Genomic DNA, 72089 nt, shown 5'->3' with positions numbered 1-72089 from the left:
CCGACGACACTGACCCCCGACCATCGACGCATTTAACCCGACTCCCGACCACCGACACCCGACACCACCGAGCCTCGGCGCCACTAAGCCCCGACCCCCAACACCTCTTCTACTTACTGTTGAACGAGAAGGTGCTTTTCGGCCTTCTAGAGGCCCACGGGGTCATAGTTTTGTAAATTATGAGTTAGGTCACGTATTTTCTGATTATGTTAATTATAAAAACATCATTTTTGTGTTGATCGTGTGAATTTCAATGTGCAGTTGTTCGACGACCTCCACGTGCGTTGGACGAGCTCCGCCCTTGCGTTTGTTTGAAGGAGAAGAAGAAGAAGAGAAGGAGGAGGATAAGAAGAAGGAGAAGAAGGAGGAGAAGAAGGAGGATAAGAAGGAGAAGGAGCTCCTCCTTCTCCTTTTTCTTCCTCCTTCTTCCTCCTTCTCCTTCTCCTTCTTCTTTTATTCTTCTTCTCCTCTTCCTTCTCCTTCTCATCCTCTTCCTCCTCCTCCTTCTTCTTTTACTTCTTCTTCTCTTCTTGCTTCTTCTCTTTCTCTTCTTCTACATAGCTTAGACTCATTCAAGAAAGACTAAATTGGCTAATTATCCTACAAAATGACATAATTAGCTTAGTTAGCTCCAAAATGACCTATAGTTAGCTAAGTTCTCTCCTAAATGACATAATAAGGCTATGTAGCTCCAAGATGACCTATTCCACCTAACTTAGCTATTAAATGGCCTATAATTAGCCTAGCTAGATCCAAAATGGCTTAATAAGCATAGTTTGCTCCGGAATGACCTATTTTACCCAAGTTAGCTCCGAAACGACCCATAGTTAGCTAGGCTTCCACCTAAATGACATAATTAGCTTAGTTAGCTCCAAAATGGTCTATTTAATAAAACATGACCTATACTTAGCTAATTATCCTCGAAATGACATAATTAGCTCCAAAAAGGCATTCTTAGCTAACTTAGCCCGAAGAAGGGGACAAGAGGAGAAGAAAGAGGAAAAATTAAAGGAAGGAAGGAAGAAGAAGAAGAGAAGAACAAGAAGAGAAGGATGAGCATAAGAAGAAGGAGAAGAAGGAGGAAGAAGAAGGAGAAGGAGGAGAAGAAGGAGAAGGAGCTCCTCCTTCTCCTTCTTCTTCCTCCTTCTTCCTCCTTCTCCTTCTTCTTTTCTTCTTCTTCTCCTCTTCCTTCTCCTCCTCCTCCTCCTCCTCCTCCTCCTCATCCTTCTTGTTCTTTTACTTCTTCTTCTCTTCTCGCTTCTTCTCTTTATTTTCTTCTATGTAGCTTAGACTCATCCAAGAAAGACTAAATTGGCTAATTATCCTACAAAATGAGATAATTAGCTTAGTTAGCTCCAAAATGACCTATTTAATAAAAAATGACCTATAGTTAGCTAAGTTCTCTCCTAAATGACATAATAAGGCTATGTAGCTCCAAGATGACCTATTCCACCTAACTTAGATATTAAATGGCTTATACTTAGCTAATTTCTCTCCGAAATAACCTATATACTTCTTCATCTAGTATTATTCTTCTAACTTTCTTATTTGTCATTTTGCAGATTACATTCACTTCACGGGAAGCTTGGATTATATTGATGGAATGCTTGAAGATGATTTCTTGTACCATGGCTTCACGGAAGCTTGTATTGAAACTATTGTAGTATATGGATATATATGAAACTTTGTATGCATGTGGATGAAACTGTTGTAATATATGGTTTGGTACGGACGGAACTTGCATAATATGTATGTACTATGGATGAAAGTTATTTTAATATGGTTATGAGTACGGAAATAAATTTATTTATGTCAAATATATATATATATATATCCTGATTATTGTGAAAAATGCTGGATATAATAAGAAATAAATTTAAAAGGGGGTGGTTCCCCCTTTGTCGTCTGCCCCCACATGGCCAAGGGGGGATGGCAGACGGCAAAGAGGGGAGAGAGAGGGGGCTGGTTCCCCCCTTTGCCGTCTGCCCCCACATGGCAAAGGGGGGATGGCAGACGGCAACGAGGGGAGAGAGAGGGGCTGGTTCCCCCCTTTGCCGTCTGCCCCCACATGGCAAAGGGGGGATGGCAGACGGCAAAGAGAGGAGGCCTGCCGTTAACACTTAACGGGGCCGTTGGTGTATGTGTCGTCCCATTTAATTTTCCGTCTGCCCCCTCATGGCAATGATTCTTTGCCGTCCGCTTTAAAAAAGCAGACGGCAAAGAACCTCTTCACCGGATTTTTTTGCCGTCTACTTTGCCGTGTGCTGACCGACGACAAAGCCTTTGCCGTCAGTGGTTCCCCTCTTTGCCGTCCGCCATGGCAAACGACAAATTTCTGAATTTCAGTAGTGTTCGGGATGCCCATTTCCATGCTCAAAATTCAATCAAAATATAAAGAAACAAAACTCCCCCAGGATTGTTGTTTGTATGGATGGTACCCGTGGATTCGGCTCGCCGTGGAGTGTGATTGATTGGTGGAGGGGGAGTAAAAACTTTACCATTATGTTTGGGAACCACCTATAATGTATCTAGCATGGAAGATACCGAGATCTCTCGGTTGTTATGTTGACAATGAAAGCATACCGCTCGAAATTATTATTCATCTCTATTTTAAAAGCTTGAGCTGTGGCACCTCTGCAAATCAATGCTTCCCTCTGTGAAGGGCCTATCTTTTTTACTTTCTAGTACTTACCTTTATACAAGAATCATGGTGATCTTCACCACTTCCTATATTTCACCTTTTTCTCTTGGCAATCATCATGTGGTGGGGAAAGATACAAGCGTATATGGCCATTCAAATATATTTGATCATGAATTATTATTGTTGACAATTATCTATATGATAAATAAGTTGGGAGGCGAAACTTTAAGCCTCTATCTTTCTATGTGTTTGACGAATGCCATTTGCTCTTAAAATATGCTTTGAGTGTTAGCAATCATGGAAGACTATATGATAGTTGAGTATGTGGAATTTGCTAAATCAAAGCTCTTACATAGACCCGTCCTGAAAATAAGATGAATTTCAATTGTTCGATTACTAGGATTATGGTTTGTTAGTTTTCAAGAAACTTTTTGGTCTATACATTAACATGTAAATAGCTTGTTACATGATCATGAGAAGTTTTATGGGATGATCTACTGTTTATGGTTTATATTGATGCTAGAAAAAGTGATTGGAAGTATCATTTGTCAAACTTGTGCACCTCCTAGCATTCACACTTCATAAATTATTTCTTTTATCATTTATGTACTCAAGGACGAGCAAGAATTAAACTTGGGGATGCTGATACATCTCCAACCTATCTATAATTTATGAAGTATTCATGCCATGTTTACAATAGTTCTATATGATTTTGGTATGATTTTATTAGAACTAACCCGGACTGACGTTGTTTTCAGCAGAACTACCATGGTGTCGTTTTTTGTGCAGAAATAAAAGTTCTTGGAATGGGCTGAAAATTTACGGTGATTTTTGATGTACCAAAAGAGACCCCTGAAGCACCAAGGTTGGGCCAGGAAGTGGATGAGGAATACACAAGCTTGCTGGGCGTGGCCACCCCCTAGGTCGTGCCCCCTGGCTTGTGACTTCCTCGGGAACCTTCCGAACGTGAGACCGATTCCAAAAATTCTTATAAATACAAAAACCCCAGAAAGAAACCTAGATAGGGAGTTCCGCCGCCGCAAGCCTCCATATCCATGAAAAAACAATCTTGGCCCTCTCCGGCACCCTCCGGAGGGGGTCATCTTCACCGGAGGCCATATTCATCATCCCGGCCGTCTCCATAATCGCCATGGAGGCCAAGGATCAGAGGGAGAACCTCTCCCCACTTAGGGGGAGGCCATGGAGGAGGAAGCACAACGGGTAGAACCTCTCTCTCTCTCTCTCGGTGGCGCCAGAGTGTGATTGGGGGAACCATCACCGCGGTGATCGTCTTCATCAACATTACCATCTTCGTCACCATCTTCATCTTCTTTCAGAGGTCCAAAATCCCGCACCTCGCTATAATCCCCTACTTGAACATGCTGCTTTATGCCACATATTATGATCCAATGATGTGTTTCCATCCTATGCTATTTTGAGTAGATTACTTTTGTCCTTTGGGTTGATTGATGATCTAGATTGGTGTGAGTTGTATATTTATTTTGGTGCTGTCCTACGGTGCCTTCCGTGCCACGCACACGTGAATGATTCCCGTGTAGGGTGCTGCAATACGTTCATGATTGCCTTATAGTGGGTTGCTTGAGTGACAGAAGCATAAACCCGAGTAAGGGGGTTATTGCATATGGGATAAAGCTGACTTGATGCTTTAATGCTATGGATGGGTTTTACCTTAATGATCTTTAGTAGTTGCGGATGCTTGCTAGAGTTCCAATCATAAGTGCATATGATCCAAGTAGAGAAAGTATGTTAGCTTATGCCTCTCCCTCATATGAAATTGCAATAATGATTACCAATCTTTTTAACAATTGCCTAGGACAATTACACACCGACCCATCATTATTCCACACTCGTTGTTTGTAATATATTGTAATATATTCCGACTTTATGATAACATCACCTATTTTTATATTCTATTTTTGTGTTATCATGCAAAGCTATTCTCTTCATACCCACAACGTAGTTTATTTCTCGTTTCTAGTTGGAAGCAAACGCTCGGAGTACGTAGAGTCGTATCATTGGCAATTATAGGACTTGAGATAATATTGATCTTACCTTTAGCTCCTTGTGGGTTCGACACTCCATACTTATCACTTCCACCTTTGGAAATTGCTATGATGATTCCTTGCACTTGGGGATTATCACTCCCCAGCAACGGCGCCAGAAGAGAGTCTTGATGGCCCACAAGTATAGGGGATCAATCGTAATCCTTTCAATAAGTAAGAGTGTCGAACCCAATGAGGAGGAGAAGGAAATGATAGGCAGTTTTCAGCAAGGTATTCCGTGTAAGTTCTATTAGTGACAGTAGTACATAGTTTTGGAGCAAGATATTTTGTAAACAAGTGACGAGTAACAATAGTGACTAAGGTGCAACAAGGTAGCCCAATCCTTTTTTACATCAAAGGACAGGTCGGAAAGTGTTTTTATATGAAGAAAGTGCTCCCGAGTACACATGGGGATTTTTATCTAGTCATGTTCATCATGTTGAGTTGATTCACGTTCGCTACTTTAATATTTTGATATGTGGGTGGACCGGTGCTAAGGTGTTGTTCTTACTCTAACAAAAAACCCACTTATGATTAATCCTTCGCGCAAGCATCGGCAACTATGAAATAAGAATTAAGATAAATCTAACCATAGCATGAAACGTGTGGATCCAAATCAGCCCCTTATGAAGTAACGTGTATATTGGGGTTTAAGCTTCTGACACTCTTGCAACCCATCATCTACTTGTTACTCCACAATGCCTTCCCTTAGGCCCATCACATGGTGAAGTGTCATGTAGTCGATGTTCACACGACACCACTAAGAGAAGCAACAACATACATATCATCAAAATATCGAACGAATGCCAATTTCACATGATTACTTGTGACAAGACTTATCCCATGTCCCCAGGAACAATAGTAACTACTCACACCTCATCAACATGTTCAAGATCATAGGTATAATAATGGTGACAAAGGATCTGAATATAATATCTTTCACCAATTAATCCAACAAGCATCAACTACAAGATGTAATCAACACTACTAGCAACCCACATGTACCAATATGAGGTTTTGAGACAAAGATCGAACACAAGAGATGAACTAGGGTTGGAGATGAGATGGTGATGGTGTTGATGTTGACGAATATTGGTTCTCCCAAGAAAGAGGAAGCGTTGGTGATGACGATGGCTTCGATCTCCCCCTCCCGGGGGGAAATTTCCCCGGCAGAATCACACCACTGTAGAGAAAAAGGGCCTCTCCCAGGTTTCCGCCTCGAGACGGCGATGCTTCATCCCAAAAGTAATCTACTGATTTTTTCTAGGGTAAAACACACCATATAGGAGAAGATGGACGTCGGAGGGCCAGCAGGGGCCCCACAAGCCATCAGGGCGCGACTAGGGGCTGGGTCGCACCCTGATGGTTTGTGCCCAGCTGACAGCCCTCCTCTAGTGTATTTTTGTTCCAAAAATTCTTGAATATTCCAAAAATATTATCCATGAAATTTTAGGTCATTTGGCATCTGGTGATTTCTCTACCTATTCTTTCGTTTTCTGGTCCAGAATCCCAGTTTCCAAATATTTCCCTTATTTGATGTTCCTTGCATATTCACAGAGAAAAAGGCATAAGAATTGCATAACAATTGTGGAGTAACGGACAAGAACAAAGTAAAAAGGTACAAGAAATCATGATGCAAAATGGACGTATCACCCGAGGACCCGTTAGTCTCGGACTCCCTTAGTAGCCCCGAACTGGCCACCAATGTCGTAGTTTTGATCCTAAATAGCTTCACGCGTACAAAGTCTTCGGCTTGCGGGGCGAGTTCTTCCCATTTATGTTCGGTCAACACCAGTTCGGCCGCTGATGACTTCCCGATTTCCGAGCATAGGTCTTGAAGTTGGGGACGCTCCTCGGTTCTTCTGAACTGTTCTTCATTTTGGTCATAAGTCTTGAATACTGGTTCAACAAATCTTCCCATCACTGATCTTGAGGATCGCGAGGGTGAATCTGAAGAGTTCACACATCGGGCATCTAAGGAGCCCCTTTAAGTTATCGTCCTTTATTAATGCCTTTCATTTTTTCACGCCACTTCCTTGGGTTTGAAATGTTTCCCGTGTGGTGGTGTCCTCTTGCGTTCGAGCTCCAACACTAGCTGCATTCGAGGTGTCTTTTTGTAGCCGAGCTCCAACGCTGGTCGACACCCGAGGTGTCATAGATTACCTTGGTGTGTGAAAGTTTGAAGGAATTCATCCAAGCTTAAATGCCGGAATAGTCTTTTATGGAGCCAGACATTAGCATCCGAACTATATGCCGGACTTCTTCCGAGGTGGTGCACCACGTCGGTGTCGGGCTGTTTTTTGCTGAATTTATTTCCGATTGGTGTAATTTATTTACTACCAAGATGTATAGACAATATCCCTCAAGGTGTGTGTCGGTCTAAAACCCGAGATACACCTGAAGGATAAAAATAAAACTGTTGATCCCAATAGCCCTCGAGACTTAGGTCGATTCGTGCAGTCGGCCTTAGGATCAACCCCTTAGTCGACAAGATACTTTAGAAATTAAAACACGGTGTGCAGTAGCCCACAAGACTCAGGTTGGGTGCGGACGATTGACCTGAGGATCAAATCTTATCGGAAACCTTATTACACTTGTTGGTATGTTTTAACAACGCTGGGGTGCAAATCGGTGGGAAAGATGCCAAACTACGGAGCGGAAAAGATTTTCCGGTCGGTGTAATTTATTCTCTAACGATCTATCTAACTAGTAGCTCTCGACACTTGGGTTGGGCAACATTCCCGACCCTAGGTTCGAATCTCCTCGGGAACTATTTCATCCATTAAGTGTGTTTTGACAACACCGATGTGGAACTCGGCAGGGAAGATGCTGAACTATAGTTCAGAAGAAATTCTTCGAGAAGAATCACCATGCACAACACCTCGAACAAGAGAACGTCCCGCCTCGTGAAAGAAAAACATGAAAATAGGTTAAAGGTGTCTAAAGCATGGAAAACCAAAAAACTTTTAGGAAAAACTTTACGTCCAAACTATATCAAGTTTCTTGGTGCCAATCCAAAAACTGGTCTTAAAATTAATATGTGCTTCGGTCGTGCTTTAACATGATACATCCGATTTCTCAGATTTCAAGCGGGTTAGCCTTTGGCTTCAACTTCCATATCCCGAGGGCGGAGTGTTTGTCCGAGGCGTGATTAGCGAACTAAACTCAAGTGGATTTAGAGAGAAACCAGGATACCCGTCTATTGACCAAACACTCGTGTCGAAAAATGACTTTGCAACAACCAAGAAGAAAATATTTGTTATAAAACAATTCATATACATTTTTAAGAGCCTCCGGGTAACATGGGTAAAGGAAGTGTTTTTAAAAAACAATGCTCTTAACAAGATAAGTTTGTAACAAACAACTTTTGTGTTTAACACAAATATAATGCTTGGCTGGAATGCGTAGAAATTAAGAAATGAAAGAGTTGAGCATGAAAGCGACTTAACTGGTTAATGTGCTCGGTGTGACGTGGTCCGAGGTCACAGTCCCCAAGCCAGTCACGAGGTAGCCAATGAAGAGCTCGGCTTGATGAAGTGACAACACAACATTTCAGAAGGGCCGAGGCGAAACTCCCGGTCGAGCCGAGGAGGCAGAGTAGTTCGGCAGTGTGACAGTTAAGCCCCCACGTTAGTCGCCCATGTTGACGATGCCGTTGGGTTGACGGAGGCATGATGCCGACGTTGGCGTGCTGAGGGAACTGTCTAATAGGGTCAAAGACGATCACCTATGCACATAAAATAGTGCAAGCAAAAAGTAATATCAAATAAGAAAAATCCTCTACTTAATTAACTAAAGTGAAGTAAGTAATTAGAAAAAATATAGCTTGAGCGCGGAGGTTCTCGGGCAAAGTGATGATCTTGATGAAGTGTGATGCGGCACGGCTGATGTGGCGAGGCGAAGCCCTTAGTCCAGCCGAGGTGACGAAGCTGGTCGGCCGATGACGTCGAAGTCCCCCAACGGGTTGATGAAGAGATGACGAAGCCCCCGCTCTAGCCGAGGTGACAGTAGTCTAGTAAGGTGGCGCTAGAGCCTCCGTGCCACCTTACGTGTCGAAGCTGGTCGGCATGTTGAACATCGACTTGAAGAAGCGACAACGCGGTGATGCCGACGCAGGTCACAGCTAGTGACGTGATCAATGTTGGCTTGGTGAAGTAACGGCGCGCCCGACCTGTTGCTACGGCAACAAAAGTCCTTCCTAGGCAACGCCAGGAATTCTTCTTGCTACTTCTCTTGTTCGCGTCGGTTTTTCCCTTGAAGAGTAAAGGGTGATGCAGCACAGGAGCAGTAAGTATTTCCCTCAGTTTGAGAGCCAAGGTATCAATCCAATAGGATAATCTCGTCAAGTCCAGAGTACCTGCGCAAACACAAAAGAGCTTGCACCCAACGCTTTAAAGGGGTTGTCAATCCCTTCAAGATTGATTTCAAAGTGAGATCTGAAGGCGGAAAGTGCAACGACGTAAAAAGTGTAAGGCTGAAAATATGGTGTGGAGTAGACCCCGGGGCCATAGTGTTCACTAGAGGCTTCTCTCAAAATAGCAAATATCACGGTGGATGAACAAATTACTGTCGAGCAATTGATAGAACCGCGCAAAGTCATGACGATATCTAAGGCAATGATCATACATATAGGCATCACGTCCGAGACAAGTAGACCGATACTTTATGCATCTACTACTATTACTCCACACATCGACCGCTATCCAGCATGCATCTAGTGTATTGAGTTCACGACGAACAGAGTAACGCCTTAAGCAAGATGACATGATGTAGAGGGACAATCTCAAACCAATGATGAAAACCCCATCTTTTTACCCTTGATGGCAACAACACAATCCGTGCCTCGCTACCTCTTTTGTTACTGGGTGAGGTCACCGCACGGTATGAACCCAAAACCAAACACTTCTCCCATTGCAAGAATCATAGATCTAGTTGGCCAAACAAAACCCACAAATCAAAGAGAATTACAAGGATATGAAATCATGCATAAGAGAGATCAGAAGAAACTCAAATAAGATTCATAGATAATATGATCATAAATCCACAATTCATCGGATCTCGACAAACACACCGCAAAAGAAGATTACATCAGATAGATCTCCATGAAGATCATGGATAACTTTGTATTGAAGATCCAAGAGAGATAAGAAGCCATCTAGGTACTAGCTATGGACCCGTAGGTCTATGGTGAACTACTCCCGCATCATCGGCGAGGTCATGGTATTGATGAAGAAGCCCTTCGTATCCGAATCCCCCTCCGGCAGGGCACCAGAAAGTGCCCCAGATGGGATCTTGCGGAGACAGAAGCTTGCAACGGCGGAAAAGTACTTTCGATGATCTCCTGATTTTTTATGGATTTTTAGGGAATATATAGGCGCAAAACCTAGGTCAGAGGTGGCCCAGGGAGCCCACAAGCCTGGACGACACGGGCTCCCCCCTAGCTGCGCCATGAGGGCTTGTGGGGTCCCTGAGGACCCCCTACCTTGGCTCTCAAGTCTCCCGATCTTCTTTCGTTCCGAAAAAAATCTTTTCGGAAGTTTTATTCCGTTTGGACTCCGTTCAAAATCCTCCTCTGAAAGGGTCAAAAACATGGAAAAAACAGGAACTGGCACTTGGCACCGAGTTAATAAGTTAGTCCCAAAAAGTATATAAAAGGCATACAATACATCCATAGTTTGACAAGATAATAGCATGGAACCATAAAAAATTATAGATACGTTGGAGACGTATCAAGCATCTCCAAGCTCAACTCCTGGTCGTCCTCGAGTAGGGAAGTGATAAAGAATGAATTTTTGATGTGGAATGCTACCTAGCATAGTTGCCCTTTGCAACTTCTTTCACGTGACATGAATGTTCAGATCCGTAAGATTCAAAACAATAGTTTGCTATTGACATGAAAACAATAATACTTCAAGCAAACTAGCAAGGTAACCATGAACTTTCAAAATAGCAAGGCCAAAGAAAGTTATCCCTACAAAATCATATAGTCTAGCTATGCTCCATCATCCTCACAGAACTAATGTAAATCATGCACAACCCACGTATTGGCCCAGTAATTGTTTTTGCACTCTTACTTTCTCAAACTTTTTATAACTATCACGCAATACATGAGCGTGAGCCATGGATATAACACTAAAAGTGGAATAGAGTGTGGTGGTGGTTGTGAGACAAAAAGGAGGGGATGGTCACATTGACTCGGCGTATCAAAAGGCTATGGAGATGCCCATTAATAGATATCAATGTGATTGAGTAGGGATTGCCATACAAGGGATGCACTAGAGCTATAAGTATGTGAAAGCTCAAAAGTAGAACTAGTGGGTGTGCATCCAACTTGCTTGCTCACGAAGACCTAGGGCAATTTCTAGGAAGCCCGTCATTGGAATATACAAGCCAAGTTATATAATGAAGATTCCCACTATTATATGGTAGTGCCAAAGCAAGAAGCTCTCAATCATGAAGAACATGGTGCTATTATAAAGCACAAGTGTGGAAAAAGATAGTAGCATTGTCCCTTCTCTCTTTTTCTCTCTCTTTTTTATATGGGCTCTTAGGCCTCTTTTTTCTCCTTTTTTTTATTTGGGACCTTTGGCCTCTTTTTTTTATTTCCTCACATGGGACAATGCTCTAATGATGATCATCACACTTTTATTTACTCACAGCTCAAAGCTTAGAACGACGATGACTCTATAGGAAATGCCTCCGGCAGTGTACCGGGATGTGAACGATCTAGCTTGGCGTATGACGTTGAGACATCTCGCTAGCTATCTTACCATCATGAAATGTCAATATAAGAGTGACAGCACAATTCATGAGACGGAACAGTGGGAGTTGCATGACAATATATCTCGGAATGGCTATGAAAATGCCATAGTAGGTAGGTATGGTGGCTGTTTTGAGGAAAACACATGGTGGGTTTGTGTACCGGCGAGAATTGCGCGACACTAGAGAGGATAGCAATAGGTAGAAGGTGAAAGTGCATCTATACCATGGATTCACATTAGTCATGAAGAACTCGCATACTTGTTGCGAAAGTTTTTATTAGTAACCGAAACAAAGTGCTAAACGCATACTCCTAGGGGAAGGGTTGGTAGGTGTTAACCATCGCGCGATCCCGACCTCAACACAAAGGATGACAATCAATAGATCAATTATGCTCTGACTTCCTAACATAGCGGTTCACCATACGTGCATGCTACGGGAATCACTAACTTCAACACAAGTATTTCTAGATTCACAACACCCTACTAACATAGCTCTTAATATTATCAAATCCACGTCTCAAAACTAATTGAGAGGAATCAAGACGTCTCTTTCTACTCAATGCACATGAAGATGGAGGTTTTTGTATCCTCTTTGGGTACCTATCATCTTTGGGACTACTTTCATAGCATAAGCCAACTACCAAGTCACACACCGTCGTGCTCTAAAAGATATAAGCGAAGCACATAGAGCAAAATTCTCTAGCTCAAAATATATAAGTGAAGCACTATGATCATTCTAGCAAAATCACGATGAGTGCATGTTTCTCTCTCTTAAAAAGGTGTGAAGCAAGGATGATTGTAACACAACAAAAATAAAAGACTCCTACGATACAAGACACTCCAAGCAAAACACATATCATGTGGTGAATAAAAATATAGCTCCAAGTAATGTTACCGATGGATTGAAGAGGAAAGAGGGGATGCTTTCCCGGGGCATCACCAAGCTTAGGCTTTTTGGTGTCCTTGAATTTGGCTTGGGATGCCTTGGGAATCCCCAAGCTTGATCTCTTTCCACTCCTTATCTCTTTGTCCATGAGAACATCACCCAAAACTTGAAAACTTCACAACACAAAACTTAAACAGAAACTCGTGATAACATTAGCACAAGAAAACAAACTACCACTTCTTCTGGTACTGTAGCAAACTTAAATTCTATCTATATAGGTGTTAGGCTACTGTATTCTCACTTTTCCATGGCTAGTACCCCCTGATACTAACCATAGTTTCATCAAAACAAGCAACCGACTCAACAAAAACAGAATCTGTCAAAAACAGACCAGTCTGTAGCAATTTGTATACTTCGTATACTTCTGGTACCTCAAAAATTATGAAACATTACGACTGCCTAGGCAAAAGGCATATCAACCATTAGCAAAAAGAATCAACTCAAAATCTCTTTCTGAATAAAAACGAAAAATCATCTCGTGAGCAAAAAGTTTCTGTGTTTTTCCAGCAGGATCAAACAACCATTACCAAGACTAATCATAAAGGTTTTGCTTGGCTCAAACACAAAAAGAAACAAAAAAACACAATCAAAACATAATTATGAAAGTGTGGAAGCAACAAAATAGAAAGAAAAAGATAAATTCATTGGGTTGCCTCCCAACAAGCGCTATTGTTTAACTCCCCTAGCTAGGCATAAAAGCGATAGAATCACGTATCGTCGTCTTTGGTGCTCAAACCATAATTGGCCCTCATCATGGATTCATAAGGCAATCTTATTTTGTTTCTAGGAAAGTGCTCCATGCCCTTCTTTAAAGGAAATTGAAATATAATATTCCCTTCCTTCATATCGATGATAGCACCGATAGTCCTTAGGAAAGGTCTACCAAGAATAATAGGGCATGTAAGATTGCAATCAATGTCAAGCACAATGAAATCCACTGGTACATAGTTCCTATTTGCAATAATAAGAACAACATTGATATTTCCCATAGGATTCTTGACAGTAGAATCCGCAAGATGCAAATTAAGAGAACACACTTCAATCTCATTAAAACCCAGAACATCACATAAAGACTTTGGAATCGCGGAAACACTAGCACCCAAATCACACAAAGCATTGCATACATAGTTTTTGATTTTGATTTTGATAGTAGGTTCCCACTCAGCATGAATCTTTCTAGGGATAGAGACTTCCAATTCAAGTTTCTCTTCAAGAGATTTTATCATAGCTTCGCCGATATGATCTGTAAGGGCCTTGTTTTGTCTATAAGCATGTGGAGAGTTTAACATGGATTGCATCAAGGAAATGCATTCAATCAAGGAGCAACTATCATAATTGAATTCCTCGAAATCCAAGGTAGTAATTTCATTACTACTCAAAGTTTTAATATCTCTACTCCACTTTCAATGCTTTTAGGATCAAGATAGATGGACTCCGAATCATTGGGGAACTTTTCAACCAAAGTGGACTCATATCCAGCCCCATCATCATTAGGTTTGACACAAGAAAACAAAGATTCAATGGGAGTCACACCAAGCACTTTAAGATCATCGTGATTCTTATCACGAGAACACGCCTTTTTAAGCCAACCATGTCTAGCACGAATTTGGGCGGTTCTTTCTTTGCTCTCAATCATGGAAACACGCATAGCTTTCAGAGTTTCATCCATATTGATCTTGGGAGGGGCACATCTAACTTTCAAAGCATCAACATCACTAGACATTCTATCAACGCTCTTAGCCAAATCGTCAATTTTGAGTAGTTTTTCCTCTATGGACGCATTGAAATTTTTTTGCGAGTTGATAAACTCTTTGATATTACTCTCTAGATCAGAGGGTAATCTATTGTAATTTCCATGAGTATTGTTGTAGGAGTTGCCAAAGTTATTAGAGGAGTTACTAGGAAAAGGCCTAGGAACATAGTTTCCTCTAAAAGCATTGCTGTTGCCAAAATTATTCCTACCGACAAAATTAACGTCCAAGCTAGTGTTGCTACTCTCAATCAAAGAAGACAAGGGCATATCATTAGGATCTAAAGGAGCACTTCTACTAGCAACCAAATTCATTAACTCATCCATCTTACCACTCAACGAGTTAATTTCTTCTATAACATGTACCTTTTACTAGTAGGTGACCTTTCAGTGTGCCACTGAGAGTAGTTTGTCATGATGTTGTCTAGGAGCTTTGTGGCTTCCCCTAACGTGATTTCCATGAACGTTCCACCTGAGGCGGAGTCCAAGATATTTCTAGAAGAAAAATTCAAGCCAGCGTAAAAGATTTTAATAATCATCCAAAGACTCAAGCCATGAGCGGGACAATTTCTAATCATTAATTTCATTGTCTCCCAAGATTGTGCAACATGTTCATGATCAATTTGCTTAAAATTCATGATATCATTACGGAGAGAGATAATATTAGCCGACGGAAAATACTTGGGTATATAAGCATCTTTGCACTTATCCCAAGAATCGATACTCTTTTTGGGCAAAGAAGAAAACCAAGTTTTTGCGCGATCTCGCAACGAGAAAGGAAAAAGCTTCAATTTAATCACATCATTATCCACATATTTCTTCTTTTGCATATCGCAAAGCTCAATGAAGGTATTAATATGGGATGCGGCATCTTCACTAGGAAGGCCGGAGAATTGCTCTTTCATAACAAGATTCAGCAAAGCGGCATTGATTTCGTAAGACTCCGCACTAGTGGCGGGAGCAATCGAAGTACTAATAAAATCATTATTATTAGTATTTGAGAAGTCACAAAGTTTGGTGTTTTCATTCATGGTGACTTCAGCAAGCAACAAGCATACAAGCGAACAAAGAGCAAGCGAGAAAAAGGGCGAACGAAAAGGCAAACGAAAAAGGAAAATTGTGAAGTGGGGGAGAGGAAAACGTGAGGCAACTGGCAAACAAAGTAAATGCAAGAGATGAGTTTGCGACACCTACTTGGATGAGTTCTTAACTTGATCCTCCCCGGCAACGGCGCCAGAAATTCTTCTACTACGGCAACAAAAGTCCTTCCCAGGCAACGCCACAAATTTTTCTTGCTACTTCTCTTGTTCGCGTCGGTTTTTCCCTTGAAGAGGAAAGGGTGATGCAGCACAAGAGCAGTAAGTATTTCCCTCAGTTTGAGAACCAAGGTATCAATCTAGTAGGAGAATCTCGTCAAGTCCAGAGTACATGCGCAAACACAAAAGAGCTTGCACCCAACCCTTTAAAGGGGTTGTCAATCCCTTCAAGATTGATTGCAAAGTGAGATATGAAGGCGGAAAGTGCAACGAAGTAAAAAGTGTAAGTCTGAAAATATGGTGTGGAGTAGACCCGGGGGCCATAGTGTTCACTAGAGGCTTCTCTCAAAATAGCAAATATCACGGTGGGTGAACAAATTACTGTCGAGCAATTGATAGAACCGCGCAAAGTCATGACGATATCTAAGGCAATGATCATACATATAGGCATCACGTCCGAGACAAGTAGACCGATACTTTCTGCATCTACTACTATTACTCCACACATCAACCGCTATCCAGCTTGCATCTAGTGTATTGAGTTCATGACGAACAGAGTAACGCCTTAAGCAAGATGACATGATGTAGAGGGATAATCTCAAACCAATGATGAAAACCCCATCTTTTTACCCTTGATGGCAAGAACACGATGCGTGCCTCGCTACCCCTTCTGTCACTGGGTGAGGTCACCGCACGGTATGAACCCAAAACCAAGCACTTCTCCCATTGTAAGAATCATAGATCTAGTTGGCCAAACAAAACCCACAACTCGAAGAGAATTACAAGGATATGAAATCATGCATAAGAGAGATCAGAAGAAACTCAAATAAGATTCATAGATAATCTGATCATATATCCACAATTCATCAGATCTCGACAAACACACCGCAAAAGAAGATTACATCGGATAGATCTCCATGAAGATCATGGAGAACTTTGTATTGAAGATCCAAGAGAGAGAAGAAGCCATCTAGCTACTAGCTATGGACCCGTAGGTCTATGGTGAACTACTCACGCATCATCGGAGAGGTCATGGTGTTGATGAAGAAGCCCTCCGTGTCCGAATCCCCCCTTCGGCAGGGCACCAGAACGTGCCCCAGAAGGGATCTTTCGGAGACAGAAGCTTGCGGCGACCGAAAAGTACTTTCGATGATCTCCTGATTCTTTATGGATTTTTTGGGAATATATAGGCGCAAAACCTAGGGCAGAGGTGGCCCAGGGAGCCCACAAGCCTGGACAGCACAGGCTCCCCCCTGGTCGCGCCATGAGGGTTTGTGGGGTCCCTGAGGACCCCCTGCCTTGGCTCTCAAGTCTCCCGATCTTCTTCCGTTCCGGAATTTTTTTTTTCAAAAGTTTTATGCCGTTTGGACTCCGTTAAAAATCCTATTCTGAAAGGGGTCAAAACATGGAAAAAACAGGAACTGGCACCTGGCACTGAGTTAATAAGTTAGTCCCAAAAAGTATATAAAAGGCATACAAAACATCCAAAGTTTGACAAGATAATAGCATGGAACCATAAAAAATTATAGATACGTTGGAGACGTATCACCTGTGCAACCCGTGGGCTTTGAGATTCTCCAGAGATTATTCGGCCCTCGCGATGTCGAACTCTTGGTCGAATCGCCGAGGTGTTTATCCGATGAGATTAATCTTCGCTCGACGAAGCGATGATCTCTCTAGTGCAGGTCGGCAGCCGTGGAGCAACGTTGTTAGGCTGGTCTGACACCAGCGTAATGATGAAGATTGCCTTGAAAATGGCTTAAAATGTATGGGCATGTGTTTTAGAACAACACATAATACATTAAAAAAATTCTTCAAAAAGGATGTCCAAAACCCCGTTCATGAAGAACGATGAACTCGGATCAGATTCGTTTTTGCGAAGAAAATAGTTCCAAAGTTCGTCGTACTCATTGGACGTTTCCTGGAGTTTGGACGGTCAAATTAGGCTGAAATTGTGAGGGATGGTTCATATAGGAATTCCGCAGCCGATGAACGGTGGGATTTCCCAATGGATGTCCGAGGTGGATAGTGGACACATCGCCCTAAACTCCTCAAGATTTTTGTCCAAATTCGACAAGACTCCGGAATATCGGTGATCGGCAGAGATTCCTCCATGAGAACGCGACGAAAATTTACAGGGTTGTTGCAGATATAATCTCACATAATTCCTTCGAAGAAATCGTCAATATGATGGTTGGGGAGACAGGGACGACGAATACAAGTTCGCCGTCTAGAAAAAACTGCAATGTGCACACGATCCATCGATCCTTCTCCGATCCCACAACAAAACTCTCAATGAAAGCACGAGTGTCGGTGTCAAAACCAGCGGATCTCGGGTAGGGGGTCCCGAGCTGTGGATCTTGGATTGATGTGTAAAAAGGGATGAAGGAGACGATGTTTTACCCAGGTACAGGTCCTCTTGATGGAGGTAAAACCCTACGTCCTCCTTTTGTTGATATTGATGATGAAGTATCGAGTACACAGTTGATCTACCTCGAGATCGTATGTTGTGATCTAAACCCTAATGATGTAATGATCATATGAATATGAGATTGTCTATCGACTAGTCTGGCCTCGGTTTATATAATTCATCGTAGGCCAAGGATAACTAAAGTGCTAGTCGGCTACGTCGGTGTAGAGGAGTCATTGCCTTGATCAACAAGTCTTATGGAATCTTCCTCGTCTATGTCATTGGCTGCCCGATGTAGCTCAGGAGTCCGGCCCATAGAGGTAGGTCGGCGGCCCGAGGACCCCTTAGTACCGGACTCCCTCACAAATAACATCTCTACTACTATTTCTAATGTGTGTTTTAGTGCTTTTACATTAAACATATTGTTCTTGTTTAACACGTGTGGTCAACTAGAACAAGATAGTCATCCCACTGATTAAACATTTTTTTTAAAGACCTTTGTGGGAATGACACTTTGAAATGAGACTCAGAAATTTGTTTTTTTCTATTTTTTCTTGCTGAAATGTATGATTTTGTTCAGGTTTAAGAAGGATAATGCTATGGCATACAGAGGGGGACATGTAAGTTGGTGAAGACCTAAGGTGATTTTGTGACAGTTGGATGACGAGCAATTGGAGTTCACTAGCTTGTAATGCAGGGGCAGGGCAGTGTTACTTCCATTGTAGTTAGAATAACTCTGAAACTTTAAGACACATCTCTATAGTGGTAGGTTAAGTATACACCACAATGTTGTTAGTATGCTTCAAAATAAATTACTTATAACAAAATAGTGTTGATAGTGGTTTTACCTTGCTTATGATAAAGTTGTATATTTTTGTTATATACAAAGTACTACCCCCTCCATCCCAAAATAAGTGACTCAACTTTGTACTAACTCTAGTACAAAGTTAGTACAAAGTTGAGTCACTTATTTTGGACGGAGGAAGTACTTAGCTATTTAACCTCATTGTAAGATAATGATGAATCACGAACTCCATATAATTCTCAGCCTAGATTGCATGATCATGCTTGCGTTAAGAGTGTTCTTTAATGGCTATCAAAATGGTATGCATGAGGAAGAATTGCACGATCAACACAAAGACTTGAGGAAGAAGGTAGTATTATTGAGCTTACATGTTACACTTTCTGTGTGTAACATAGTTCTTTTACAATTAAATTGGATCTTCTCTTTGTTGCCAATACAAATTCTAGACCTGATTGGTGAAGTTTATGAACTACACGGAATAAAAGCTATAATCATTCTAATATAAAACGTCCTTTGTAGCAAATAAAGTATATCATCACTCTTTTCTTGTAAGACACCAGATGTGCTGAGAATGAGATATATATGTCCTCGCAAGATAGATGGCAAAGGAGCTCAACTGTGCATGCCAATGAGACTTACCCAAGACTTCTTGAACACTCAAAATACGATTCATCCATTGCATGTGGTATAACCTGCCAAATCACTCATAGGCATAAATGTTTTGAAGTATGGTACACAAATGATTCACCCATGACTTGTTCTTGAAACTTATTTATAATAACTATTCATGACATGAGTGATTGACTTGGTAGGATCAAAAGATAACAATGAAGATGAGAGAACAGAGCCTCATTACGATCCATGAACATGATGTGCATCAAGAGATGGCATGACTTCTTTAGAGAACCATCTTGATTGTTCTTTTTTCTCCATGTATGGATGGCCATTGGCAAGGTTATTCAATAGTGACAGAACGCACTATCATGTTCCCAGAATATCTTGGTCATTGTTCTATTCTGTAAAACAAATCATTATTTAAATGATGATAAACTAAAGTTGAAAACATATACAAATAAGTATAAAAACTAAAAAATCCTTCGAGGCCATAACCCTTGCATGTTACATTCCCCTCACGTCTTTGCCAATGACCATGAGGGTCATGCACTTCAGTTGCATAATATACAATAAGCTTGTATGTTAAATCTTCAACAAGAGAAAATCTAGGCGACAATTCCACGTTTATTAGTTTGTATATGATTGCATATGATGGTTTATAAGTCACCAACAAGGTATATTTTGGACGTGGTCGAGGAGGAGCTACTATCGTGGTTCATTATGTTCATCCTGAACTAATCATGACCAATTTGACGAGGCACTCCTTTCCTCTAATGAGTAAGATCTCCTACTAATTATTTCTTCTTAATGTATTTGTTAAATGTAAAGTTTAAGCTATACAATAGTAAACTGGAAAGTGCCTTTATTTCCTGCAACGTTATGATTTTTTTTCACTTGTAGGGGCTATTCAAGTTGTCTCCCATGATTTGGAAGATTCTACCCCCAGGTACTTATTTACTCTTATGATCTTGCGGCCAAGTAATTAAGCTTTCTCATTGTGTAAATTCTTCTCAAGGGAAAATAGATGCTACCATCTAGTGGTAGTTACCACCACACTCGGTGCCCTCCGATCTAATTAGATCTAAGCGTTGATTAACTGGTTTGGTTTTAGAATTTCTCTATCAAGATAACGAGCCCGTACCCCTACCTACCAACCCGATTTATGTCGGGAGATAATTACCATAACTACCTCGTGCCCAATGAGCAAGCTATATTTCAAAATGTATCCATCGGCCGTTGGTGCCAGGCATCCTTCCTTCTCAAGTTTTAGATACGCAGGTTAATCTTTGATCCATATTACAAAGATAAGCATATACTCCATACACCAGTCTCTAGCTAAACGTGCATACTCCATACTACTTAGATACTCCATACTATGTGTATACTATTTCAATGAAAAAGAAGCATGTGTATACAACTTGTGTTCACGTGATACTCCATACTACATATTCTAAGCAACAGTGCAAACTTTATACTACCTATAAAATGGAGTATCTATGAGGAAATATATATTAAATGAACATAAGCCACTGGAAATATACATATACCCAAAAGTACTCTTTCTCCAAACTATATATACTCCTGAGCACATACCATATACTCATGTCAATTCCACACTATGTACTTCATACTAGATACCACCATACTATATACTCCTTTCAGCTCCACACTATATATATACTCCATCCTACATACTATATACTCATCGCTCTAAAATATACATTTTTTAACTCCATGATATACTATTTTCCAAAGAATATACTACTCCCTCTATACCAAAATATATGTCACTCGAGTAGCTGAGGGAGTACGTGTTATTTTTTCCAAACAATATACTATGTACTATTTTTCAAACGAGTATGTAGTTTTACATACACTAGTCAAAAGTATATGCAAAAGAGATTCTTGAAAAAAAGCAATGTTGGGGCCAGCGGCCAGCACGTTCAACTCAGAAATATCTTATCTGCTCACAGTGATGCATTCGTCCGGGGAATTAGCAGGTTGTTGAATTAACACACATCATTTATTTAATTACTTAATAGCTACGACTGCTTGCGGGTTACAAGGTCCTGCGCTGTCCCAGCGAACCTAGTTGCCTACTGCTACGACCGGGACACGTGGAAGTCAACAAAGGTGCTGGTAACTACCACTACTTGTAGATAAAATTTATCATATATATATATATATATATATATATATATATATATATATAAGAAAACACTTTGTGGTTTTCAAGGCAATAACAACTACATGTTATGTGGGCCTCAAGTCATGTCTACTACACAACTTGTTCTATTGGACTCGTGTTGGGCCTCCAAGCGCAGGGTTTTGGTGGACAGTAGAAAATTTCCCTCAAGTGGATGACCTAATGTTTATCAATCTGTGGTACGCGTAGAATGAATATGGTCTCTCTCAAATAACCCTGCAACCAAATAATAAAAAGTCTCTTGTGTCCCCAACACACCAAATACAATGGTAATTTGTAATGATGCACTAGTTCGATGAAGAGATGGTGATACAAGTGTAGTAATGCTAGTAGATATAGATTTTTGTAATCTGAAAATATAGAAATAGCAAGGTAGCAAATGTAAAACAGCAAGCAAAATGTTGTTGCAATGCTTGAAAATGAGTCCTAGGGTCTGTACTTTCGCTAGTGCAATCTCTCAACAATGCTAATATAGTTAGATCATATACAAATTCCTCAACACGCGATAAAGAATCACACCGAAGTTCCTATCTAGCGGAGAACATAAGAAGAAATTGTTTGTAGGGTATGGAACCACCTCAAAGTTATTCTTTTCGATCAATATTTCCAAGAGTTCGTACTAAGATAACAAATTAACCTTTCCGATTGATCTATCAAGAATTCGTACTAAAATAACACCCTAACAAATTATGTGTCGTAATACTCAATCCAACACAAGGAACCTCAAGGAGCACACCAAGATTTCTATTGACGAACATAGCATGAAAACGTGCAATCAACCCCTATGCCTAGATTACCCCATTGTCACCTCGGGAATCCTTGAGTTGATGCCACAACATATATCAAGTGAATCACTTGAATACCCCAATGTTACTATGGGTATTTGCATGCAAGACATATATTATGTACTCTCAAACCTGAATATTCAATCCAACATAACGAGATCTTGAAGTGAAAGATTCAATTCATCACATGTGACAGCCCGAGACCGACGGCCCAAAAGATTCCCCTTTTATTCCGTTGCCTCCCTGTGATTATTTGTTTGTCGCATTCATCATTGCATCATGCGCATCATCCACATTACATCGGCACTCCATTGCTGCCAGTTTTCAAAACCTGCTTCCGTTATTAGTTGCCGGTTCTCTGTGTGTTCATCGTTGACCGGTTTGAGAACAACCACACACGCATGCGCCCGCGACATCGATAAAAAAATGTTTTTTAAAATCACGTACAAAATATTCTCGGATTGGGTTGAAACTTGGCGTGCGGTCTTAATATAGTGTAGGTAAGCCACTTGCCAATTTTCGTCGCAATCGGAGTCCGTTTGATACCCGAACGGTCGACCGTAGCGGCTCCGTCATCGGGTTATCGTCGGACATTTTTCGGTATTTTAGAACGCGTGTCACGGGTCGCAAAATTCCCTCACATCTCCGCCTAGCCACTCTACACAGCCCACCTAGCCATCCTTGCGATCGGGACCGTCCGATTTAGATCCTACGATCGAAATCGGGCTAAAAGAACCCTAAACCTAGTCCCTCCCCTATATAACAGCTTCCCCATGCCAAAATTGGACATCTCCCTCACCCACCTAGGGGTCTGATACGTCTCAAACGTATCTATAATTTTTGATGGTTTCATGCTGTTATCTTGTCAACTTTGGATGTTTATATACCTTTTATATCTTTTTTGGGACTAACTTATTAATTCAGTGCCAAGTGCCAGTTCCTGTTTTTTCTATGTTTTTGACTCTTTTTGGATCTGATTTTGGAACGGATTCCAAATGGAATAAAATCCCCGAAATAAAATTTCCAGGACAGAAGAAGATCGGGGGACTTGAGGGCCAAGGCAGGAGGCCCACAGGGAGCCCACAAGCCCTGACGCCGCGGCCAGGGGGGCCTGCGGCGACCAGGCTTGTGGCCTCCCTGACGCTCCCCTGCCCCAGCTCTTTGGCCTATATATTCCCTAAAATCCCAGAAAAAATCAGGGCGTCCACGAAACCACTTTTCCGCCGCCGCAAGCTTCCGTTTCCGCGAGATCTCATCTGGAGACCCCCCTCTAGGTCCATTTCGATCCTATTCACCCCCTCTAGGTCCATCTCGATCCTTTTCAATTGGTATCAGAGCCTCATGCTCTATTCTTGTGGCTTAACCGCCCTAGAGCGAGATGGACGGGACTCCCATTACTGTAGCTCAAGTGGAGAAGGACAGGACTTCCGTGGAAGTCAGGTCCTTCACCTCTGAGGACCTGGAATGGGCCCTTGCCAAGCAAAAAGAGGAGCATGATGCTTCTCTTGAGGCCTTGGTCCAAATGAGACTGGCCTCATTAACCATGGGGACAGACACGTCTCCGAGGGCCTCAGGGAAAAATGTGCCCGGTTCTTCATTTGGCCAACAACCTCCAGGCAATAACCAAACCAGTGTTCCATGGCTTTATGCTAGATCTCAAGTTGAGAAACCTAAGTACAATCCTGAAGGAAAACCTCCTTTGCTTGATGACAATTCCGATTTTGCTTTATGGAGAGTTGGTATGCAGGATCATCTTAGGTACGCCAATGATGAGATGTTGGACGTCCTCGAGTATGGCTACCACCCTGTAGATCCAAGGTGCCTCACTCTCAGAGAAACTTATGACAAGCATATCAACAGCACTGCGATCATGTGCATAAGAAAAGGGATGAATGACAAGCAACGGAGACCTTACATACACATCACAAGCGCCAAGGAACTGTGGGATAGCATTATAAGGACCAAGACTGGTACCTCCACTCTTCGGCTTGCTCAATATGAAATTGCCAAGGGGCAATTGCAGAACTTCTGTATGGAAAAGGGTGAATCTCCCAAGCAACTGCTAGAACGGCTCATGACTCTCACCGCAGACATTGAGTCCTGTGACTGTGACAAGACGCAAGGTGGTTTCAACCTGACCAAGAGATTTCTCATGGACAAGTTGCTCCATGCCCTTGCTCCGTACCACCATCAAATGGTATGGGACATAAGGCAGCACCATGGGTTCAAAGAAATGACCCCAGATGACATCATATCCACTTTCTAATTATTTGAAGTGTCAAAGGAAAATGCAACAAAGCACCTTGCCATGCATGGTACTTCAACATCAAGGATCAATCTTTCTTTGAAAGCCAAGCATGAATGTGACGAATAAGAAATGAAGAAGAAGAGGGTGATGAAGACTGCGAAGATGGCGACGATGCTAACTCTGATGAAAGCCCATCTTATGAGGACATTGCTCTCTTTGTAAAGAAGTTCAGTGCAGGAAAATTCAAGGGAAGATTCCCAAAGAAGAAAGTAAGAAAATGCTATAACTGTGAGGAAACCAACCACTTCTCCAATGACTGCCCTTATGAGAAGATAGAAGATAAACCAAGGTTTTCGAAGACTTTTGTAAAGAGGAAATTGCCAAACCCTATTAACTCCAAGCTCAAGAGGAGAGATGGAAGAGAAATGGTTGCACAAGAAGAATCAGATCCAGAAGACGTTGGTTGGGTTGTCGGAGTAGCTCAGGATACACAAAACACCTTGAGGCTCGTCAACAAAAGTGGCGATGTTGTTCACTACAACTATATGAAAGACTACAAGGGCAACGCCCACAAGTGTTTGATAGCAAAGGCTGCCATAGAAGATGAGGAAGACCAAAGCTCCCATGATAAGGTTAAGGTAACTCCTCGGTTAAACTCTTTCAGTCTAGTTTCTACCTCATCTGTTGAGTACCTTGATATGGAGGATCACTATGAGGACAATGACTTATATCATCCTATGTTTGCCAAAATAAACAAATTTATGTGCTCTCTTAAAGGAAAGAAGCTCACTATGTTTCGCATACTTATGAAAATGGTGAGTAAGCACACCAATACCATCAAGGAACTCGAATCCCTCGTCACTGAGGAGAAGGAAAGGAATGAAATCCTTGAGCAGAAAGTCCTGTATGAGGAAGCACAAAATTATGCATTTTGCTCAAAAGTTGGTGAAAACCTTGATAAACATGCTAACAATCTTGCCTCCTTGAAAAAGGCTGAATATGTGTGCAAAGAGTTATTAAATGATAAAAAACGACTTGTGAATTCTCATGCTTCTCTTTCTAAGGACTGTGAGCGCCTATCCTTGTCTCTCAAGGACAAGGAAGAGAAACTCACTGTTCTTACAAAGAGCTTTGAGGCACTCAAGGTTACTTATCTTGACACTCTAGCTAAGGCTTACTCCTCACCTATTATTAATATTGATACCTGCACTGCTAACTCTAGTAGTGAACTGGCATCTATTCTTGAGGACAACTGTTCCCTAAAGGCACAGCTAGATAGAGGTCTCATGACATGTGCACAAGGACAAAAGACTCTCAATGAGATCTTAAGTCAACACAATGAAGTCTTTGCCAAGGAAGGGCTTGGGTTCAATCCAAGCACCGCCAAGAAAGGTGTATCTCCTCTCAAGTGCACCACCCCGCTTAAAGAAATATTTGTACGAGAGGGACACAAGGAGAAAGGTAAGGTTGTGAGTGGGTCGGTCACTAGGGGTTTGCCCACTCTCAACAAGACTACAGAGTTCATGCCACCATCCTATGTACTTCGCAAATCAAAGGAAGGAGAGGTTTATGCTAAATTCGTTGGTCCTCGTAATGCATTCCGGTTTTATGCTATTTGGGTCCCTAAGACTCTTGTAACTAATGTGAGAGGCCCCATGACAAAATGGGCACCTCAAACCAAGTCTTAATTCGTGTAGAGGTTGTTTTCTCCGGAGGAGTCAAATGGGTGATCGACAGTGGATGCACCAATCATATGACCGGAGATAGTAACTTGCTCTATGACTTCATGCAAGCCATTCGACCAGACATGAGCATTGTATTCGGAGGAGGGTCGAAAGGGCAGGTAATTGGGTTGGGTAAGGTGGTAATCACTAATGACATGTCTCTTGCAAATGTCATGCTTGTCCAATCTCTTCAATATCATCTACTTTCAGTTCGCCAATTGGCTTCCATTGGTTATGACACACTGTTTGGACTAACGGATGTGAAAGTCTTTAAGAGAGACACTCTCGAAGTGGCCTTTGTTGGAGAGTTGGATGGCAACCTTTACACGGTTGATTTCTCGAAAGAGAGCACTTTCCATACAACTTTCCTGATGGCCAAGGCTGACATGGGATGGCTGTGGCATCGCCGGCTCGCTCATGTCGGCATGAGAAATCTTCAAAATCTCTTAAAAGGCAATCACATCCTTGGACTAACCAATGTGTCTTCTAAGAAAGATCGTGCGTGCAGTGCATGCATAGCTGGGAAGCAACATCAATCAAAACACCCACCCAAGAATATTGTATCCACCTCAAGGACTTTAGAGTTCCTTCCTGTGGATCTGTTTGGGCCTCCTTCATGGGCTAGTCTTGGTGGGAAAAAGTATGGACTAGTCATTGTTAATGATTACTCAAGATACACACGGGTATTCTTTCTCAAGTCCAAGGACGAGACGAAGATCACTTTCATTGATTTTGTCAAACAAGTCCAGCGCAAGTTTGACAAGGCCATCAAGGCAATAAGAAGTGATAATGGCTCCGAGTTCAAGAATTACACCCTAGAAGAATTTCTTAGTGATGAGGGAATTGAACATCAGTACTCCGCACCTTACACCCCTCAGCAAAATGGTGTAGCAGAGAGGAAGAACCAAACACTTGTGGAAATGGCAAGGTCCATGTTAGATGAATACAAGTCACCACATAGTTTTTGGGCTGAGGCTGTCAACACAGCATGTCATGCATCAAACCGGCTTTTCCTTCGACCAATATTGGAAAAGACTCCATATGAGCTGCTAACCGGGAACAAGCCCAATGTCAAGTACTTTCGTGTATTTGGATGCAAGTGTTTCATCCTCAACAAACGGGACCGGGTAGGAAAATTTCAATCCAAAAGAACTGAAGGGATTTTTGTTGGCTATGGATCAAACTCTCACGCCTACAGAGTCTACAACAAATCCAATGGATGTGTTATAGAAACCTGTGACGTGACGTTTGATGAATTTAACCGCTCTCATGGGAAGCAAGTTGATCTAAGTGATGCAGGTGAAGAAGATTCCTCGCAAGATATCTTGAACATGGGTGTAGGTGCACTTCTTCCCATGGAACAAGAACCCCATGATGATGATGAAGATGATGAGAGTATTTCTCATCCTCAAGACAGTTCACTGCCCGTACCTACACAAGATACTAGCACACATATCATGTCAGTTGTTCAGGATCAAGTGGGAGAACATGTCTCTCATCCTGATCACACTCAAGAACAAGTTGACCTTCAAGAGCAAGACCAAAGTATGGATATTGTTGATGATGAACCTCAACAGGTGCAACGTGAAGAGGAATATTTTCCACCGCACGTTAATGATCCATATGTTGAGGATGGAAACGAAGTCGAACCTCGTGAAACCCTGACCTCCATCATGCCACGTGTGGCCGGCCGTGTTGATATTGATCAAATCCTCACCGGCGTGTCGGAAGGTAGAGTGACTCATAAACAATTAACAAACTTTTGTGCTCACTTTTCGTTTGTCTCTAGTACTGTGCCACACAGGGTTCAGGATGCATTGTGTGACAATGACTGGCTCCTTGCTATGCAAGAAGAGTTAAACAGTTTTACACGCAACGAAGTATGGTCATTGGTAGAACGACCATCTAAGGAACACAATGTCATTGGAACTAAATGGATCTTCAAGAACAAGGAAGATGAGAATGGGACTGTCCTCCACAACAAGGCAAGGTTAGTAGCAGAGGGGTACTCCCAAGTTGAAGGTTTGGACTTTGGTGAGACTTTCGCCCCTGTTGCTCGTCTTGAATCCATTCGCATTCTATTGGTCTATGCTGCTTTCAATGGTTTTACTTTGCATCAAATGGATGTGAAAAGTGCTTTCCTTAACGGTCCTCTACAAGAAGAGGTATATGTATCACAACCACCTGGGTTTGTTGACCCCCATCACAAATACCATGTGTACAAACTTCACAAGGCTCTGTATGGCCTCAAACAAGCACCCCGTGCTTGGTACGATCATCTTAAGAAGTTCTTACTCGATGATGGCTTTGTGAGAGGGGTGATCGATCCCACTCTTTTTACTAAGAGGGAAAACGGTGATTTGATCTTGTGCCAAATCTATGTGGATGACATCATTTTTGGTTCTCCTAACATCCATTTATGCAAGAAGTTTGCGGCCTCCATGACCAAGACCTTTGAGATGTCACTCAACACGGACTTGAAGTTCTTTCTTGGGTTTCAAATACAACAATTTCAAGAAGGAATTTTCTTGTCTCAAACTAAATACCTCAAGGACATTCTAGAAAAATTTGATATGACAAATGTTAAACCAATGAAGATACCCATGGCCACAGATGTTGTTCTAAATGAAGACACCAACGGTATTCCTTTTGACCCAACTACTTACCGCTCTATGATTGGTTCGTTTCTTTATCTTTGTGCATCTAGACCAGACATCATGTTAAGTGTAGGCATATGTGCTAGATTTCAAGCTTCCCCTAGGGAAGGCCATCATACGGCGGTTAAGCATATTCTTAAATACCTTGTTCACACCCCAAAATTAGGCCTATGGTACCCTAAGGATGTAAAGTTCGATCTCATTGGGTACTCCGATGCGGATTGGGCTGGTGACAATGTGGGACGGAAATCCACTTCCGGTGCATGTCAGTTTCTTGGACGTTCCTTGGTAAGTTGGTCCTCAAAAAAGCAGAATTGTGTTTCTCTCTCCACGACCGAGGCCGAATATATTGCAGCCGGAAGCTGTGCAACCCAACTGCTATGGATGAGGCAAACCCTAAAGGATTATGGCATCACTTATCGACACATGCCTCTTCTGTGTGATAATGAAAGTGCCATCAAGATCTCCGAGAACCCCATTGATCACCCTCGCACAAAACACATTGATATTAGGTATCATTTCTTGAGAGATCATGTGCAAAAGGGTGACATTGATATTGCTCATGTGGGTACCGACATGCAGCTCGCTGACATTTTCACCAAGCCACTTTGCGTAGCAAGATTCTGTCAACTTAGGCGTGAACTTGGTATCTTGGAGCTTGATAACATAACTTGAAATCCTGTACACATGCACACACTCACATTATGTTCTTGTCTTGTTGTCGGCATGCATTTAGGGGGAGACACTAGCACTGACATCATAATTTTTGTTTTCACCCTATAATATGCATAAATCAACTACCTCCCACATGTAGTATATATAGTTTTTATAGGCAACACTGTTGGGTGTCCCTTGTGATAAACCATGTCAAATCACCTCATCATCAAGATCCCAGATATTGCCCCTGCCTACTTCCCTCTCGGTCGTCCGACGGCTGATACACTCCGGACGTTCGGCACCTGTGGGTCGTCCGACGGCTGATGCCCTCCGGACGTCCGACGCCCGTCGGACGTCCGACACATCGGGAGCCTCTATAAATAGAGGGGCGCGGGCTGGGCCTTTCCCTAACCCCCCACGTGCCCCCATTTTCCCCTCTCCCTCCACAGCCGCCGCCAGCTGCCTGAGGAGCTCGGCCCTGCGACCTCGCCGCCACAGGGGCCCTGCCCCGCAATCTGGTTTTCCTCCTCCGGGGGATCCTTCTTCCATTCCTCTCTTCTCTCGATCGCAGGTATCCTCTCGGTTTCTCTCGTGATTGGTTCCCCTTCTCACTAGTTCATGTGTTTTGACCATGACCGTTCCCCATTGGGTTTCCAATCGTGTAGGCCTTTTCAATCATGCCCAAGATTAAGCACACTGCCCGGAAGAACTCTGCTAGCTCATCCGCTCGTGCCACTCCTGGCACGGGGGCGGATGACCCCGATGTACTACGTCGTCCCTTCAAACAGCTCGCCGGGCATCCTCCTCCACAGCCCCGCTCCTCGTCTGATGGCTCTGACTTCGAGGATGAGCTTGCAGCTGAGGAACATGCTGAATACGTTGCCGTTCGGAAGACTATGCCGAAGCCGGGGACTCGCAGGCCCTCATATATGCCACCGCCTCCTCCTGAACAGCCCGAAGGTGATGCTCGTCGCATCTCCCTTGAACCTCCTCCTGCTTTAGGTCGTGAAGTCAAGGACTTCACCAAGGTTCCTAAGTCTTCCTACTTTACATTCCACCGCGATGTTAACCAATTTTCTGTTGAACGTGACTCTATGGACTCACGTTTCCACACACACGTCCAAGCGGACATCTTTTCTACTGTCATCGTTCGTAAGGGTCTCTCAGTACATCATTATATTGATCTTGAGCATATTCGCGCTCACGCGGCGAAATACCCGGGTGCCATTGAGCTCATTGAGTCATCGGGGCTCGCTGCCCCCTTTGCTTTTCGGTGCGATTTTAACAGTGCCACTATTCATCAATTTTATGCCACGTGTTTCTTTGGCTCAAACAACACTGTTAGCTGGATGACTTCTGATGTTGAGTTCACAGCCTCTTATGCTGAGTTTGTTGCCGCACTCGGTTTCCCCGACTCCGGCACCAAAATCCATAAGAGTGATCCTAACCATGCACCTAAGCCCATTGAGGTGTGTGGCCTTCTCCTCAAACCACTTCGTGAACTTGATGCACACGAACAGATGAAGGATCTTAACCAAGTATCCATCTGGCGCTCTCCCTTCTTTATCATATTTCAGTGTCTTATCCGCACCATCTATCCCAAGATGGGTGACAGGGGAACCTGCAGCGGCTACTGTATTGATATCATGTCACATTTACATGAGTTCCCCAAGTGCAAGATTAATGTGCCTCACTTTCCCTGGCATGAGATTTGGCTTGCTAGTCTTCAATACAAGCGAGCCTTCCCTCATGCCCCCTTCATCCAGGCCTTTATTCACCATGTTGTTGAATTCACTATTGCTCCCACTCACACGCATCACAAGTGGGCCATTCCCAATCACATGGCGGATGACTATGCTCCTAAGAAAACCTCATCCACCTCCACTCGCCGCACTGCTGCCCGGTCAGCAACCCCTTCATCCAACTCAGCTACTCTCGGTCGCTTTGCCAAATTCATTGGCAAGGCACATTCTGCCATGATGAAGGCGTTCTCCTTCAAGTGCGCTCAGAACCACGATGTGGTTTCGCGCTTGATCTCCTCCAAGAATGCCCTCAAGGCTCATCTGAGAGACTCGGGCACTCTTGATGTCAGTGACGATGAGGCTATTCTTGCTATTCCTCCTTCTGATTTTGGCTTCCCATCTGGTCCTGAGTGGGCTGATTTTCTTGACGAGGCTGGTGGCAGTGGCTTGCCCGAGGATGACGATGATGAGGATGATGGTGCTGATGATCTCTGAGCATGGTTGATGTTTTTGGTGCCTCCCTTTTCGGTACTTGATGCCAAAGGGGGAGTAATGTATCCTAGTTTTAGTCTTTGGAGATTTAGTTTTTGAACTCAATTTGTATGTTTGAATAATGTAATGGATAAACGACTGTGATGCACTATGTATGGCTACCTATGGATGTCGTGATTGCTATGATATCATCGTATGTTATTATGTTTTGCTCTATTACTTCATATGATGATCGGTTGCCGTTGCCATATGATGATCTATTATCTCTACTAAGTCACATGATATCTTTGATACACACATTAAGCGGGAGCTCCGTTATTTTTACTGTGCACATACTAAGGGGGAGCTCCGTACTAAACCTCTCCAAAGCTAAATGTATGTTAAATATTTTGAGAGCTATGTTGTCATCAACTACCAAAAAGGGGGAGATTAAAAGTGCAGTCATGCCCTTAATCGAGTTTTGGTGTTAATGACAACACATACATAGGAAACTAATCTCATTTGTTGAGTGTATCTCATGATGGCTTTTAAAGTACTTTTAGTAGATCGAGAATTATGTGCTAAGGTGGCTTGAGAAGATCGGGACTTATATGTCAAGAAGGCTCGGGATTGAGAAAAGATGATGTAGCCTATCCTTTAATTTACTATTCTTGAGTATAGGGATCCCGCACTATTAAGAGGGGATCACGGGTTTTGCGATGAACTTGCTCAAACTACATATCTACTTTTCTGCTCATATCACATCTCCACAACTCTGCTTTTAACTCAAAACAGAACCAATGCCTCGGACATCCGAGTTCCTGCGGATGTCCGAGGGCCAAACGCCCGACTACTTCGGAAATCCGGAACCGTATACCAGAGCCAAAGTCTCGGACATCCGGCTCCCTCCGGACATCCGAGGGTCGGACGCCCGACCACTTCGAAAAGCCGGAAACTTGCACCAGAGAAATCCAGAGTCAAATAACTCGGACTTCCGTCCTTCCCCTGTCGTCCGATGGCCGGACGTCCGACCGCCTTCGGAAATCCGGTGCCCTTGAATAGAGCCGTACTCTCGGACATCCGGGGCCGTCCGGACGTCCGGAAACCGTCGGACGTCCGACCACTGTCAGACTTAAGTGACCCCAACGGTTATTTTACTCTCCCCACCATATATACCCCCCTCCTACTTCGTGAGAGGGTGTTCAACACAGCAAGAACACTTACAAGAACACCTTCTTCCTCACTCACTCTTGCCTACACCCAATCTTAGATCCCAAGAGCATTTGTGAGCCCCTTTGAGTGTTGTTCCAATCAAAAGATAGATCGTCTCCCTCTCCTCCTCTCCACCAAAGCGATTTGTGATTTGAGCAAGTTTTGAGCAATCCCCGTGATCTTGTTACTCTTGGAGGTTGGAGACTCCTAGGCGGTAGGAGTCTTCGGAGAGGAATCAAACCTTTGTGATTACCCCCCGAAAAGTTTGTGAGGGTTTGTAAGCCACCTCAAGGCTTACCACTAGTGGTTGAGAAACGCCTTCGTGGTGTTGTCTCAAAGGGAGAATAAGGTGAGCCTTCGTGGCGTTGGTGTGCCTTCGTGGTAACATCCACCCCTCGAACGGTGACGTAGGTTCCCTCCAAGGAAGTGAACACCGGGATACATCCTCGTCTCTCTTGGAGTTTTGGTTATCCCTAACCCTAACTCTCTACTTGTGTTAATCCTTATTACGTACTTGCATTTGATTATAGTTTACCGGTTGCCTTACTTTACTCTAAATAGCTTACTCTCTGTCTCTGCAATTATTAGGCTCACTCTCATATTCCACACCATTGCCTAAAATTGCTAAGTAACTATTAAAATTTGGAACTGTACCTATTCACCCCCCTCTAGGTCCATCTCGATCCTTTTCACCGGTCCCCGTCGCCGCGCCCCACCCCCTCACCTCCGGCCGGAGCGCCACCGCCAGTGTGCAGTGCACCACCTTGTCGGCCGCCCTCTCTCCGCCCGGTTCTCTCCCTTTCCCTCACGCCTCTCTCTGTGCGTGTCTTTAACACAGAGCCGCCCATGGCATGGAAGTTGTGAGATCGCCGGCGGCATGAGTGGGTGTCGTTGCCTTGGATCCCGCGAGATTCGTGTGTGCCGAACTATCCCTGTTGGACCCTGCCTTCCCTGCGCCACCGCTCGTTGGAAGCAGCCGCCGCCGCCGTTTGTCTCCACCTCGGGAAGCACGGAAGGACGATGCCTCCGCTGCCTTGCCCAGGTGGGCCACGGCCTCGCCCCAAGCCGCGTCGGCCTAGTCGCTCGCAGGCCCGGCCTCACTCCACCAGGCCTGCCAAGCCCCCGAGACACCCGCTCTGAGCCTGCCACCCCCGAGCTGCTCCGTGGGCCGAAGCCCACGAGGTGCGCACTGTTGGAAATATGCCCTAGAGGCAATGATAAAATAGTTATTATTATATTTCCTGTTCAAGATAATCGTTTATTATCCATGCTATAATTGTATTGAATGAAAGCATAGATACATGTGTGAATATATAGACAAAACAATGTCCCTAGAAAGCCTCTAGTTGGCTAGCTAGTTGATCAAGGATGGTTAAGGTTTTCTGACCATATGCAAGTGTTGCCACTTGATAACTGGATCACATCATTAGGAGAATCATGTGATGGACTAGACCCAAACTATGAACGTAGCACGTGATCGTGTCATTTTGTTGCTATTGTTTTTTGCGTGTCAAGTATTCATTCCTATGACCATGAGATCATGTAACTCACTGACACCGGAGGAATACCTTGTGTGTATCAAACATCACAACGTAATTGGGTGACTATAAAGGTGCTCTACAGGTATCTCCGAAGGTGTCCATTGAGTTGGCATGGATCAAGACTGGGATTTGTCACTCCGTGTGACGGAGAGGTATCTCGGGGCCCAGTCGGTAATACAACATCACATACAAGCCTTGCAAGCAATGTGACTCAAGTGTGAGTCACGGAATCTTGTATTACAGAACGAGTAAAGAGACTTGCCGGTAACGAGATTGAAATAGGTATAGGGATACTGACGATCAAATCTTGGGCAAGTAACATACCGAAGGACAAAGGGAATGTTATACGGGATTATAGGAATCCTTGGCACAGAGGTTTAACCGATAAGATCTTCGTAGAATATGTAGGATCCAATATGGACATACAGGTCCCACTATTGGATATTGACCGAGGAGTGTCTCGGGTCATGTCTACATAGTTCTCGAACCCGCAGGGTCTGCACACTTAAGGTTCGATGATGTTTTATTATAGTTGAGTTATATGTGCTGGTGACCGAAGGTTGTTCGGAGTACCGTATGAAATCACGGACGTCACGAGGGTTTCCGGAATGGTCCGGAAACGAAGATTTATATATAGGATGGTTTCATTTGGTCACCGGAAAGATTTCGGGCATTACCGGCAGTGTACCGGGAGTGACAAATGGGTTGTGGGTATTCACCGGGAGGGGCCCACCCACCCGGGAGTGAGCCCAGTGACCCAAGAGGGCTATGGCGCCACAAGGGAAAAATACCAAAGGAAAGAGGGAGGTGGGAAGGAAGGAGTGGACTCCTTCCCCCGAACCGAATTGGGGTGGGAGTCCACCTCCTCCCTTCGGCCGACGCCCTTGGGGCTCCCTTGAGCCCCAAGGCTAGCCCCTCCCCTCCTCCTATATATATTGGTGGTTTTAGGGCTTTTGAGACACAACTTTTGCCACGTAAAACTCAAACCTATACCACGTGGTTCATCCTCTAGATCGGTTTTCTGCGGAGCTCGGGCGGAGCCCTGCATGAGTAGATCATCACACCACCGGCGCGCAGTCACGCTGCCGGAGAACTCATCTACTTCTTTGTCTCTCTTGCTGGATCAAGAAGGCCGATATCATCATTGAGCTGTACGTGTGCTGAACGCGGAGGTGCCGTCCGTTCGGCCCTAGATCAGAACGGATCGTGGGACGGATCGTGGGACGACGGTGATTTGAATCACGAAGTTGTACCACTACATCAACCGCGTTTCTTAACGCTTCCCGCTTAGCGGTCTACAAGGGTATGTGGATCTAATATCCTCTCGTAGATGGACATCACCATGATAGGTCTTCGTGTGCGTAGGAAATTTTTTAATTTCCCATGCAACTTTTCCCAACACGCACCCCTTTGCGAGTTATTCCCCGCTCAGGCGCAGTTTAGTTATTTAGCATACATGCCTCTATTTAGGCCTAGTAACAATTCGGCCCATTTAGATTTTTTTAGTACCTGCGATTTTATTTAATTTCAGAAAGATGCATGATTTTCAAACCCGCGTAATTTTCAAACCGGGCGTCGGATCACAACAAGGTAGATGTGTAGAACGTGTAGAATTTCGCGTAGATTAATATTTTCTAACTCTCATGCATATTTAAAGCTGTTTAGTGTGCAGTTTGCATTGGTTTGCGTGTCGACGTGATAGAAACGGATTAGGTCATAGTTTATTACTTGTAGCTCCGTTGGAGATGAGCCATATATGTAAATGGACTAGAACGACGAGTAGAATCACGTGAACCATTTTGTTTTGTCATTTAGCAAACATAAAAGGTTATTAGGAAAAACCTGGACATAATTAGAATGTAACGCATGGGGTCAGTTCGGAGATGCTATATGTCATTTCCGGCCTCATTTAAAATGCCTAGATAGGTAGATTATTTGTGCTTCACCCCTTGGCATGTGTAACACTATTTAACATTGTCGTGTACCTAAACGAGAGTGAACTATATAATTAAACGTGAAGTTCCGTCAATATGCAACGAGTTGCATATTGAGCTTCACTTAATATGTAGTGATTGATCGTGTGAATTGCCATGCCATGTCTTGCATATTTGAAACTGATCATGCATCATATGTGAATTGCATCATGTCGTGCATGTGTTGTGGTGAATATTATGTGTTGATTCTTGTTCCATTTTGCTTCGTCTCGATAGATTCGGAACCGCTTCGGAGTGTGAGGATCCGTTCGACTACGTCGGTTCGTCTGCTTCACGGAGGCGTTCTTCTTCCAAGCAGGATCTCAAGCAAGATGATCATTTCCCTAGATACCATTACTATCATTGTCATGCTAGTTGTTTCGTTTCTATCGTTATGTCTCGCTGCCTACCACCTGTTAAATATCACCCTCCCAACATTGCCATGAAAACCTTCAACCTTTCTACAACCTAGTAAACCACTAATTGGCTATGTTACTGCTTGCTTAACCATTTGTTAGTGTTGCTAGTTGTTGGTGAAGTTGCTTCCATGTGATAACATGAGTTCCTTGTTATATCACCATATTAATGCTATTTAAATTTAATGCACCTATATACTTGGTAAAAGGTGGAAGGCTCGACCTTTCTAGCCTGGTGTTTTGTTCCACCTTTGCCGCCTTAGTTTCGGCTACCGGTGTTATGTTCCATAAATGAGCGCTCCTAACATGCTTGTGGTTGTTATGGGGACCCCCTAGATTCTCGTTTTGGGATAAAACTCGTCTCGCAAGGCCTAACTTTGGTACTATATTTGCCTAATGAACTAATGAACCGCATAGGGTTTGATCACCCCGTGGATAATTAATCAACCCCCGGGCCAGTGCTCCTCATGAGTGTTGCTCCAAACTAGAGTCGTGTGCGGGGCCAACCCGGGGCAACTCGGGAGATTTCTATCAGGCCACTGTACGCTGTGCTCATCCGATTGTGCCCTGAGAACGAGATACGCGGCTCCTATCGGGATGTCGACACGTCGAGCGTCCTTGTTGTACTTGTTTTACCTTTCTCGAGCGTCTTGTGCGAGGGATTCCGAGGATGCTTTGGGTTATCTCGAGGTTGAGGTTTTCCAATAGGAACTCGAGGAGATCACGGGTTTCCCTGGTCGATGTCATTTCGTCGCAACGTGTGGTAGTTTGTGATGGACTAGTTTGAGCACCCCTGCAGGGTTAAATATTTCGGAAAGCCATGCCCGCGGTTATGTGGCAATGTGGAAACTTTGTTTAACATCCGGTTCTAGATAACTTGAAGTTAAATTAATTAAAACTTGCCAACTGAGTGCGTAACCGTGATTGTCTCTTTTGTGAGCTCCTTCTCCGATCGAGGACACGAGGGGTTATGTCTGACATAAGTAAGTGTTCAGGATCATTCATTTGATCATTACTAGTTCACGTCCATGATTCGTAGATCACCCCCTCTCTTATTCTTGTACTCGTAGGTTAGCCACCTCAGATAAATGCTTAGTTGCTTGTTGCAGCCTCCCCACTTAACCTTACCTCACCCATTAAGCTTTGCTAGTCTTGATACCTTTGGAAATGAGATTGCTGAGTCCCCTCTGGCTAACATATTACTACAACACTAGTTGTAGGTACACGTAAAGTGACACTTTGACGTGAGCGTGCTGATTGTGCTATTTGGAGTTTCTTCTTCTTATTCTTCATTGATCTAGGATGGGTTCCAGGCTGGCAGCCTGGGATAGCAAGGATGGACGTCGTTCTTTTATCGTTTGTTTTCGTCCGTAGACGGACACTGCTCTTCTTCATTATTATTGTAAGGATTGTACTGATGTGATTGTGATGTAGGTGTGGCGAGTGTAAGCCAACTCCTTATACTCATATTTTAAGTACATGTACTTGTAACGATATCCATTCTTGCGAAACGGCGAGATCCGTTTCTATATCTGTCGAGGCCCTCGCGCCAAAATAAGGATAGGACCGCGTCTTGGGCGTTACATCACAATAATAGCATGGGAAAAACACCATATGATCCAACTATATTAACAAGGCCCGTGTTATATCAAGATCATGACATCTCAAGAACATGAGAGAGAGAGAGAGATTAAACACATAGCTACTGGTACAAACCCTCAGCCCCGAGTGTGGACTACTCCCTCCTCGTCATGGCCTCCGTCGGGATGATGAAGATGGCCATCGAAGATGATTTACCCTCTCCGGCAGGGTACTAGAACGTCTTCAGATTGGTTATCCATGGCTACAGAGGCCTGCGGCGGTGGAACTTCTCGCCACACGTTATTTCTGAAGGTTTCTATATTTATAGGCTTTTTGGGCGTTGGAATCACGCCAAGATGGACCACGAGGTGCCCACTAGACATCAACCCATGTCAGGGGGGCTGGCGCGCCCTGGTTTCTAGTGGGCACCAGCCCCCTATGGTGGTTCCTTGTTCCAGTATTTCTCTTTTCTTCCAGAAAAACCATAAGAAAGTTTTGTTCAGTTCCGAGAACTTTTATTTCTGCACAAAAAACAACACCATAGTAGTTCTGCTCACAACTGCATCAGTCCGGGTTAGTTCTAAATAAATCATATAAAGCGCAACAAAACCATATAAAAGTGTTTTAAACATAGGCAAACATGGCACGAGTACTTCATAAATTATCAACATCCCCAAGCTTAATTCCTACTTGTCCTCGAGTAGGTAAATGATAAAAGAAATAATTTATGGAGTGTGAATGCTAGAATAGTGGATAAGTTTGTTTAATCATAATTTCAATCACTTTTCCTAGCATCATAACAACAAATCTTTATCATAAAACTCATCATGATGAAGTAGCAACCAATTCATATGTTATGGTTCAAACAAATGAACTCTCTTGAAACTTAACAACCTATGTTCTTAGTCACCAAACAATTGCAATTCAACTTATTCTCAACAAAGTCTAAGTAAGAGCTCCACATACTCAATCATCATATAGACTTATATGATTTCTAGTACTCAAAGCATATTTTAGAACAAATAGCATCCATCAAACAAAGAGAATTCTAGGGGCTTAATGTTTCACCTCCCAACTAATTTATCATAGAGATAATTGTAAACAATAATAAGTCATGATCAAATATATTTGACTGCCATATGTTCCTAGATCTTTTCCCACCACATGATGCTTGCCAACTAGACAATAATTGAGGTTGAAATGAGAATCCATACGATTGACTCTTGCATAAAAGTAAATACTAAAAGGTAAAAGATAGGCCCTTTAGAGAGGGAAGCATAGGTTGTCATGCACTTTTTGGTTTTGTATGCACAATCCCTTAATGCAAAAGATCGTCACGTTATATTGCCCCTTATGATAGCATCCTTTATTATGCAGTCAGTCGCTTTTATTACTTTGCCATCACAAGTTGATACAATGCTCAATTTTCTCTTACACTAAATGATCAAACACATTTAGAAGCAATTTTTATTGCCTTTTTGCACCAATGACAACTTACTTGAGGGATCTTAATCCATCCATGTGTAGGTATGGTGGACACTCATGGCAAGAAACTGGGTTTAAGGGTTTTTGGATGCACAAGCAGTATCTCTACTTAGTATGATTTTTTGGCTAGCAAAAGATCCTAAGAAAACACCACATGTTGGAGGATCCGTAACAATATAACTTCAATGCAAATATAGACAACCATAACTCATTACGTTGTCTTCTTTGTCCAACTTCAACTAGTTTGCTGAAGTTGAAAATAATTAATGGTTATTCACAATCATAGAAGATGTCCAACATAATATATTTGTATGTGAAAGTTCTCTTCCTTATACCAATCATTCATGAATTGCTTGTATGGCCAATATTGTGATTGTCAAGCTTCAAAAGATTTCACTTTCTAACTCAATGTGAAGCTACTACTAGGCATGACATGAACATATAATTTCACATTCATGGTATTCAATTCACTCAACAATTTACTCATAGGATATAAGTGAAGCACAAGAGCAAACAATCAAACTACTCTCAAAAGATATAAGTGAAGATCAATGAGTAGTTAAACAATTAAGTAGCTATGTGAGGACTCTCTCTCAATAAAGATTTTCAAATCTGATATTTTATTTCAAATATAAAATAAAACAAACTAGTGAAAAACAAGTAACTAAAAGATTTTATTTGCAAGATCTAAAGATATACCTTCAAGCACTCACCTCCCCGGCAACGGCTCCAGAAAAGAGCTTGATGCCTAATACGTCCATTTTGCATCATGCTTTCATGTTGATATTTATCGCTTTATGGGATGTTATTACACTTCACAGTACAATACTTATGCCTTTTATCTCTTATTTTGCAAGGTTTACATGAACAGGGAGAATGCCGGCAGTTGGAATTCTGGCCTGAAAAAGGAGCAAGTTTGAGACACCTATTCTGCGCAAGTCCAAAATCCATGAAAATCAACGAGAATTTATTTTGGAATTTGTAAAAAAAATACTGGGCCGAAGAAGTACCACACGGGAGCCAGCAGGAGGCCACAAGCCTGCTAGGCGCGGCCTCCCCCCTGGTCGCGCCTAGGGGGCTTGTGGGCACCCTGGTGGCCCTCTGGCGCCCTCTTTTGCTACAAGAAGGGTTTCATTCCAGAAAAAAAAATCAAGAGGAGGCTTTCGGGAGGATTCGCTGCCGCCACGAGGCGGAACTTGAGCAGAACCAATCTAGAGCTCCGACAGGGTTGTCCTGCCGGGGAAACTTCCCTCCCGGAGGGGGAAATCGTCGCCATCATCATCACCAACACTCCTCTCATCAGAGGGGACTCGTCACCATCAACATCTTCATCAGCACCATCTCATCTCCAAACCCTAGTTCATCTCTTGTAACCGATCTCCATCTCGCGACTCCGATTGGTACTTGTAAGGTTGCTAGTAGTGTTAATTACTCTTTGTAGTTGATGGTAGTTGGATTACTTGGTGGAAGATTATATGTTCAGATCCTTGATGCTACTCATTACCTCTCTGGTCATGAATATGATTATTCTTTGTGAGTAGTTACTTTTGTTCCCGAGGACATGGGATAAGTCATGCTATAAGTAGTCATGTGAATTTGGTATTCGTTCGATATTTTGATGTGTTGTATGTTGTCTCTCCTCTAGTGGTGTTATGTGAACGTCGACTACATAACACTTCACCATTATTTGGGCCTAGAGGAAGGCATTGGGAAGTAGTAAGTAGATGATGGGTTGCTAGAGTGACAGAAGCTTAAACCCTAGTTTATGCGTTGCTTCGTAAGGGGCTGATTCTTCTTTCGTAGTTGCGGATGCTTGCGAGAGGGGTAATCATAAGTGGGATGCTTTTCCAAGTAAGGGAAGTGCCCAATCGCCTGTCCACCCACATATCAAACTATCAAAACAGCGAACGCGAATCATATGAACATGATGAAAACTAGCTTGACAGAAATTCCCATGTGTCCTTGGGAGCGCTTTACCTCCTATAAGAGTTTGTCGAGGCTTGTCCCTTGATACAAAAGGGATTGGGACACTTTGCTTCACCGTTGTTACTTTTGTTACTTGCTACTTGCTGCGAATCATCTTGTCACACAACTATCTGTTACCGACAATTTCAGTGCTTGCACACAATACCTTGCTGAAAACCACTTGTCAGATCCTTATGCTCCATGTTGGGTTCAACACTCTTACTTATCGAAAGGACTATGGTAGATCCCCTATACTTGTGGGTCATCAAGACTCTTTTCTGGCGCCGATGCTGGGGAGTGAAGCGCCTTTGGTAAGTGGAATTTGGTAAGGAAACATTTATATAGTGTGCTGAAATTTATTGTCACTTGTCACTATGGAAACTAATCCTTTAAGGATAGGGCTGGACTAACGAGCTGCTCGGCTCGTTCGGCTCGTTATCATTAAGCTCGTTATCGTTAAGCTCGTTAATATTAACGAGCTAAAACCTATGTTCAGCTCGGTTCGTTATGGGCTTGTTATGCTCGTGAATGTTCACGAGTGCTCGTTAAGGTAGTAAACAAGAGTATGTAGCAGCAATGACACAGAAGTCTGGTAGTATGTAGCACCAACAACTTACAGTATGTAGTAGCAACAACAACACACATAGAGCATGTAGCAACAACAACACACAACCTTTGCACCATTTGCATTTAAAAAATAATAGCAACATGCTACAGCCAAAGTGCCAAACCCCAAACACATAAGGTTTCCATCACAAATTTAAAATAGCATAGATTTTAAAAAGGACGTCACAGCCAAAATAGATTTTAAAAAGGGCGTCACAGCCAAACCCCTAAAAGTAGCAACAATAGTACGTTACAGCCAAAGTAGCTGTAGCGACGCGACTCAAAACGAGTCAAGCCTCTCTGTATCTGTGCCATCCCTGGATCAGTATGCTGGCACACACAGTACATCAATGTATATATCAAAGTGCAATCACATGGAAATAGCGTAAAACCTGATATATACCTTAAATATCTCAGCGGAAGCAGTCAAGGGAGTGGAGTCCCAATAAACACCAACGGCAAGTTGAGTGTAGATCGTAACCCTGAATCATACTCTTACTCGTCGAAGAAAAATATCTGCAACATAAGAAGTTGCAGCCGTGTAGGTCAGCATATTGAATATGCCGGCAAGTCACATATGAGAGGGGGTAAAATATCATCTATACTATATGCATATATGGCAGGTGGTGTTGTAAGTTTTAGCGTAAATCAAATTTTCTCCTACAACAAGAGAGGGGCTAAAAGCAAAATATTACTACGTAGTTGGTTGTTAATGAGATGGTTCCGCCAACCAGTTCTCATACCCAAGTTATCAATATTACCCACATCAAATATATATAATGGTGTTGAGAATTCCAGATAACTTCAGTTCCTTTGGCTCAAGTTGTCCATGACCGTGGACACGGCTAATCGATTAGGTTTGAGTACTCTGCAGAGTTTTGCACACGTTCCCCACAAGATTTGATCGCCTCCGTGTATGTCCTCGCACTTCAGGGTGTTTGAAGACCGGATGATGAAAACATGGTCTTTCAACGTGTCCCTCTGAATCCCTCTCGGTGCCCATCCAATCCTACCGTTCTTCTACATCTGCTGGCACCGCCTGTCCAGAGTCGCTGCGTTGTCCAACCAAGCCAGAGCCCATAATGACTTGCGGCTGTGCAGGTAAGCCTTGGGTCTTGAAAATATCCTTCCGTCTCTTTGAGCCTGGGTGAAGCTTTCCGCAAGATGTCATGGCACGTCTCCAGCATCCCGGGTCATCCACTGGTTTCTCCCGGGAGCCGATCAACCGTCCTTCACCCAGAGTTGCATTGCATCACGAGGTCTTCAAAAGTCTTCACTTGGTGTAACTTCAACTACACGATGAAATCCTCTTTAGTTTGAAGTGGGAGTCGGTTGATCCTTCACGTGGTCAAAGGGGAAAGGGCGTTGTCTATCTATTTGAGGTGAGAGAGAACGTTTGATGAAATCAGAAGAGATGAGAAGCAAAAGGTGTTCTTGAAAAATAGAAATTTTGAGAGATCCTTTCCTAAGAAATTTCCAGTTTCTAGGGTCACGTCCTATAGTCAACATGTGCTCTCATACCATTTCTGTAGCGACCCGACTCAATACGAGTCAAGCCTCTGGTGTTTCCGTACCATCCCAAGATCATGCTGGTACACACTCAGTACATCAATGTATATATCAAGAGTTCAATCACACAGCTTTATTAATCGAAATCTCATATCGAGTACTTTATTACAATAATGAATTACAATAAAGTGGCTGAAGGCCATCTCATGAGATATCTAACGAGGACTAGCGGAAGCATCATGTAGATGAGTCCATCCGACTCCAGGGCATGTCGTTGAGCGTAGATCGTAGCCTCACTCCTGGTCGGAAAAGTACTCTGCAACATGATACGTTGCAGCCGTGTAGGTCAGCATATGGAATATGCCGGCAAGTCATCAGAGAGAGGGGAAAAAATAATAACCAACTATCTCTACATGCATATTTGGCAGGTGGGGCTATAAGTTTTTTTTGCATAAAGCCAATTTGCTCCTAAAACAAGAGAGGGCTGAAAGCGAAATATTACTACATTGTTTGTTGTTAACGAGATGGTTCCGCCAACCAATTCTCGTACCCGAGTTGTTGATAATTCCCACATCATTATTAAGTTGTGTCAAGAGTTCAGGGAAATTTCAATGCCTTCGGCTCAAGTTGTCCATGACCGTGGACACGGCTAATCGATTAGGTTTGGGCACTCTGCAGAGTTTTGCACACATTCCCCACAAGATTTGATCGCCTCCGAGTATGTCCTCGCAATTTAGGGTGTTTGAAGACCGGATGATCAAAACATGGTCTTTCAACGGGTCCCTCTGAATCCCTGTCGGTGCCCATCCATTCCTACCGTTCTTCTACATCTGCTAGCACCGCCTGTCCAGAGTCGCCGCGTTGTCCAACCAAGCTAGAGCCCATAATGACTTGTGGCTGTGCAGGTAAGCCTTGGGTCTTGAAGCCTCCGTCCGTCTCTTCGAGCCTGGGTGAAGCTTTCCGCAAGATGTCATGGCACGTCTCCAGCATCCCGGGGTCGTCCACTGGTTTCTCCAGGGATCCCGTCAAACCGTCCTTCACCCAGAGTTGCATTTGCTTCATGAGGTCTTGAAAATCTTGACTTAACCGGTCTTGGTTATTTAATTATCCTCGCATCACTGATGTTATGCACTCAACCAGAATCCCGTCTACTCAAGCATAGCAATATGAAATTTGTCATCCCGGGCCAAGTATCGGTGTTGTTGTGTGCCTACCACAAGATACTACAACCTATAACTAAAATTTCCAAGTACCTACTCAGCATGCAATTGGGCAAAGAAAGGTGAAACTACCATGCATAGAAAACATAGGCGAATAGTATGATCAAAATGACTTGCCTTGATGATAGTTGTCTTGATCGAGCGCTTCTAAGTAACAAGCTTCGCACTCCGGGTGATCTACCGATACAAACAAGTACACACCCTAAGCACTACAATCATCAACAAGTAAAAATAACATCACAAGCATAAAGTGAAAGAATTCACTTCACCTAACTAAAACAGAAATTGTTTCTGTTAAAACCCCAAGTAAAAGTATTAACAAAAATCTGAAACTTATACTACAGAAAGTTATAATCACTAGGAAGCAGTAGCAAAAAGAATCAAATAAAAATGTATTTTTAAACTCCTGGAATAAGCAAAACAAGTTTTACACTAAATCTGAACTAAATCAAATTTGAAAATTTCAAACATAGACAAATTATATGTTTTTGAAAACTACAGAAAACTTGTGATCTACTGGAGAAAGAATCAACCTCATTGGATCTCTAGATCAAAAGTTATGATCCAAACAAAATTAGAACTTTCTCTGTTTTGGAATTAAACAAAAAAAATAGAACTGCTTCTAACAAACACTGTGTACACGTGGCGCTCTCTGATTGGTCTACGGGTGTTTGTTGCGGGGAAATCTAACAAACAGCCGAATCTTAACAAAAACCTCTTCGGCTAATATTAAGTAATGAAAAACCGGCCCGGTTTTGTTTAAAAGACCGAAAGGGTATGGGTGTTCTAATCTCTACCGTTTACTCACGATCTAACGGCTAAGGAAAAGATGGGTAGTTCACCATGGGTTGCAGGAGGTTGCTCTTCTCCGGCGAGGCAGAGAGGAGGTGGTGCTCGGGGATGGCGCTCCGGCGATCCTCCGGCGACGGCGAGAGCACCAGGGGAATGCGGCGAAACTCCGGCGTCGTCACGTGGTTCCAAGGGCGGCAGGGAGGGCCGGAGTTCGGCCGGCAACAGAGACTCCCCGAGCTCCTGTCGCTCGCCTCCGACCCTCCCCGCCGCCCTTGGAACCACGAGACGACGCCGGAGTTTTGCCGCATTCCCCTGGTGCTCTCGCCGTCGCCGGAGGATCGCCGGAGCCCCATGCCCGAGCACCACCTCCTCTCTGCCTCGCCGGAGAAGAGCAACCTCCTGCAACCCACGGTGAACTACCCATCTTTTCCTTAGCCGTTAGATCGTGAGTAAACGGTAGAGATTAGAACACTCGTACCCTTTCGGTCTTTTAAACAAAACCGGGCCGGTTTTTCATTACTTAATATTAGCCGAAGAGGTTTTTGTTAAGATACGGCCGTTTGTTAGATTTCCCCGCAGCAAACACCCGTAGACCAATCAGAGAGCGCCACGTGTACACAGTGTCCGTTAGAATCAGTTCTATTTTTTCTGTTTAATTCCAAAACAGAGAAAGTTCTAATTTTTTTTGGCTCATAACTTTTGATCTAGAGATCCAATGAGGTTGATTCTTTTTCCAGTAGATCACAATTTTTCTGTAGTTTTCAAAAAACATATAATTTGTCTATGTTTGAAATTTTCAAATTTGATTTAGATCATATTTAGTTTAAAACTTGTTTTGCTTATTCCAAGAGTTTAAAAATAGATTTTTATTTGATTCCTTTTGCTACTGCTTCCTAGTGATTATAACTTTCTGTAGTATAAGTTTCAGATTTTTTAAATATTTTTACTTGGGGTTTTAACAGAAACAATTTCTGCCTTAGTTAGGTGAAGTGAATTCTTTCACTTTATGCCATAGCTACTTTATGCTTGTGATGTTATTTTTACTTGTTGATGATTGTAGTGCTTAGGGTGTGTACTTGTTTGTATCGGTAGATCACCCGGAGTGCGAAGCTTGTTACTTAGAAGCGCTCGATCAAGACAACTATCATCAAGGCAAGTCATTTTGATCATACTATTCGCCTATGTTTTCTATGCATGGTAGTTTCACCTTTCTTTGCCCAATTGCATGCTGAGTAGGTACTTGGAAATTTAGTTATAGGTTGTAGTATCATGTGGTAGGCACACAACAACACCGATACTTGGCCCGGGACGACAAATTTCATATTGCTATGCTTGAGTAGACGGGATTCTGGTTGAGTGCATAACATGACTGATGCGAGGATAATTAAATAACCAAGACCGGTTAAGTCAAGATTTTCAAGACCTCATGAAGCAAATGCAACTCTGGGTGAAGGACGGTTTGACGAGCTCCCTGGAGAAACCAGTGGACGACCCCGGGATGCTGGAGACGTGCCATGACATCTTGCGGAAAGCTTCACCCAGGCTCGAAGATACGGACGGAGGCTTCAAGACCCAAGGCTTACCTGCATAGCCACAAGTCATTATGGGCTCTAGCTTGGTTGGACAATGCGGCGACTGTGGACAGGCAGTGCTAACAGATGTAGAAGAACAGTAGGAATGTATGGGCACCGGCAGGGATTCAGAGGGACCCGTTGAAAGACCATGTTTTGATCATCCGGTCTTCAAACACCCTCAAGTGCGAGGACATACTCGGAGGTGATCAAATCTTGTGGGGAACATGTGCAAAACTCTGCAGAGTGCCCAAACCTAATCGATTAGCCGTGTCCACGGTCATGGACAACTTGAGCCGAAGGCATTGAAATTTCCCTGAACTCTTGACGCAACTTAATAATGATGTGGGAATTATCAACAACTCGGGTACGAGAATTAGTTGGCGGAACCATCTCGTTAACAACAAACAATGTAGTAATATTTCGCTTTCAGCCCTCTCTTGTTTTAGGAGAAAATTGGCTTTATGCAAAAAAACTTATAGCCCCACCTGCCAAATATGCATGTAGAGATAGTTGGTTATTTTTTTCCCCTCTGTGTGATGACTTGCCGGCATATTCCATATGCTGACCTACACGGCTGCAACGTTTCATGTTGCAGAGTACTTTTCCGACCACGAGTGAGGCTACGATCTACGCTCAATGACATGCCCTGGAGTCGGATGGACTCGTCTACCTGATGCTTCCGCTAGTTTTCGTTAGATATCTCATGGGATGGCCTTGAGCCACTTTATTGTAATTCATTATTGTAATAAAGTACTCGATATGAGATTTCGATTAATAAAGTTGTGTGATTGAACTCTTGATATATACATTGATGTACTGAGTGTGTACCAGCATGATCTTGGGATGGTACGGAAACACCAAAGGCTTGACTCATATTGAGTCGGGTCGCTACAGTAGCACCTTTCACAGCGAAAGGACGTCACAGCCAAGTGCCCAAGTCACATTGCATAATTTAAAATTGTAAGATAATTAAACTTGCTACATCCAGTAATAAAAGAACATTCCAGGAGCCCTTCCACCTTTCTGCTTATGCCTTCATGAACTTGCAAAGTTTTCCTACATGCAAATTTTGAAACAAAAAAGTAGACTTTCAGGTTTCTCGTACAGTAGTGTTGTAGGCCTTAAATAGGATAAAGTTTAATAGTACAAGAGAAAGAAAATAAAAATTACAAGTGTCAACTATTATCGAAGCACCAACCTGCTAGTTGCTTTCCACCATCACCATAGATTCAGGGAATGGAATGAACTCAACATCATCATCAATGTCATCCACCTACAAAGGGAAATGCAATTTCAGTTAGGCAGTCCATTTTGAAATAGTATGTCGAAGCTTATAAGTAATAGACAACAGAGAGCAATTAATATTACCACTATGATTGTAGTCTTAATGTGGTTTTCTTTTGATCCTTTGATGAAGCTAGAAGCACAAACAAGTGCCTCAACCATGGTTGGGCGTAGAGAACTACGGTAGTCATCAAGAACTCTACCTCCTGTAGAGAATGTCGACTCTGAAGAGACACTAGTAGCTGGTATTGTCAAGAACTTCTTTGCCATTTTTGCAATAATAGGATATCTGTGGGCATTCAACCTCCACCAGTCAAGTAATGTGAAATGTGGATCACTAATGGGACGAGTCTTGTCTTCAAGATAATTATCCCATTCAGATTTGCATGGTTGCGAATTTGTCTCCTCGAGAAAGGATTGAAACCCACTCGATAATGTGGCCATAGATGTAGATGCTTGCTTACTTGAAGTTAAACTCTGCTCGTTGGTATTAGAAGCCTCATTCTGACGATTTTCCATCTCATATGTAGCATAAAGATCAAAGAACTCTGTTTTGACATCTTCCACCTCACTACCGCCCTTTTCTTTAACATACATTTTCTTAAAACAATAGTCCACAAGTTTCATCTTGAACCTAGGATCAAGAATGGTGGAAATCACCATAACACTATTCTTTACCCTTTTTTGTTCTTTCCGATTTTTGTTTTCTGGCACAACAGTGCTATCCCAATATTTATCAAACTTATCAAGCATTGCTTTCCCCCATCATTTTCAAATTATCATCTCCAGACAAAGCATGCTCCACTATAGCAATCTTAACATTCATGATGTAAGGGTAAACAATGTTGGTAGTGGGGTAAGTAGATCCTGATAGTATAGCAGTTACCTCAGCAAATGATTTCAAGATGGGTTGAATTTTGCCATATAATACCCAATCTTCCTCCTCAGGCTGCCATTCATAATTAGGATCTGATTGTGAATACATTGAAAGCTTCCTTATACAAAGTGCAAGCGTCTACCATTCTGTATGTAGAACTCCATCTAGTCGCTACATCTAGGCATAATCCTTTTCCAACTTTAATATTAAGAGACTTGCAATCTGATAAGAAGTTCGACATGCGTGATGGAGATTTTTTCAAGTACTTGACAGTTTCTCTAAGATTGCATATCAAATGTTTCAATGGTTCCACGCCATCATTGACTATCAAATTCACTATGTGTGCACAACAACGAACATGGAAGTACTTAGATATGAATTTTGCTGATTTCCTGGCAGTGAACTTTTCCATCAATTTCTTAGCAGCAGAATCATTCGAGGCAGCATTATCCATGGTCATTGTCATTATCTTATCTTCTATTTTCCATTCTTGGCAGCATTCAAAAATAGCTTGAGCTATAACAAAGCCTGAGTGAGGTGGGTCTAATTCTATCAAGTTTAAAACACGACATTGCATAACCCAATCATCATCTATGAAGTGAGAAACAACAGCGAGGTAGGAAAGATTCTGGTTCGAAGTCCATATATCACTTGTCAAACTAATGCTCTCAACAGACCTTAGTTGCTTCTTAAGGATTTCTTTCTCAGAGAGATACACCTTCATGCATTCGGCTCAAATTTTCTTCCTACCAATGAACTTATATGATGCATTCATATATCTCATGAGAATATTAAACCAAGCAAGCTCTACCATCCTAAAAGGATATTCATGCACAATTATCATCTTTGCTATGATTTTAATGACTTCTGCATGATCTTATTCATGATTCACTATAAGAGATGCACCTGGCTTTTCAGGATCCAAATTGATTGTACCTTGTCGTTGTTGTCTACCCTTCTTGTTTAGATAGTCCACACAAACATCTGTATGCCAATTGAGACTAGTAGTTGTCCCCCCCTGGAGTATAAGCAAACAAGTTACAGCAATGCAAGCATTTTGCCTTCGTGACGACCGCCCCTGGTTTCTTCTTGCATACAACTTTGAACTCTTTGAAATGCTGCCAACATGGTGCACGCTTAACTCTGGTTTTCCTCACCTTAACCTTATTACCAACATCAACTTTTGCCTTATTCCTTTTCCCTCTCTTTCTTTTTTCAGTGTCATTGACCTCACCTTCTACATCATTTTCTTTGTCACCCAGTCCTAGAGATGGGTCTGACATATCATCATCCCTGTCATACTCATCTGCCTCATTAACCTCTTCATATCCTTCGTTAACCTCGACCCATTCCTCTATATCACCATCCTATGCAGAAAGAAATAGCATGATTCAGATAAACAAATCATCATTGCATGATTGATTAGGAATATGAATAATGAAGTTCAATTAATCTATATTGGAACTAGAGTTATATACAAATATAGCAAAAATAATTGCATGATCAACATCAGGCATCATTAAAGAAAATTGCAATCGGAACACATAGGTAAAATTTACTCATCTAAACACAAGAGCAGAAAAGGAACTTACCACTCCTGATCTAGCATCACCAACATCACAGATTGTTTCATCCACCCTTGCTCTTTTCTGTGGTAATAATTGCAGACGAGGAGCAGGTTGTGCTGCAGTGGAGGGAGAGTCCCGTGACGCACATTCAGAGGCAACCAACCTCTTCCGCGACTCCATGCTTGCATCTGCAGCAGAAGGTAGTGGCCGCCAGCGTTCATCCATTCTGGCTGGCAGATGCGTGAGAGTTAGAGATGGGAAAATGGCGGAGATAGGAGAAGGGACTTGGCGAACGGAGATAGGAGAAGGGACTCGAAGTAGAATACCTGGGGTTCCAGAAATCGGACGCCGGTCGATCGCCGTACTAGAGCAAAGCAAATAGTTGTCGCCGCCGGCCCTCATTCAGTCGTTTGGTGGTCCTCTGTTCCAGCGTTCCTGGCAGGTGGCGGCTAGGGAAAAGAATAGGGATTAGTAGTTGGACTATTGGAGTCGTGGCTCGTGGGGATTAGGTCTACTGCAGGCCAAAGTGGGTTCGGTGGGGCTGGGACGTTCGGCTCTGTGGGGCTGGAGCGCTGGGCTAAGTGGGCACAAATAGGCCTAGGCTGTGGCGCTGGGCTATTTCTTATCAAAACTAATGGAAATTATTGAGCTAAACGAGTTAGCTCACGAAACTTGTTTGCCCGTTCATTAATCTTGTTAATCTTAACGAGCAAAAAACACTGTTCAGCTTGGTTCATTAACTCACGAGCACGAGCCGAAACGAGTCGAACAATCGAACGATCACTATGCTCGCGAGCTTCGAGCTTTTCGTCCAGCCCTATTTGAGGAGCTTGTTTGGGGTATCTTCACCTCGAACAGAAGCACAAGGAGTTGCTCCTCAACTTGCTGCACCTACTGAAAATATTTTGCTATGAATTTCCTTCGGGTATGCTTGATAAAACGCTGGCTAATTCTTTTACAGGAGATGGAACATCACATCCAGACTTGCATCTAATCTATGTAGATGAAGTTTGTGGTTTATTTAAGCTTGCGGGTTTGCCCGAGGATGAGGTCAAGAAGAAGGTATTTCCCTTATCTTTGAGGGATAAAGCATTCACATGGTATAGGCTATGTGATGATACTGGATCATGGAACTACAACCGGTTGAAATTGGAATTTCATCAAAAGTTTTATCCTATGCATCTAGTACATCGTGATCGGATTATATTTATAATTTTTGGCCTCAAGACAGAGAAAGCATCGCTCAAGATTGGGGGAGGCTTAAATCAATGTTATATTCATGCCCCAACCATGAACTCTCGAGAGAAATTATCATTCAGAACTTCTATGCTCGGTTTTCTGATAACCCACAAGTGTAGGGGATCGCAACAGTTTTCGAGAGTAGAGTATTCAACCCAAATTTATTGATTTGACACAAAGGGAAGCGAAAGAATATTCTCAAGTATTAGCAGCTGAGTTGTCAATTCAACCACACCTAAAAGATAAGTGTCTCCAAGCAAAGTATTAGTAGCAAAGTGGTATGATAGCAACGGTGTCAGAAAAGGGACTCTTGACGGCAGACTATTCCTAACTCGTTGTATCAATGGCGCCTAGAAAATTCTTGCAACAAGTAGCAGCAAAGTAACACGTCACAGTAGTAGTGACAGTAGTAGCAAGGAACAGCAGTAGTGACAGCAACAACAAGTAACAGCAGTAGCAACAGTAGTAGCGACAAAGTAACGTAGCAGGGACCAGTAGTAAAAGACTCGTAGGCATTGGATCGGTGATGGATGATTATGTCGGATGTGATTCATCATGTAACAGCTATAACACGGAGAGATAAGTAACTAGCTCCCGTTCGTCAATCTAATGTAGGCATGTATTTCGTATGTAGTCATACGTGCTTAGGGAAAAGAACTTGCATGACATCTATTGTCCATCCCTCCCGTGGCAGCTGGGTCCTAATGGAAACTACGGGATATTAAGGTTCTCCTTTTAATAAAGAACAGGACCAACACATTAACACTTGGTGAATACATGAACTCCTCATACTATGGTCATCTCCGGGAGTGGTTCCGGCTATTGTCACTCCGGGGTTGCCGGGTCATAACACATAGTAGGTGACTACAACTTGCAAGATAGGATCTAAAATACACATATATTGGCAACACCATAATAGGTTCAGATCTGAAATCATGGCACTCGGGCCCTAGTGACAAGCATTAAGCATGGCAAAGTAGTAGCAACATCAATCTCAGAACATAGTGGATACTAGGGATCAACCCCCGTCAAAACTAACTTGATTACATGATAGATCTCATCCAACTCATCACCGTCCAACAAGCCTACGATGAGATTACTCACAAACGGTGAAGAGCATCATGGAATTGGCGATGGAGGAAGGTTGATGATGACGATGGGGATGATTTCCCCTCTCCGGAGCCCAAAACGGACTCCAGATCTGCCCTCCAGATGAAGAACAGGAGGTGGCGGCGCCTCCGTATCATAAAACGCGATGAATCCTTCTCCCTGATTTTTTGCCCCTGTGAGATGGAATAAATAGAGCTGAGATTGGAGGCGGTGGCACCACGTGGGCCCCACAAGCCTGGTCGGCGCGGCCTGGGGTGGTGGTCGCGGCTCCTGGGCTTGTGGCCCACTGGTTCACCCCCTCCGGTGGATCTTAGCGCAGGTATTTTTCATTAATTCCAGAAAAATTCCCCGTAAATTTTCAGGACATTCCGAGAACTTTTATTTCTGCACAAAAACAACACCATGGCAATTCTGCTGAAAACAGCGTCAGTCCGAGTTAGTTCCATTCAAATCATGCAAATTAGAGTCCCAAACAAGGGCAAAAGAGTTCGGAAAAGTAGATACAACGGAGGCGTATCAACTCCCCCAAGCTTAAAGCCTTGCTTGTCCTCAAGCAATTCAGTTGACAAACTGAAAGAGACAAAAGAAAAACTTTGATGAACTCTGTTTGATGTTGTTGTTGCAACTATGTCTAACTCATATCCAGAGTTTTAGCAAGATCACAAGCAAACCACATAAGCAAATGACATCTATGTCTCACGGTAAACTCATATCAATGGCATAATCAACTAGCGAGCAAAAAATAATAAGTCTCAAATGTCAACACTTCAATCAAAACAACATGAAGCAATACGAACAGATGGTATCTCGCTAGCTCTTTCTGAGACCACAAAACATAAATGCAGAGCACCTTCAAAGACCAAGGGCTGACTAAACATTGTAATTCATGGCAAAGAAGATCCAGTCGCAGTCATACTCAACACAGTTAAAAGCAAAGCATAAAAATGACAGAGGTGCTCTCTAATTGGTGCTTTTATAATAGGAGGATGACTCAACAGGAACATAAATAGACAGGCCCTTCGCAGAGGGAAGCATTGATTTGCAGAGGTGCCAGAGCTCAAGCTTTGAAAACAGAGATAATAATTTTGGGTGGCATGCTTTCATTGTCAACGCAATGACTAAGAGTTATCAACATCTTCCACGCTACACATTCTATAGGCGGTTCCCAAACAGAAAAGTAAAGTTTTGACTCCCCCACCACCAATCAATCACACTCCATGGCTAGCCGAATCCTCGGGTACCGTCCATACCAACATGAATCCTGGGGGAGTTTTGTTTGCAATTATCTTTTCGATTTGAGCATGGAACTGGGAATTCCAATTACCGGCCCCTTTCTCATGAATGATAGTGAATAAACACATATCGAGGATAACGCGCCTAGCATGGAATATACAAATAGCCCCCTGTCACCACATGAGCGGTTCGTGCATGCAAAACAGATTATTTCTTGAAGATTTAGAGAGTGGCACATGCAAATTTACTTGGAACGGCAGGTAGATACCGCATATAGGTAGGTATGGTGGACTCATATGGAACAACTTTGGGTTTATGGAAGTGGATGCACAAGCAGTATTCCCGCTTAGTACAAGTGAAGGCTAGCAAAAGACTGGGAAGCGGCCAACTAGAGAGCGACAACAGTCATCAAAATGCATTAAGATTAACTAACATTGAGTGCAAGCATGAGTAGGACATAAATCACCATGAACATGAATATCATAGAGGCTATGTTGATTTTGTTTCAACTACATGCGTGAACATGCGCCAAGTCAAGCCACTTGAATCATTCAAAGGAGGATACCATCCTGTCATACTACATCATAGTCATCTCAAAATTCATGTGGGCAACCAAGAGAAACCATTATAAGCTCCTAGCTAATTAAGCATGGCATCATAAACTATGATCTCTAAGTTGTCATTGCAAACATGTTTCTCTCACAACAAAGCTGAACTAGGAACAATGAGCTAGTCATATTTACAAAAACAAAATAGATCGAGTTCATACCAGCTTTTCCATGCTCAGTCACTTCATCATATATCGTCATTATTGCCTTTCACTTGCATGACCGAATGATGTGAACAATAATAAGAGTGCTCGTGCATCGGAATAAAGTTGGAATCTGCAGGCAAACACAAAGGAGAAGACAAAGTAATATGGCTCTGGATAGATAAACAGGTATGCATGCGAGAGCCACTAAACATTGTAACCATTATCTTCTACCTTGACCCAAAGAAAAAGAAAACTATCTACACGGGAAAGCTCCCAAAAGGCAAAAGAAGAAAAAGAAAATCTTTTTGGGTTTTCTCAAACTAGACTGACACATGAAAAGAAAACGAGAAAAATAAAATAAACTAGCATGGATGATACACTGGAAAAGTGTGAACACCAACGAACAAAGTGAAAGCATAAGCAAGAATGTAAAGTCGGTGAGAAACACGTACTCCCCCAAGCTTAGGATTTTGGCCTAAGTTGGTCTACTCCCAAGGAGGGAAATAACCAGCTCCGGGGTACTCCGGAGTGGACTGACGATGCCACTGCTGTGTGAGCTCCTCTAGCTCCCACTGAGAAGCTGGCGTCTTGTACTCGACTGGTGGCTCGGGAACGGGCACCTGTGGTTGGGTTCAGCCCCAATATGCATAGATGTCCAAGGGCATAATAGTGTACCTGCCTGCATGAAGATTGAACAAAGAAGGAGCAGGCAAAGTAATAGTCTCACGAGTACCCTGACTAAATACCAGGTTTTAAATCATCCTTCTATTTATATCTCTATCAAGAAAGTCATGGCGAACCATGCTATCGTAATCTAGATATCTCTCGGGAAGAAGAATCTTTTCTTCCTCGTCCAGTCTAATAGGTATCTCAAAGTGTCTGGCAAGACGGGTAGCGTAGATACCTCCATAGACAACGCCTTTAGAACGGTTCATGTTCAACCGTTGAGCTACTATAGCGCCCAAGCTATGAGTTTTATCGTTATAAAAGGCTTCGCGCAAGACCGCAAGATCTGGGGAACTAAGGGACCCAGCCTTCCCACGGCCAATCAAACATTTTCCCACAAATAGTGAGAAGTACCGAAGCACGGGAAAATGTATGCTAGCAGCTCTAGCGCAAGACACTCCTCTCTCCTCTCCTACAGCAATTGTATCGATGAAAGCTTCCAAGTCCCGTGGAAGAGGTTCATGAATATTCCCAACATAAGGTAATTTGCAAACATTGCAAAAATCCTGGAGTGACATGCGTTGGGGGATATCATAAAGTTTGAACTCAACCATAGGAGGGTTCTTCCTCGGATAGAAGTTAAATCTTTGTATGAAGATATTAGTGAGGAGGAGGTATTGCAGACACTTATCTTCAACGAAGGCGGTAAGGCTTGCGTTCTCCACCAAGTGATAAAAGTCTTCATAAAGTCCAGTGACGCGTAAGAACACATCGCTTGGCCATTCGCATGCTCGAACTTCCGTGAGTCGAGGGACCGGATACTTGGGCTTCTTCTCACTCCCATCATCCTTGGGGTCATGGCTTGACGAGCCTCTTAAGAACCTCCTCATCTTTTCCTTTTCCTATCTCTCAAAATTTTCTGAAATTTTTAGTGAATCTAAGGAAAAGTGAATAAGGCTCAACAAAACTCATAGCAATTACTCCCACAAGTGCCTAGAGGCCATATTACGCATCAAAACTACTTGGGACCAACTAAAATTAGCATGCAAAGCTCAAGAACAGGGTCACCAAGGTAGCAAAAATACGCGGAGTATAGGGCACTAGAGCAAAAACTAATTGGACCAATGAAGGAGTCACTTACCAAGGAGTAATTTCCCCAAAACAGTTCGGAGAATGGTGCTTTGAGCAAAGTGATCGAAAATCCCAGCAAGAGAGCAAGAACACAGGTTTGAGCTGTGAAACGATTTTTTCTGGAGGTAGGAGAACCAGATGAGAGCAAGAATGAGTGGAGGGGGTGCCTGTGGGTTCCACAAGCCTGGGTGGCGCGGCCAGGGGGGTGCCCGCGCCCCCTCGGCGTGTGGCCCACTGGTGCAGCCCCCAGACAAGCTCTTTGTCCCAGTATTTTTCAAAAAATCCAGAAAAAATCATACTTGATTTTCAGGACGTTCGGAGAACTTTTATTTTTGGGGTACTTTTCCACGGGACGCTAAAACAGAAAACAGGGAAAACTAAACTAAATCTATCATTTTTCTTCTAAGCAACCAAAGGTGAAAGCTTGGAACAGAGGTTTGTGACTCCTTGATTCATCCATCTCATGGTCATCGAAAGAAATCCGTCAATGGGGTTGATCAAATCCCCTCGACAAAACTTCTCGAATCGCAAAAGAAGACGGAGAATTTTCGAACAGTCACTAAGTTACCTCAATGGGGATGTGTATCTCCCCAACAAGAAAATCATACTTCATCTTAACAGGACGAATAGGGCATTCAAAGCTCCCAATAAGAATCGATGAAGTTTTTTTGATAGCATTGATGCAATGTACTCGATATTGTTTCTTCGGAAAGTGCAACGTATGCTCATTACCGTTGACGTGGAAAGTGACATTGCCTTTGTTGCAATCTATAACAACCCCTGCAGTGTTTAAAAAGGGTCTTCCAAGGATGACCGCCATGGCATCGTCCTCAGGAATATCCAAGATAACAAAGTCCATTAAGATAGTAACGTTAGCAACCACAACAGGCACATCCTCGCAAATGTCGATAGGGAAAGCAGTTGATTTGTCGGCCATTTGCAGAGAGATTTCGGTGGGTGTCAACTTATCCAGCTCATGTCTACGATAAAGAGAGAGAGGCATAACACTAACACCGGCTCCAAGATCGCATAACGCAGTTCTAACGTAGTTGCCTTTAATGGAGCAAGGTATAGTGGGCACACCGGGATCACCTAGTTTCTTAGGAGTTCCACCCTTGAAGGTATAATTAGCGAGCATAGTGGAAATCTCAACCTCAGGTATCCTCCTCTTATTAGTCACAATATCTTTCATGTACTTAGCATACGGACACATTTTGAGCATATCCGTCAAACGCATTTGCAGAAACACAGGTCTGATCATTTCAACAAAGCGCTCAAAATCCTCATCATCCTTTTTCTTGGATGGTTTGGGAGGAAAGGGCATGGGTTTCTAAACCCATGGTTCCCTTTCTTTACCATGCTTCCTAGCAGCGAAGTCGTTCTTATCGTATCTTCTATTCTTAGGCTGTGGGTTATCGAGATCAATAGGTTCAATCTCCAATCCTTTTCATTGCTAGGTTGAGCATCATCATGAACATCACTATTGATATTATCATTAGGCTCATGTTCATCAAAAGATTGTGTTTCGGCATCAGAGACAGAGACATCATTTGGACTCTCAGGTGTAGCAGCAACAGGGTTGCTAGCGTGCAGGTTCCTATCATCTTTCTTCTTCTTTCTAGGATGACTAGGTGCATCTATGCTAACTCCTTGAGAATCTTGTTCAATTCTCTTAGGATGACCCTCAGGATACAAAGGTTCCTGAGTCATTCTACCGCCTCTAGTGACGACTCTGACAGAATTCTCATTCAACTCATTTAGTAAGTCATTCTGAGCCTTAAGTACTTGTTCTACCTGAGTAGTAACCATAGAGGCATGTTTACTCAGGAGATTAAGATCATTGATATTTCTGTCCACACAAGCACTTAAATGACTAAGCATACGAGCATTCTGTTCCAATTGTGTGCTAACATAATCATTGAAACTTTGTTGTTTGGCAACAAAGTTATCAAATTCATCCAGGCATAAGCTAGTAGGTTTATCAAAAGAGAATATCACTCTCATCAAACCTACGTAGAGAATTTACTTCTACTACCTGTATCGGGTTATCGAGACCAAGGATCTCTTCGATAGGTGGTAGATTTTTGACATCTTCAGATTTAATGCCTTTCTCTCACATAGATTTCTTAGCTTCTTGCATATCTTTAGGATTGAGGAATAGAATACCTCTTTTATTTGGAGTTGGCTTAGTTGGTGGTTTGGGAATAGTCGAAGCATTCTCATTGCACAAGATGTTATTCAATAGAATCTCAGCTTGTTCTATGATTCGTTCCCTAAAAACACTACCGGCACAACTATCTAGGTGGTCTTGGAAGCATCGGTAAGTCCATTATAAAAGATATCAATTATTTCATTCTTCTCAAGAGGGTGATCAGGCAAAGCATTCAGTAGCTGGACGAGGCTCCCCCAAGCTTGTGGGAGACTCTATTCTTCAGTTTGAGCAAAGTTGTATATTTCCTGCAAGGCAGCTTGCTTCTTTTGGGCAGGGAAATATTTTTCAGAGAAGTAGTAGACCATATCCTGGGGGCTACGCACACAACCAGGAGCAAGAGAAGTGAACCAGGTCTTAGCATTTTCTTTAGTGAGAAAGGAAACACCTTGAGGATATAGTAGTGGCGGATCTTTTCCTCACTAGTGAATAGGGTGGCTATATCGTGCAGTTTGGTAAGATGGGCTACAACCGTTTCAGACTCGTAACCGTGAAAAGGATCAGATTCGACCAGAGTGATTAACTCAGGGTCAACAGAGAATTCATAATCCTTATCGGTCACAAAGATAGGCGAAGTGGCAAACTTCGGGTCGTATTTCATTCTAGCGTTCAGAGATTTTTCTTTCCACTTGCGCAGTAAATTCTCAACATCATAGCTATCCTTACATGCAAGAAAGTCCTCAGCTATCTCTCCCTCCATAACATAACGCATATCAGGCATATCAGGCAATTCAGGCATAGGAGAGCTAGTTCTAGTAGGCAAAATAGCAGGTTCTACTTCAATAGTATCAGCAGTTTCAGAAGTATCATCACATCTAGCAGCAACTCTAGCAATATGTGCATCAAGGAATGCACCAAGTGGCAAAGCAGTATCAAGCATAGCATTATCAGGCATAGTATCAAGCATAGCATCATCAGGCATAGTATCAAGCATAGCATCATCAGGCATACTATCAAGCATAACATCATCATAAGCATCATGGGCAGCAGAAGTAGCATCATCAAGCACAGGCGACATATCAAGATTTCTAGCAGGAGGTGGTGTCGCAAACTTACTCATAACTGAAGGTGAATCAAGTGCAGAGCTAGATGGCAGTTCCTTACCTGTCCTTGTAGTTGAGGGCAAGATTTTAGTTCTTGGATCTCTCAGATTCTTCATAGTGACCAGCGGACGTAAATCCCAAGTGACTCAGAGAATATAGTTGCGCTTCCCCGACAACGACGTCAGAAAATAGTCTTGATAACCCACAAGTGTAGGGGATCGCAACAGTTTTCGAGGGTAGAGTATTCAACCCAAATTTATTGATTCGACACAAAGGGAAGCGAAAGAATATTCTCAAGTATTAGCAGCTGAGTTGTCAATTCAACCACACGTGAAAGATTAGTGTCTGCAAGCAAAGTATTAGTAGCAAAGTGGTATGATAGCAACGGTGTCAGAAAAGGGTCTGTTGACGACAGACTATTCCTAACTCGTTGTATCAATGGCGCCTAGAAAATTCTTGCAACAAGTAAGAACAAAGTAACAAGTAACAACAGTAGTGACAGCAGTAGCAAGGAACAACAATAGTGACAGCAGCAGGAAGTAACAACAGTAACCAGTAGCAGCAGAGTAACAACAGTAGCAACAGTAGTAGTGACAAAGTAACATAGTAGGGACCAGTAGTAAAAGACTCGTAGGCATTGGATCGGTGATGGATGATTATGTCAGATGTGTTTCATCATGTAACAGTTATAACACGTAGAGATAACTAGCTCCCTTTCATCAATCTAATGTAGGCATGTATTCCATATGTAGTCATACGTGCTTAGGGAAAAGAACTTGCATGACATCTATTGTCCATCCCTCCCATGGCAGCGGGGTCCTAATGGAAACTACGGGATATTAAGGTTCTCCTTTTAATAAAGAACCGGACCAACGCATTAACACTTGGTGAATACATGAACTCCTCATACTATGGTCATCTCCGGGAGTGGTTCCGGCTATTGTCACTCCAGGGTTGCCGGGTCATAACACATAGTAGGTGACTACAACTTGCAAGATAGGATCTAACACACACATATATTGGCGACAACATAATAGGTTCAGATCTAAAATCATGGCACTCGGGCCCTAGTGACAAGCATTAAGCATGGCAAAGTAGTAGCAACATCAATCTCAGAACATAGAGGATACTAGGGATCAATCCCCATCAAAACTAACTCGATTACATGATAGATCTCATCCAACTCATCACCGTCCAGCAAGCCTACGATGAGATTACTCACGAACGGTGAAGAGCATCATGGAATTGGCGATGGAGGAAGGTTGATGATGATGATGGCGACGATTTCCCCTCTCTAGAGCCCAAAACGGACTCCAGATCTGCCCTCCAGATGAAGAACACGAGGTGACGGCGCCTCCGTGTCGTAAAACGCGACGAATCCTTCTCCCTGATTTTTTTTCCGGGCGAGATGGAATAAATAGAGCTGAGTTTGGAGGCGGTGGCGCCATGTTGATACGTCCATTTTGCATCATATTTTCATGTTGTTATTTATCGCTTCTTTGGCTGTTATTTCACTTCACGGTACAATTCTTATGCCTTTTCTATCTTATTTTGCAAGGTTTACATGAAGAGGGAGAATACCGGCAACTGGAATTCTGGCCTGAAAGTGGAGCAAAGTTGAGATACCTATTCTGCGCAACTCCAAACACCGTGAAAGTCAACGGGGATTTTTTCCCAATTTATCAAAAATACTGGGCCGAAGAAGTGCCAGAGGGGCACCACGGGGTGCCCACAAGCCTGCACGGCGCGGCCACCCCCCAGGCCGCGCAAATGGGGGCTTGTGGGCATCCCACTGGCCCCCCCTCTTTTGCTATATGGAGGGTTTTGTCCAGGAAAAAATCAAGGAGGAGCTTTTTCGTGGTTTCGCCGCTGCCACGAGGCGGAACTTGAGCAGAACCAACCTAGAGCTCCGACAGGACGATCCTGCTGGGGAAACTTCCCTCCCGAAGGGGGAAATCGTCGCCATCGTCATCACCAACACTCCTCTCATCAGAGGGGACTCGTCACCATCAACATCTTCATTAGCACCATCTCATCTCCAAACCCTAGTTCATCACTTGTAACCAATCTCCGTCTCGCGACTCCGATTGGTACTTGTAAGGTTGCTAGTAGTGTTGATTACTCTTTGTAGTTGATGCTATTTGGATTATTTGGTGGAAGAGTTTATGTTCAGATCCTTGATGCTACTCATTTCCTCTCTGATCATGAGTATGATTATGCTTTGTGAGTAGTTAATTTTTTTCCTGAGGATATGGGATAAGTCATGCTAATAATAGTCATGTGAATTTGGTATTCGTTCGGTATTTTGATATGTTGTATGTTGTTTTTCCTCTAGTGGTGTTATGTGAACGTCAACTACATAACACTTCACCATTATTTGGGCCTAGAGGAAGGCATTGGGAAGTAGTAAGTAGATGATGGGTTGTTTGAGTGACAGAAGCTTAAACCCTAGTTTATGCGTTGCTTCGTAAGGGGCTGATTTGGATCCACTAGTTTAATGCTATGGTTAGACTTTGTCTTAATTCTTATTTCGTAGTTGCGGATGCTTGCGAGAGAGGTTAATCATAAGTGGGATGCTTGTCCAAGTAAGGGCAGTACCCAAGTGCCGGTCCACCCACATATCAAACTATCAAAGTAACGAATGCGAATCATATGAACATGATGAAACTAGCATGACAGAAATTCCTGTGTGTCCTCGGGAGCGTTTTTCCTCCTATAAGACTTTGTCCAGACTTGACCCTTGCTACAAAAGGGGTTGGGCCACTTTGCTGCACCGTTTCTACTTTTCTTACTTGTTGCTTGCTACGAATCATCTCACCACACAATCACTTGTTACCGACAATTTCAGTGCTTGCAGATATTTCCTTGCTGAAAACCACTTGTCAGATCCTTATGCTCCTCGTTGGGTTCGACACTCTTACTTATCGAAAGGACTACGATTGATCCCCTATACCTGTGGGTCATCAAGACTCTTTACTGGCGGCGTTGCCGGGGAGTGAAGCGCCTTTGGTAAGTAGAACTTGGTAAGGAAACATTCATATAGTGTGCTGAAATTTGTTGTCACTTGTCACTATGGATACTAATCCTTTGAGGGGCTTGTTCGGGGTATCTTCACCTCGAATGGAAGCACAAAGAGTTGCTCATCAACCTGTTGCACCTACTGAAAATATTTTCTTTGAATTTCCTTCGGGTATGCTTGAGAAACTGTTGGCTAATGCTTTTACAGGAGATGGAACATCACATCGAGACTTGCATCTTATCTATATAGATGAAGTTTGTGGTTTATTTAAGCTTGCAGGTGTGCCCGAGGATGAGGTCAAGAAGGGGGTATTTCCTTTATCTTTGAAGGATAAGGCGTTGACATGGTATAGGCTATGTGATGATACTGGATCATGGGACTACAATCGGTTGAAATTGGAATTTTATCAAAAGTTTTATCCTATTCATTTAGTACATTGTGATCGAAATTATATTCACAATTTTTGGCCTTGTGACAGATAAAGCATCGCTCAAGCTTGGGGGAGGCTTAAATCAATGCTATATTCATGCCCCAATCATGATCTCTCAAGAGAAATTATCATTCAGAACTTCTATGCTCGACTTTCTCATGATGATCGCACCATGCTTGACACTTCTTGTACCGGTTCTTCTATGAAGAGAGATATTGACTTCAAATGGAATTTATTGGAGAGAATTGAACGCAACTCTCAAGAATGGGAGCTTGAAGAAGGTAATGAGTCAGGTATGAATTTCATGTTTGATTGCGTTAAATCCTTTGTTGAGACAAATACTTTTTGTGACTTTACCGCTAAGTATGGACTTGACTCTGAGATAGTAGCTTCATTGTGTGAATCCTTTGCTGCTCATATTCATCTCCCCAAAGAGAAGTGGTTTAAATATCATCCTCCTTTAGAAGTCAATGTAGTTAAACCCACTCCAGTTGAAGAGAAAGTCATTGCCTATAATGATCCTGTTGTTCCCAGTGCTTACATCGAGAAACCACCTTTCCCTGTTAGGATAAAGGATCATTCTAAAGCTTCAACTATGATACGTAGAGGCTACATTATAACATCTACACCCCCTGAGCAAATTAGAGTTGAACCTAGCATTGCTATTATCAAAGATCTTCTATCTGAAGAAGTTGAGGGACATAATATTCACTTCTGTGAAGATGCTGCTAGAATTGCTAAACCTCACGCTAGAGACAAACATAGGCCTGTTGTTGGCATGCGTGTGGTTTCTATTAAGATAGGAGATCACTGTTATCATGGCTTATGTGATGTGGGTGCTAGTGTTAGTGCAATACCTCAATCCTTATATGATGAAATCAAAGATGAGATTTGATACGTCTCAAACATATCTATAATTTTTTATGGTTTCACGCTATTATCTTGTCTTCTTTGGTTGTTTTACGTACCATTTATATCTTTTTTGGGACTAACTTATTGATTCAGTGCCAAGTGCCAGTTCCTGTTTTTCCGTGTTTTTGACTCTTTTCAGATCTGATTTTGGAACGGATTCCAAACGGAAGAAAAACCCCGAAATGATTTTTTCAAACGAAGACCAGGGGGCTTTTGGGCCAAGTCAGGTGGGCTCCAGAGAGCCCACAAGCCCCCACTCCGCCACCAGGGGGAGGCGGCGGTGGGCAGGCTTGTGGCCTCCCTGGCCACCCCCTGACCTAGCTCTTTGGCCTATAAATTCCCAAATATTCCGCAAAAAATCAGGGGAGTCTCGAAAATACTTTTCCGCCGCCGCAAGCTTCCGTTTTCGTGAGATCTCATCTGGAGACCCTTCCCGACGCGCTGCCGGAGGGGACTTTGGAGTTGGAGGGCTTCTTCATCATTATCATCGCCCCTCCAATGACTCGTGAGTAGTTCACTTCAGACCTACGGGTCCGTAGTTAGTAGCTAGATGGCTTCTTCTCTCTCTTGGATCTTCAATACAAAGTTCTCCATGATCTTCATGGAGATCTATCTCATGTAATCTTCTTTGGCGGTGTGTTTGTCGAGATCCGATGAATTGTGGATTTGTGATCAGATTATCTATGATATATATTTGAGTCTTTGCTGATTTATTATATGCATGATTTGATATCCTTGTAAGTCTCTCCGAGTCTTGGGTTTTGTTTGGCCAACTAGATCTATGATTCTTGCAATGGGAGAAGTGGTTGGTTTTGGGTTCTACCATGTGGTGACCTTTCCCAGTGACAGTAGGGGCAGCAAGGCACACATCAAGTAGTTGCCATCAATGGTAAAAAGATGGTGTTCTTATCATTGGTTTGAGATTATCCCTCTACATCATGTCATCTTGCTTAAGGCGTTACTCTGTTCTTATGGACTTAATACACTAGATGCATGCTGGATAGCAGTCGACGTGTGGAGTAATAGTAGTAGATGCAGAAAGTATTGGTCTACTTGTTTCCGACGTGATGCCTATATAAATAATCATTGCATATATATCGTCACGACTTTGCGTGGTTCTATCAATTGCTCGACAGTAATTTGTTCACCCACTGTCTACTTGCTTTTATGAGAGAAGCCACTAGTAAACACTACGACCCTCAGGTCTATTCACATCCATCCTTTACACCTCCGCTTTTAATTTGCTTTGTTACTTTGTTGCTTTCAGATCTCACTTGGCAAACAATCTGTAAGGGATTGACAACCCCTTCATAGCGTTGGGTGCAAGCTTTTGTGTTTGTGCAGGATCTTGAGATAATCTTCCGCCGAATTGATACCTTGGTTCTCAAACTGAGGGAAATACTTACCGTCGTTGTGCTACATCACCCTTTCCGCTTCGAGGGAACACCAACGCAAGGCTCCAAGGCCACGGGGGAAATCCTTTGCATACTTGCCTAGGAAGTCCCTTAAGGCGTAGCAGTAGTTGAAGGATTCCTGGTGCCGTCGACACAACTATTTCCTGGCGCCATTGCAAGGGATACACAGCAAACATCAGAAGTATTTCTAGCGCCGTTGCCGGGGATACACAGCAAACATCAGAAGTATTTCTGGCGCCGTTGCCGGGGAGGAGAAATCAAGATCTATCCAAGTAGGTCTCACAAACTCTTCTCTTGCATTTACTTTTGTTGCCAGTTGCCTCTCGTTTTCCTCTCCCCCATTTAACATTTGCCGTTTTCATTTGCCTTTCTCCTTTGCCTTTTTCGTTCGCCCTTTTCTCTCGCTTGCTTTCTGTTCGCTTGTGTGCCATGTGCCCTCAACATGCTTGCATCTTCACTTGCTGAAAATCTAGTGATATGGATCCTCATCCAGTTGCTAGTCTCTTTAAGAGACCCACTCGTGTGGAACAAATTGCTAGTGAGTTGAGGGCAATTGACTATTACTTTGGAGTTTTGCGTAAGATGTGTGAATCTGAAAATTGTGAGGAAGAAATTCATGAAGTGATTCATGAGGGCTCCTTGGATGAAAAGCATGATTGCAATGATTTCACTATAAATCCTATTAGTGACAATCATGTTAAAAATATGCAAAACCCTAAGATTGGGGATGCTAGTTTTGCTATGTCCACTACTTGTTGCAATAATCATGATTGGGGTGATGATCTTTCTTATGATCTTGAAAATGTGTTCAAACCTCATGATGAATATGATATTTGCAACAATACTGAAAGTGGGATTGGAGAAGTCATGACTTTATTTGATGATAATCCCACTATTTTTGAAGAGCGTCAACTTTGCATGCATGTGCGCCATGAAAAGTATATCCTATGCTATATTGTTGAATTTGAATATGATCCCACATGTAATTGCTATGAGAGAGGAAAATATTTTGGTAGAAACTTTCATGTTACCAAATCACCTCTCGTGATGTTGAGATTGCTCTTGTCTCTTTCTTCTTCCTTGCATATGGAAACTATTGGTTGTCTTGACAATATGTTTTCCTATAAAATGCCTATGCATAGGAAGTATGTTAGACTTAGATCTGGTTTTCACATGCTTTAGGATGCTCTCGTTGTGCTTCAATTCTTGTCTTTTGTGAGAGCATCATTGAATGCCTAGCTAAGGGCGTTAAACAAAAGCACTTGTTGGGAGGCAACCCAACGAATCTATCATTTTTCTTTCTGTTTTGTGTTTTCCACACTTTCATAATTCTGTTATGATTGTGCTATTTGTGTTTCTTTTTGCGTTTGTGCCAAGCAAAACTGTTATGATTAGTCTTGGGGATGATCGTTTGGTCATGCTGGAAAAGACAGAAACTTTCTGCTCACGAAAAGAATTTTCATTTTTTTTATGTAAGAAATTTTGAGTTGATTCTTTTTGCTGCTGATTTCTAAGCAAATTCTTCAGGCTGTCGTAAGTTTTCAGAAGTTTTGAAGTACCATAAGTATACGAAGTATAAAGATTGCTACAGACTGGTCTGCTGTTAACAGATTTTGTTTTTGTTGAGTTGGTTGCTTATTTTAATGAAACTATGGATAGTATCGGGGGGGGGGGTATTAGCCATGGAAGATTGAAAATACAGTAACCGAACATCAGCACAAGTAGAATTTAAGTTTGCTACAGTACCTAAGGAAGTGGTGGTTTGCTTTCTTATACTAATGTTATCACGAGTTTCTGTTTAAGTTTCGTGTTGTGAAGTTTTCAAGTTTTGGGTGAAGTTCTTATGGATGAAAAGATAAAGAGTGGCAAGAGCTCAAGCTCGGGTATTCCCAAGGCACCCCAAGATGATTCAAGTATTGCGTAAAAGCATAAGCTTGCGGATGCCCCGGGAAGGCAACCCCTCTTTCGTCTTCAATCCATCGGTAACGTTACTTGGGGCTATATTTTTATTCACCACATGTTATGTGTTTTGCTTGGAGCGTCTTGTATCGTAGGAGTCTTTTATTTTTATTGTTTCACAATCATCCTTGCTGCACACCTAGAGAGAGATACATGCACTCATCGTGATTTTGTCGAGCTTCACTTATATCCTTTGGTAGACAATTCAGCTCACATGTGCTTCACTTATATCTTTTGAGCTAGTTGATTTTGCTCTATGTGCTTCACTTATATCTTTTAGAGCACGGCGGTGCGTGGCTTGGTAGTTGATCTGTGCTATGAAAGTAGTCCCAAAATGGGTAGTTATCCAAAGGGATACGAAAACTTTCACCTTCATGTGCATTGAATAGTTAGAGAAGTTTGATTCATCTCAACTAGTTTTGAGTTGTGGTTATGGTAATATTGAAGTTATATTAGTAAGGTGTTGTGGATCTAGAAATACTTGTGTTGAAGTTAGTGATTCTCGTAGCATGCACGTATGGTGAACCACTATGTGATGAAGTCTGAGCATGATTAGTCTATTGATTGTCATCCTTTGTGTGGCGGTCGGGATCGCGCGATGGTTTATACCTACCAACCCTTCCCCTAGGAGTATGCGTTGAATGCTTTGTTTCGATTACTAATAAATCTTCTGCAACAAGTATATGAGTTCTTTATGACTGATGTTGAGTCCATGGTTTAGATGCACTTTCACCTTCCACCATCACTATCTTCTTTAGTGTCGTGCAACTTTCGTCGGTGCACAAACCCACCATTAGCCTCCCTCAAAACAGCCACCATACCTACCTACTATGGCTTTTTCAAAGTCATTCCGAGATATATTGCCATGCAACTACCACCATGACATGTGCCACCACGTCTACATTGCCATTGCATGATCGTAAGATAGCTAGCATGATGTTTCCATTAATGTCTATGCCATGCTAGATCATTGTCATGGTACACTACCGAAGGCATTTCATATAGAGTCATCGTTGCTCTAAGTTTTGAGTTGAAAGTGTGATTATCATCATTGATGGAGCATTGTCCCATGTGAGGAAATAAAAGAGGCCAATGATGCCCACCAAAATAAAAATAAATATAAAGAGGCCAAAGAGCCCACCAGAAAAAAATGATGAGAGAAAAAGAGAGAAGGGACAATGCTACTATCCTTCCACACTTGTGCTTATTAAGCACCTTGATCTTCATGATTGAGAGTCTCTCGTTTTGTCACCACCATATAGCTAGTGGGAAATTTTTATTACATAACTTGGCTTGTATATTCCAATGATAGGCTTCCTCAAATTTGCCTTAGGTCTTCGTGAGCAAGCAAGTTGGATGCACACCCACTAGTTTTCTTTAAGAGCTTTCACATACTCTTAGCTCCAGTGCATCATTTGTATGGCAATCCCTACTCATTCACATTGATATCTATTGATGAGCATCTCCACATCTCATTGACATGCCTAGTTAATGTGATCATCTTCTCCTTGTTTGTCTTCCAACCTCCACCACACTCCACACCGCTTATAGTGCTAAAACCATGGCTCACGCTCATGCATTGCGTGAGAGTTGAAAAGGTTTGAGAAAGTAAATGTGTGAAAAAAATTACTTGGCCAATACCGGGGTTGTGCATGATTTAAATTCGTTGTGCAATGATGATAGAGCATAGTCAGACTATATGCTTTTGTAGGGATAACTTTCTTTTGGCCTTGTTATTTTGAAAGTTCATGATTACCTTGATAGTTTGCTTGAAGTATTATTGTTTCCACGTCAATAGAAAACTATTGTTTTGAATCTAATGGATCTGAACATTCACGTCACATAAGAAGAGTTACAAAGGACATCTATGCTAGGTAGCATGAAAGCATCAAAAATTCATTCTTTATCACTTCCCTACTCGAGGATGCTTGATACGTCTCAAACGTATCTATAAATTTTAATGGTTTCATGATGTTATCTTGTCTTCTGTGGATGTTTTATGTACCTTTTATATATTTTTTGGGACTAACTTGTTAATTCTGTGCCAAGTGCCAGTTCCTGTTTTTTCTGTGTTTTTGGCTCTTTTCAGATCTGATTTTGGAACGGAGTCCAAACAGAATAAAATCCACGAAATAATTTTTTCCCGAATGAAAGAAGATCAGGGGGCTTGAGGGCCAAGGCAGGAGAGCTACAGGGGGCCCACAAGCCATGTAGCCGCCACCAGGGGGCGGTGGCTACCAGGCTTGTGGCCTCCTTGGCGCCCCCTGACCTAGCTCCTTCGCCTATATATTCCCTAAAATACAGAAAAAATAGGGGAATCCACAAAAACACTTTTCCGCCGCCGCAAGCTTCCGTTTCCGCGAGATCTCATCTGGAGACCCTTCCCGGTGCCTTGCCGGAGGGGACTTTGGAGTTGGAGGGCTTCTACATCAACATCATCGCCCCTCCAATGGCTCGTGAGTAGTTCACTTCAGACCTACGGGTCCGTAGTTAGTAGCTAGATGGCTTGTTCTCTCTCTTGGATCTTCAATACAAAGTTCTCCATGATCTTCATGGAGATCTATCCGATGTAATCCTCTTTGGCGGTATGTTTGTCGAGATCCGATGAATTCTGGATTTGTGATCAGATTATCTATGATATATATTTGAGTCTTTGCTGATTTCTTTTCTGCATGATTTGATATCCTTGTATGTCTCTCCGAGTCTTGGGTTTTGTTTGGCCAACTAGATCTATGATTCTTGCAATGGGAGAAGTGCTTGGTTTTGGGTTCATACCGTGTGGTGACCTTTCCCAGTGACAGAAGGGGCAGCAAGGCACGCATCGTGTTGTTGCCATCAAGGGTAACAAGATGGGCTTTTATCGTAGATATGAGATTGTCCATCTACATCATCTCATCTTGCTTAAGGCGTTACTCTGTTCTTTTGGACTTAATACACTAGATGCATGCTGGATAGCGGTCGACGTGTGGAGTAATAGTAGTAGATGCAGAAAGTATCGGTCTACTTGTTTTGGACGTGATGCCTATTGATATAATCATTGCCATAGATGACGTCACGACTTTGAGCGGTTCTATCAATTGCTCGACAGTAATTTGTTCACCCATCGTCTACTTGCTTTCATGAGAGAAGCCACTAGTGAACACTACGGCCCCCGGGTCTATTCACACCTATCATTTCCACTTTTGCTTTTACTTTGCTTTGTTACTTTGTTGCTTTCAGTTCTCACTTGGCAAACAATCTATAAGGGATTGACAACCCCTTCATAGCGTTGGGAGCAAGCTCTTTGTGTTTGTGCAGGTACTTGTGTTATTTCTTCACAGGATCGATACCTTGGTTCTCAAAACTGAGGGAAATACTTACCGCCGCTGTGCTACATCACCCTTTCCGCTTCGAGGGAACACCAATGCAAGGCTCCAATGCCACGGGGGAAATCCTTTGCATATTTGCCTAGGAAGTCCCTAAAGGCGTAGCCGTAGCAAAAGGATTCCTGGTGTCGTTGCTGAGGAGTATCAAGACAAGAATAGTCTCCCGTCAGCACGTGTTTCTGGCGCCGTTGGAAGGTCTTTTGTTGCAGTAGCATAGAAAACCTCATGAAAAGGAGTTGCCTAGTAAGGATGAAACTATTGCCT

This window comes from Hordeum vulgare, chromosome 2H (genome assembly GCF_904849725.1).
Source record: "Hordeum vulgare subsp. vulgare chromosome 2H, MorexV3_pseudomolecules_assembly, whole genome shotgun sequence".
NCBI classification, from domain to species: domain Eukaryota; kingdom Viridiplantae; phylum Streptophyta; class Magnoliopsida; order Poales; family Poaceae; genus Hordeum; species Hordeum vulgare.
This window is presented reverse-complemented; position numbering follows the sequence as displayed.